Source organism: Pituophis catenifer, unplaced genomic scaffold (assembly GCF_029215685.1).
Source record: "Pituophis catenifer annectens isolate HBS135680 unplaced genomic scaffold, rPitCat1.0.hap2 SCAF_9, whole genome shotgun sequence".
Taxonomy (NCBI): domain Eukaryota; kingdom Metazoa; phylum Chordata; class Lepidosauria; order Squamata; family Colubridae; genus Pituophis; species Pituophis catenifer.
In genome coordinates this window covers 1,698,059-1,766,856 of record NW_027256889.1, presented here as the reverse complement: position 1 = coordinate 1,766,856, position 68,798 = coordinate 1,698,059, and the positions used below count along the sequence as shown (strand labels likewise).

At 49.4% G+C, this 68,798-nt stretch overlaps 4 protein-coding genes across 4 annotated transcripts in view; 3 read left to right on the top strand and 1 right to left on the bottom strand.

Annotated features, from left to right (window-relative positions):
• The first annotated feature begins 771 nt into the window (after positions 1-771).
• Positions 772-13,956, top strand: PPP5C (protein phosphatase 5 catalytic subunit). Its single transcript, XM_070950245.1, has 13 exons — positions 772-910; positions 5,028-5,269; positions 6,653-6,800; positions 7,620-7,741; positions 8,221-8,286; positions 9,446-9,544; positions 9,933-10,038; positions 10,165-10,307; positions 10,450-10,537; positions 11,014-11,054; positions 11,492-11,670; positions 12,437-12,518; positions 13,060-13,956. Exons 1-13 carry the CDS (start codon positions 772-774, stop codon positions 13,120-13,122), a joined length of 1,518 nt encoding a protein of 505 aa, XP_070806346.1. The 3' UTR covers positions 13,123-13,956.
• A 5,803-nt stretch (positions 13,957-19,759) lies between these two features.
• LOC139321312 (protein jagged-1b-like) lies at positions 19,760-39,193 on the top strand. The gene is made up of 13 exons (XM_070949982.1): positions 19,760-20,314; positions 22,798-23,100; positions 26,654-26,717; positions 28,632-28,886; positions 29,556-29,616; positions 30,356-30,486; positions 32,865-32,984; positions 34,138-34,272; positions 34,952-35,065; positions 35,923-35,969; positions 36,215-36,391; positions 37,236-37,377; positions 38,244-39,193. Exons 1-13 carry the CDS (start codon positions 19,760-19,762, stop codon positions 38,609-38,611), a joined length of 2,472 nt encoding a protein of 823 aa, XP_070806083.1. The 3' UTR covers positions 38,612-39,193.
• A 2,463-nt stretch (positions 39,194-41,656) lies between these two features.
• On the top strand, positions 41,657-50,625 carry CALM3 (calmodulin 3). Its single transcript, XM_070950248.1, has 6 exons — positions 41,657-41,775; positions 46,622-46,652; positions 47,282-47,425; positions 47,793-47,899; positions 48,029-48,164; positions 49,031-50,625. The coding sequence occupies exons 1-6, from the start codon at positions 41,773-41,775 to the stop codon at positions 49,057-49,059; spliced, it is 450 nt and encodes a 149-aa protein (XP_070806349.1). The 5' UTR covers positions 41,657-41,772; the 3' UTR covers positions 49,060-50,625.
• A 7,184-nt stretch (positions 50,626-57,809) lies between these two features.
• PTGIR (prostaglandin I2 receptor) overlaps positions 57,810-68,798 on the bottom strand; it is a 12,805-nt gene continuing 1,816 nt past the window's right edge. Inside the window, exon 2 of the mRNA XM_070949761.1 lies at positions 57,810-58,061. Within this exon, the coding sequence (XP_070805862.1) occupies positions 57,810-58,061 (252 nt within the window). The remainder of the gene's footprint in view (positions 58,062-68,798) is intronic.

Sequence of the window (68,798 nt, the reverse complement as noted above, 5' to 3'; positions counted from 1 at the left end):
GGCCACTTGGAAGATGAGTGGACTTCAACTCCCAGAATTCCCCGGTCAGCTGGGGAGTTCTGGGAGTTGAAGTCCACTCATTGAAAAACAGTTTTAGGGAGTTGCACAAATGCTTTCCTTTCCTTTTGTAAACAATGCTTTCATGGCTTAGCATGTTAACCCAGCCAATCGTGGTTTAGTGAACCAATCATGGTTTAAGCTGGTTTAACTCTCGGGGATTTACCATAAAAAAAAAGGTTTCAGGTAATCCCTGAATTTATAATATCTATTGCTACTTTTCTCCTTCGACACCCGTGTTAGGTAGCCCAACATTGCAAGCCACGCCCAACTACAAGAGCAGGCCCCGCCCCCTTCTTCGGCCGGTGATTGAGGATTTCAGATGAGCCAATCGCATCCGCTCCTGCTTCTCAGTCATACCACGTCAGCCAATCCGGACTCCTGGAAACGCCCCCCCCGCCGATCCTATCCGGATGTTTGCTCTGTCTTTTAAGCGGCGCTCTAGCCCGGGAGACGGAGGGACGGTCTTCTCTATGGTGAGGCGCAGCTCCGCCCCTCCTCAAAGAAGCGGATCCTCGAGGCGCTTCTGCGCGTGAGCGGCACGCGCCAAGCCCCGCCCGCCGCTGACGTCTCCGCCGCAGGCTCCGCCCCCCCGCGCTTTTCCCGCTAAGCGGTGGTTTGCGACGGGCGGGCTTGACGGCTGCTGGGTTTCTCCCCCACTCTCGGCCCCCCGTGGCTGGTTGTCAGGGCGCCTCGCTTTACGGCCCGGCGGCGATGGCGGAGGGAGAGCGGGCGGAGAACGGCAACGGGGGCGGAGGAGGAGGCAGCGCCGGGCGGCCGCCGCAGGAAGGGGAGCCGGGGGCGCTGGAGAGAGCCGAAACCCTCAAGACGCAGGCGAACGATTACTTCAAAGGTAGCGGGGGGGGGGAGGAGGAGGAGGAGGAGGAGGCGGCAGGGGGCGGGGCCAGAGGAAGGGTGGAGCCTGAGGGGCGGGGCCAGCAGCGGGAGTGGGAGGAGCCTCCTGAGGGGCGGGGCCAAAGGCCATTGACAGGCTAGGGAGAACGAATTCCTCGTGGGCTGGGTGGACTCCAGGCCCCATCATCCCCGGCCGACAAAAGGTGTGTGTGTGTGTGATGGGTTTTGTAGTCCAGGGCGATGATCTCCTTTGGACTGAAGAGTGTGTTGCCCCCATCGTGGCTGATGGGCATTGTCCTTGTGTCCTCCATTCCTGGGGCAGCATGGACTGCAGCACCCATCTTCCACAGCCAGGGAGGCCCGATGGGAGTGGGGAGTCTGGGGGGTTGGAGAGGCCGGGGGGGTCTGGAGGAAGGGGCTTCCCTTGCCCGGGGGTGGGGGAGGGGGTGGGGGGGTCTCCCTTTCCTGGGCCTTGGAGGCCAGCATGGAAAACGCAGCGAACCCCCCAGCTTCTTTGGGGGGGCCTTGCTGCCCATCTACAGGGCCTTTGACCTGGCTGTGGATGATGGGAAGCAGCCGGTGGGGAAGGGTCTTCCCTGTGAAGGGAGCTGCTTCGTTTAACTCCGGTGTTTGGAGCGTTGGCAGGCACGGACCTGATGGACAGAGAAGAGTCGGAAGGAGGAGGCCTAAGGGTAGCCTGATAGCAATCTTCCAATATTTGAGGGGCTGCCACAAAGAAGAGGGGGTTGGACTAGAAGACCTCCAAGGTCCCTTCCAACTCTGTTATTCTATTCTATTCTAAAGAAGAAGGGGAGGGGGTCAACCTAGTCTCTAAAATACCTTGAAGGCAAGACGGATGGAAACGAAGCAACCTGGAATTAAGGAGAAACGTCCTAACAGTGAGGACAATGATCCAGTGGAACACCTTGCCACCAGAAGTTGTGGGTGCTCCATCACTGAAGGTCTTTAAGAAGAGACTGAACAACTATTTGTCCGGAATAGTATAGGGTGTCCTGCTTGAGGAAGGGGTTGGATTAGAACAGTGGTCCCCAACCCCCGGTCCGCGGACCAGTGCTGGGCCGTGGAGTACCTGGCACCGGGCCGCGCAGCGGCCGGGGGACATGAACGCTGCAGCGCAAAAGCTCCTGGGCCGTGCGCAAAAGCTCCTGGGCCGTGTGCAAAAGCTCCTGGGCCGTGTGCAAAGGCTCCAGGGAAGAGAGCCCCGCGCAGGTACGCACGTGTGGCCCAAAGCCCCCACCCCTGCGCGCGCTCAGCGGGCCACGGTAAAATTATCAAAGGATTAGATAGACTTAGATGGACTATTAGATGGACTAGAAGACCTCTAAGGTCCCTTCCCACTCTGTTAACATTCAAGAGAAGGGGATGCTGGCTGGTATCCCTGGTTGATTATCCCCTCTTCGCCTGAAACGGGCATGCAGTCCAAGGCTTAGGCCTACCTCCATGCAGCCTTAACCTCATTTGGAGAATAAAATAAAATGGCCACCTTAAAATGGCTAAGATTGGGAAATGCTGACTCAGCAAGTCCTTGCATGACTGTAGGCCCTTCGGGGTAGGCCAAGCCACCCCAACAACTCCTGGGGCTCCATGGCTGTAGAGTCTAATCACAGAATCATGAGGGACTGGCAGAGTCTGCCCACTCTTCATTAAGGTGCACTTCTTCTCGTGTTCCCTCCTTTCCCTGGATTTCGTTGTCCCTTCCTTTCCTCTCTTATGACTTATCTATTCATTAGATTTGGAGGCCACCCAATTTCGGAATTACTCTGGATCGTTTACAGTAAAAAAAAAAAGAAAAGTAAAGCTGTTATCTCTTGGGGATTCCGCTGAGAATTCTTGCATTACTTGGACAAATTTATCTAGACCAGCAGGTTGAGATTGAACTGGATAAATTGGGTTATGGGTTAAGAGCCAGCTTGGCTCAGTGGTTAAAGTGCTGTCCTAGAAACTAGGGGACGGTGAGTTCTAGTTCTGCCTTAGGTGAGAAGGTCATCTGGATGACTTTGGGCCAATCACCAGAAGACTGTGAGTTCTAGTCCCGCCTTAGGTGTGAAGGTCAGCTGGGTGACTTTGGACCAATCACCAGGAAACCATGAGTTCTAGTCCCGCCTTAGGCACAAAAACCAATTGGGTGACTTTGGGCCAATTTTATTTATTTATTTATTTATTTTATTAGATATATATCCCGCCCTTCTCCCCGAAGGGACTCAGGGCAGTGAACAGCCGAAAATTAAAATAACATGCAATATAAAAGTTAAGATAATTAAAAATAAATTGAATAAATGGCCTCCCAATTTAAAACCCCTAGCTATACAATTAAAAAACCAATAAAACCCAATCACCAGGAGATGGTGAATTCTAGTTCCGCCTTAGCCATGAAGGCTGTCTGGTTGGGCCAATCACCACAAGATGGTGAGTTCTAGTTCCGCCTTAGGCAGGAAAGCCAATTGGGTGACTTTGGGCCAATCACCAGGAGATGGTGAGTTCTAGTTCTGCTTAGCCATGAAGGCTGGCCGGGTGACTCTCCCTTAGCCCAAGGCACCTCGCAGGCTTGTTGCTATGGGGAAAATAGGAAGGGGAAGGCGTATTAAGTACGTTCGCTGCCTTGAGTTACTTATAATAAAAGCGAGATAATAATCTAATAATAATAATTACCTCTGTTGATTGCATGCAAGCAAGGGAGAGCATTCACAATATGGCTCGTGGTCTGGATCCCCACTAGAATCATCTTTTTAGAGCGCAGTGATCGGTCTGGAGAATTAAGCACTTAAATCTGTTATAATCAGCAATTTGTAGCACTTTGTGAATGAACAGCCGGCCAGATCCACTGTTAATTTTTTAGAGCGGGTTGACCGGCTGGCTGAAACAGAGTCACTTTCCGATAGGGTGAAAGTTGAAACGTGTGTCTTTTCTTCCACAAATTGGGAAAAGTTGCCTGCAGAATAAGAAAGTTAGAATTCTATTTCTTTTGCCTTTTGGGGATTCAACAGAAAGCGATCTCCTCCAACTGGGCTCACAGGAGCCTTAGATTTCCAATCGTCGTCCTTGAAAATCAGTTTCTAATGGTGGATTCCTCTGCTTTCTTGCTGGGCTAGTGCTTAATTTTTGCCCCCAGGTTGTGCTTCGATGAAGTTGGTTATTAAACAGTTCGGACTGCCAGAATGTGGCTGCCTTTTAACCCATGCCAGGGGTGGCTTATGCCCTGAAGGGAGAGGGTTTTTTATATCCTCTTAGTTTCTATTTCATTCTGGCTTTTGTGGATCCTTGTTGTGTAACACAGAAACGTCGTCTCTACAACAGTGTCCTCCTGTTTGCTCTTTTTCCTGACACCCTTGACCCTGGGGGGATTTGGAGACTCCAGGACAAAATCCACGGGATCGAAAACATTCTAAAAAGACAGTCAGCTCTTGGCCCAACACTGGGTAGACATGGTGCTCCATTAGCTGAAGTTTTGCTTCAAGGGTGAGAATTATCACTAGGGCAAAAATTGTGGGGTCCTTGGTGCTCCCTGAGCTTGATGACTTTCTTGCAGACGTTTCATTACCTGACTAGGTAGCACCATCAGTGCTAGTAGAGAGAGGGGTTTGTGGAGAGGAGGAGGACTGCGTGGTCTTTGGTGTTCTCCGAGCTTGCAAACATTTCATTACCTGACTAGGTAATATCATCAGTGCTAAGAGGGAGTGGGGTTTCTGGAGAGGAGGAGGAGGAGGAGGACTGTGGGGTCCTTGGTGGTTTTCTTGCAGACGTTTTATTACCCTACTAGGTAACATCATCAGTGCTAGTAGGGAGTAGAGTTTTCTCATTTTAACAAGCTAACAGTAAATAACCTATCTTGGAACCACGATGACTACTCCCACCAACACTGACAGGAGAAATCACTAGTATATAAAATGAAAGCAAACGAGAGAGAGAGAGAGAGATGATAGATTGATAGAAATAGACAGATGGATGGATGGATGACAGATAGATAAGATAGAGAGAGAAGGAGATGATAGATAGATAGATGATAGATAGATAGATAGATAGATAGATAGATAGATAGATAGAGCTGTTCTTTTCATGCCTTCTTCCTTTCTCTTCCCCCCCCCCCCCCCCCCCAGTGAAGGACTATGAGAACGCAGTCAAGTATTACACCCAGGCCATTGAGCTCAACCCCACCAATGCCATCTATTATGCCAACCGCAGCTTGGCCTACCTGCGGACGGAGTGCTATGGCTATGCCCTGGCCGACGCCACCAAGTCCATCGACCTGGACAAGAAATACATCAAAGGCTACTACCGCCGAGCGACCAGCAACATGGCCTTGGGCAAGTTCAAGGCAGCTTTGCGGGATTACGAGACGGTAAGAGAGAGAAACTGGGGGTGGGGGCGGTGTCCGAGAAGGGGTGGGAGCAGGCGTTATCCCACCCATGGTCCACAGGCTGCAGGCGGCCCTGGAGAGCGAGTAACTCAGCCCCACAAGGTTGGAAACTTTTAACATCCCACCTAGATTTGAGACTACAATCATCATCTTTTAAGGACCCCATCATCCTTTGCGGGGTGGAGTCTGGGCAACTGAACGGAGCTGAGTGTTTACTGGCCGGATGCCCTTCCTGTCGCCAGTACGGAGTTTTGTTCAGCAGACATATTCTCATTGTCTACCAAGAGCCTTGGTAGTACAGGGGTTTAAGGCACCCTGTTATTAAAAGCTGATTATTAAGACCAGCTCCCTGCAATTACTGCAGGGTTCGAATCTCGCCAAGGCTCAAGGTTGACTCAGCCTTCCATCCTTTCTAAGGTAGGTGAAATGAGGACCCAGTTTGTGGGGGCAATAAGCTGACTTTGTATAAATATACAAAAGTACGAAGGCTATTGCTTAACGCACTGTAAGCCGCCCTGAGTCTCCGGAGAAGGGCGGCATATAAATCAAATTAAAAAAAAATAAATAAAAAAAAAATAAAAAAAAAATTGTGCCCAGAGAGAGAGAGAAATATCTGCCTCTACCTAGGATCGAACTCACAGCCTCCTGATTGTGAGGCGAGAGCTCCCCCTCTAGGCCACCACACCACTCCACTCCACTTGAGACCACAGTGGAAGCCAAAATTTATATTGCCAACTGAGATATTAGTTAAGTGAATCTGTCCCCTGTCCCCCCCATTCCCCTCCCCCCCCATTTTAGTTTGTTAGTAACACGGTTGTTAAGTGAATCAGGCTTTCCCATTGATTTTGCTTGTTAGAAAGTCACAAAACGGGATGACGTGACCCCGGGCACATTTGCGATCATCATAAATATGAGCCAGTTGCCAAGCGCCCAAATTTTGATCACATGACCCTGGGGCTGCTGCAGCGGTCATAAGTGTGAAAAACGGTCCTAAGTCCCTTTTTTCAGTCCCGTTGTAACTTCCAACGGTCACTAAAGGAACTGTTGTACGTTGAGGACTGTCTGTTATTTATCTACATCAGTGTTTCTCAACCTTGGTAGCTTGAAGATGGGTGGACTTCAACTCCCAGAATCCCCCAGCCAGCAGCGCTGGCTGGGGGATTCTGGGAGTTGAAGTCCACCCATCTTCAAGCTTCCAAGGTTGAGAAACACTGATCTACATGAACTATATCCTATATTTTATACGTGGCCCAAGACCGTTCCTCTTCCCTCACAGCGGCCCAGGCCAAGCCAAAAGGTTGGTCAGAAGGGCGAAACTGATCCGGGCCTCCCCTCCCTCTACCTTTCCTCCCCTGCCCGCCCCAGGTGGTCAAGGTGAAACCGAACGATAAGGATGCCAAGATGAAATATCAGGAATGCAACAAGATCGTGAAGCAGAAAGCCTTCGAGCGCGCCATCGCCAGCGACGAGCACAAGCGGTCAGTGGTCGACTCCCTGGACATTGAGAATATGAGTGAGTCGGGGCAAGAGAGATGCGGGGGAGGGGGTTGTCGTTTTCGGGAAACTTAGCAGGGTCCCTGGCCTTGGAGGCAGCTACTGCCTCTTTTCAAAGGCTTCTCAGGCTACCAGCCACAAGGTTGTCCCCCCACCCACCCCGAGAGTGAAAAGGGGGGAGGGGCTGAATCATAAAAGAAGAGCTGGAAGCCCAGTTATTGAATTGGGGCATAAATACAGGTGTTACCCACCTTGGCAATTTTTAAGATTTGTGGACTTCAACTCCCAGAATTCCCAAGAGAAGTTGGAAGTCCACCCAGACAATAGCATGCTGGCTGGGGAATTCTGGGAATCCACAAGTTGCTTGATGGCTGAGAAACCTCTGGGAGTTGAAATCCACAAGTCTTAAAAGTTGCATGTTGGCTGGAGATTCTGGGAGTTGCACGAAGCTTTAAGTTGCCTGCTGGCTGGGGGATTCTGGGAGTTGAAGTCCACAAGTCTTAAAGTTATTTGCTCACTGGCGGATTCTGGGAGTTCAGGTCCACAAGGCTTAAAAGTTGCATGTTGGCTGGGAGATTCTGGGAGTTGCATGAGGCTTAAAGTTGCATGCTGGCTGGGGGATTCTGGGAGTTGAAGTCCACAAGTCTTCAAGTTGCCAAGGTCTGAGAGACCCTGCCTTAGATCCTACTGCTAAAATGGAAACTAAGAGAGGAACACCAGACTTTGCTAGGAAGTCAAGCTTGGTGCCCACCTGGTGACTGGAGGAGACCCCTGGAAGGGTCTGGCTTCTCCCAGTCTTTCCTTGCTCACCTGAGTCCTTCTCCTCCCTCTCCTTCAGCCATCGAGGACGAGTACAGTGGGCCAAAACTGGAGAACGGGAAGGTGACCTTGGACTTCATGAAGGAACTGATGCAGTGGTACAAGGAGCAGAAGAAGCTGCACCGGAAATGTGCATATCAGGTAGCTGCCCCTCACCTGTCCTTTCTACAGGTAGTCCTCGACTTACGACCTCAACTGGGACCCGAATGTCCTTCCTAAGGTCAGCGCAGTCATAAAATCAGTGATCTCATGACTCGATTTTGCAACTATTTCTCCCATGGTCGTTAAACAAATCGCTAGGACGGTTAAGCAGATGGTTGTGGTCATTAAACGAGTGCGGTCGGGAAGGCTGCCACTTGCAAATTGCACAACTGCAGAAGGCTTAAAAATTGCAATTATATAAATTGCAGCGGGGGGTGGGGGTTGCGATAGTCATAAGGGCGAGGAAGATCGCAAATCCTTACTTCCGAGGCCGTTGCCACTTTGAACTGTTGTTAAAACAAATGGTCATAAGTCAAGGACAGCCTGTATTGGAAAAGACCTCTCTCTCCAGCCCAGGATATTCCGTTCCCCTACCCTGCCTGCCTGCTTGTCAACCACTTCTCCTTTCCTTCCTGCAGATTCTGGTACAGGCGAAAGAGGTGCTATCAAAACTCCCCACCCTCGTAGAAACCACATTAAAAGAGGTAAGGGCCTCTTCCTTGTTTGTTTGTTTATTACTGTTGCATCCACCAACATAGCTTGTCCATTTCAAAGTTGCAACTTGGGGTGGCTCTCACAGGGTTAAAGCAACGAAGGAAAACACTGTAAAAAAAAAAGGAAGAAAAAAAAATAAAAAATGGAATTAATTGCATGTTGCATCCCTGATTCCTCCCTTATTCCCACAACTTGGACTATAAAGACTCTTTAGTCCAGCATTTCTCCATCTTGCCAGCCTGAAGAGGGATGGACTTTAAGAAATATGGACTTTAACTCCCAGAATTCCCTGGCCTGCATGCTAATAAACCTTAAGAACTTCAACTCCCAGAATTCCCTGGCCTGCATGCTAATAAACCTTAAGAACTTCAACTCCCAGAATTCCCTGGCCTGCATGCTAATAAACCTTAAGAAATATGGACTTCAACTCCCAGAATTCCCTGTCCTGCATGCTAATAAACCTTAAGAAATATGGAATTCTTAAGAAATAAGAAATATTTGCTGGGGAATTCTGGGAGTTGAAGTCCACTCATCATCTAAGTGCCAAGGTTGAGAAACATGCTTTAATCACTCTTAGCCAATTATCCCACCAGTTATCTCCACTGGTGCATCCCAATTCTACCCGGTTCCTTTGATCTTGCGTGCCTGTCCCACAGGCCCCTCCCTCCAAGGATCTTCTCTTTCCCAGCGCTCACCAAAAATAATTAATTCCCCCCCTCCCCACTTTCCAAGGAGCTTGTTAACCTCTTTGGAGCTGGGGAGAGGGCTGGTGGCGGTGGCAGGACCCTGTAATTAAGTGAGGTGGATTAGTGTCACCACCACGCACAGGTGCGCCTGCTAGGCCTGGCTCAGCTGATATAGGTGAGCCTCTCCTGCAGCTTGTCCCAATTTCGTGGCTTTCTTATCTGCCTGAAATTGGGGTCATTTTCGTCTGACAAAGCAGAGCAAAGCCTTTGATGTCTGCCTGGAAGCACCGGAGAGGTTTTTCCTGGGTCCCTTTAAGAATTTGCTCGGGGCGCCAAGTCTCTTAGTCAAACCACGAGAGACGGAAAAATATTATCCCGGTGATAAAAAAAAAACCCGCTCCTATCTGACTCATCTTTATGACCTCTGCTGACTCTCTGTCTTCTTCCTTCTCCTTTCGTCCAGACGGAGAAAATTACCATCTGTGGAGACACCCATGGACAATACTATGACCTCCTGAACATATTCGAGCTGAATGGGCTGCCCTCTGAAGATAATCCATATGTATCTTTTGGCCAGGGAGTGGGGGGCGCTCATTGGGGTGGCTGGAGGTTCTGGGGATCTGCGGCTTCTTGGAGAGAAGGGCAGCTGCGGCACTTCTGGGACAAGGAAGGAAGGAGAAGGAAGGAAGGAAGGAAAGGGAAGGAAGGGAGAAGGAAAGGAAATTGAGAAAGGGAAAGAGGAAAAGGAAGGAAGAAAGGAAAGGCAGGAAGGAAAGGGAAGGAAGAAAGGAAAAGAAATTGAGAAAGGGAAGGAGAAAAAGGAAGGGAGGGAGGAAAGGAAGGGAGGAAATTGAGAAAGGGAAGGAGGAAAGGAAGGGAAGGAGGGAAAGGAAAGGGAAGGAAGATTTGATTTCCTCTGTTATTTCCTTGAATAAGCCACCCTACCTCAGCTGTTCAATGGGGATTTTGTGGACCGCGGTTCCTTCTCGGTGGAGGTGATACTAACCCTCTTCGGATTCAAGCTGCTATACCCCGATCATTTCCACTTACTCCGAGGTAAGCCTCGGATTCCCCACAGATTTGCAGGGCAAGGACGGGCAGGAGGGTGGGCTCTACCCCCACGCCCCCAGCAGGTCCGTGCTCATTTTCCAGCCCTTGTGCCTGATTCCTCTCCTCCTTCAGGGAACCATGAAACGGACAACATGAACCAGATCTACGGGTTCGAGGGCGAGGTCAAAGCCAAGTACACGGCTCAGATGTTTGAGCTCTTCAGCGAAGTCTTCGAGTGGTTGCCCCTGGTGCATTGCATCAATGGGAAAGTGTTGGTAAGGGGGCTGGTGGGGAGGGGGGGCTGGCTTGGCAGAAGAAGCCAAGACAGTGGTCATGAAGACGCGATGGAAGCCCGGGTGATACGTTGGCTGGTTGGCCCCCATCTCTCTGACTTTAGGGCTCCTCTCCCCCAACCAGATAATGCACGGTGGACTCTTCAGCGAAGACGGTGTCATGTTAGACGATATCAGGAAGATTGAGAGGAATCGTCAACCTCCAGACTCAGGTGAGCAGAAGACTTGATGGGGAAAAGAAGACGTGTGATAGGCTCAGGGGTCTAGCTGCTTCCTGCTCCCATTGGCCTAAAGAAACAAACTTTTGATCAACGTTCCCCAACTCAATGCCTTCCAGTCCCTTTGGACCTCACTTCCCATGTTGCATGACGTCATGGGTGATGGCCTTGCCCAAGATCTCTGGAGGTTGGAGGAATATCACGGGTGGTGTTTGTGGGTCCATATCTCTTGTGTTTTGGGCTTTGCCTCCTCACCCTATCAGCAGAAGCTTAGCTGGATCAAAGTATCTCAAGATACCTGCACGTTGAGCTTGTTGGTGAAGACCTGGATTCTTGGTAGATGAGCAAAACCCAACTGAGGTTTAGCAAAACATTTCGTCTTGTCAAGAATGATCCACTAATATTCTGTTTTGTGTTTTGTTTATTTTTGCCTTCCTTGTTCTCTTCGCTTGACCTCTTCTCTTGGGCAGGCCCCATGTGTGACCTGTTGTGGTCAGATCCCCAACCCCAGGTGAGTCCAGCTTTGGCATCCCAGGTGTCCTTCAACTTTGTGTTCAGGTCTTGGCGTTATCTGAGCCCCACCTCATCCCTAAAATCTCGGCATGTGTTTGCACACGTGTGTTGGGCAGGAAAGACCACACGTGAAAGTCTAATTCAACTATTGCTTAGAGCCCATGCATGTGCAGGAATCTTCTCCGCTAATGGTTTCGCCTGCTTGGAGTTAGAGAAGCTCAACGGCAGTCAAGGGAGATCGGATTTAGTCGCTTGTGGCTTCCGTAGGGATTCTAGGCTGATGCCTCTTTTAACCCCGCCCCCCAAGTTCTACTCCTCCTCCTACGGCCTGGTTTTTGAATCAGCTGTTCTCTCCCCCCCCAATTCGGTTGTTACGGCTCACTCTTTCTCGTTGACCAGACAGGGTCAACATTTCGTTCCTTTCTCTTCTTTCAGAACGGCCGGTCGGTCAGTAAGCGAGGAGTGAGCTGCCAGTTCGGTCCCGACGTCACAAAGAGTTTCCTGGAAAGCAACCACCTAGACTACATCATTCGAAGCCACGAGGTGAAGCCCGAAGGATACGAGGTGGCTCACGATGGGAAGTGCGTCACAGTTTTCTCAGCCCCCAACTACTGGTGAGTCCGCGAGGGGATTGCTGGGACACCCCCTCCCCCTTCAATGCACCCCTCTAGTGAAGAAAGCTGGACCGGGGGACCCCGAAACCCCCTTCCCCCACTCACAGTTTCAATTTTTGCAAATGGGGGGGTTGGCATGGAGATCTTTTAAGGGTGGATTTTCTTGCAAAACAAAATTTGCCGATTAGCTGGATGCCCTTCCCTGGAGAGGAGGGGAGGGGAGGAAAAACCCCCCATCCATCATGTACAGATCGTCCTCAACTTACAACTGTTCATTTAGTGACCATTCGAAGTTACAACAGCCCTGAAAATAGTGGCTCGCGGCTGTTTTTCATGCTTAACGGACGTTGCCAATTTATTTAGTGCATTTATTTATTTATTGGTTGGATTTATATGCCGCCCTTCTCCGGAGACTCAGGGTTGCTGACAATGTGTTAAGCAATAGCCTTCATACTTTTGTATATACCTGCTTAGTAGGGCTTTTGGGCCCCCCCCCCTAAGCGGTGTTCTTTTTTATACAAAGTCAGCTTATTGCCCCCACAATCCGGGTCCTCATTTTACCTACCTTAGAAAGGATGGAAGGCTGAGTCAACCTTGAGCCTTGGAGAGATTCGAACTCGCAGTAATTGCAGGCAGTTGGCAGCTAAGTGCTACTTTAACAGCGCTTTAGTCCGCTGCGCTACCAAGGCCATTGTGGCTCTTCCTGCCCCTCCAGCTGTTCAGAGAACAGCCGGCCAACCTCTTTTCCCCATCCCTCTTTTGCCAGTGACCAGATGGGTAACAAGGGGGCCTACATCCACTTGCAAGGCTCGGACCTGCGGCCGGAGTTCCACCAGTTCACAGCAGTGGTGAGTCCTGGCTTGTGGGGCGAGGGGGACGCTGGCGCTCCAAGGTTCTTGCCCTGGGCTTGGGCATCTGGGGGAGGCAGCCTCTGGGAGGAGAAGGTGGGTGAATTCACTGAATTTTCTTTCTTTTTTTTTTCTTTCTCCCTCCCTCCCTTCTTGTTTCTTTCCTTCCTTTTCTCTCTATTCTTCCTTCCTTTTCACCCTTCCTTCTTTTTTGCTCTATTCCTCTATCTTTCCTTCCCTGCTTCCTTCTTCTTTCCCTTCCTTCCTTCGTTCTCTTCCTTCCGTTTTTCTCTGTTCCTTCCCTTTTTCTCTGTTCCTCCACCTTTCCTTTCCTGCTTCCTTCTTCTTTCCCTCCATTCCTTCCTTCCTTCCTTCTCTACTCTTCCTTTTCTTTCTGTTCCTTCCTTTTCTCTATTCCTTCATCCTTCCTTTCTTTCTTCCTCCCTCCCTTCCTGCCTTCCTTCCCTCTCTATTCCTCTTTCCTTCCTTTTTTTTCTCTATTCCTTTCTTTTTTTCCCCCTGTCCTTCCTTCCTCCCTCAGCCTCATCCAAACATTAAGCCCATGGTTTACGCCAACTCGCTGCTGCAGCTGGGGATGCTATAAGGCCGCCTTCCACCTCTGCTGACCGGCCCCTTCCCCTCTCCTCCCAGACCGCCTGGAGGTCCACTCACCGGGCAGCGACCGTGATTTCGGAGGGGGTGTTTCCTTCTTTTTTTTTTAATCATTTCTCCCAACATCAGCCTTCACTACGGAGCAGGACTATGCCGCGGCCAGGGGGACGGGACGGAAAAAAATCTGTGTCAGAGTCGAGAGAGGAGAGTCCCTTTCCTCCAAGAGCAAGCAAGGACCCCAGGTGATTCTTTCCTTTGCACTCACTCACCTGGAGTGCTTCACCTGTGGGAGAAACAGCAGTCGGAGCGTGAAGAAACAAAAGGATGGTTTTGTTTTTTTTTTTAAAAAGAAAAGATTATATATTTTGGAAGACTGTATTTATTCCCTAGGTCCTCGGTGATTGTTGATGGTTTTTTTTCTTTCCATAGTCCTCCTCACCTCCTTCCTTTCTTTGCCGCTGCACAGCTGAGAAAGGAGACCCGGAGGGGGAAATGGTGGGTGGGTGGGGGGCTTAGGAGCCTGCGGGGCTTCCCTCTTATCCCCGAAAACGGAGTCTGCCCTCCCTCCCTCCCCACCTTCCTTCCTCGGCTGAGCAGCCCCTGCCTCTGTTGGAGCCGAAATCCAGCGAATATGTTTCCAGCTGGGGGTAGCCAAAAAAGATCAGGGGGTGGGAGCTATTCAGAAGAGGAACCTGTAGGTGAAGGAAAGGGTCAACTCACCCACTCACTCACCCCACACACACATTCAATTTTTTTCAATCATGGATGGATGCTTTCTCAACCTTGGGGGACCTTAAGACGGGTGGACTTCAACTCCCAGGATTCCCCAGCCAGCGTTGCTGGCTGGGGAATCCTGGGAGTTGAAGTCCACCCGTCTTAAGGTCCCCCAAGGTTGAGAAAGCATCGATCTATCTTGGCCAGAGGAGGAAGGAAGCAACCTGACCTCAACCATCCATGCTATGGACCACCAGTTTTCCCCTCATCCTTGGGTGGGAGGGGGCTGATGCATCTTTGCACCCCCCGAAGATGAGTCCTGGGCTTGGGTGAAGGAAAATCCATGGCAGAAGCCGAGACAAGGGGGTACAGGGACACCCCCCTCCCCCATCTCATTTTCCCTCTCATTCGCCCCTCTTTGGAAAAATCAATCTGCCCCATTGAATTCTTCTCCAGATCTTCAGCCACTCAGATCTTCACGAAATGTAGGCCCGGGACCCCCTCCCCTCCCCTCTCCTCAAAGAGAGGCCCCTCCTTGTTTGTTATCCTGGTGGTCAATTCAGGGTCACCCCACTTTAGCTCCCTCGGGGTCCCCAAGTCCTAGGAGGCTCTCTTGTAGTTCCACCTCAGTCGACGGGTTGGAGTAAACCGATCGGTGTCTCGGGGGCAGCCGAGTTTCTTGAATGCCCAGTTTTTGCAGCTTGGAAATCACACCGACTTTTCTTCCTTTGGAGAACGGGGAAGAAAACACACACACACAACACACAACAGGGACCCAAATCCCTTTCTCTTCCCCCCCCCCCTCGGGCAGCAGTGGATCTGCTCAAAGCCATCTGCTCACCAGGTAGATGGTGACTCTTCCTTCCTTTCCTCCTTCCTCCCTCCCTCCCTCCCTTTCTTCCTTCCTTTTCTTCTTTTTCTTTTCCTTCTTTCCTTCCTTCTCTTTTCCTTTCCTTCCTTCCCTTTCCTCCTCCCTCCCTTCCCTTTTTTCTTTTCATTCCTTCCTTCCCTCCCTCCTTCCCTTCCTTTTCTTTTTCCCCTTCTTTCCTTCCTTCCCCTCCCTCCCTTCCCTTTTTTCTTTTCCTTCTCTTCCTTCCCTCCTTTCTTCTTTCCCCCCACTTCTTTCCTTCCTTCCTCCCTTTTTTCTTTTCCTTCTCTTCCTTCCCTCCTTCTTTCCCCCCTTCTTTCCTCCCTCCCTCCCTTCTCTTTTTTCTTTTCTTTCCCTTCCCTCCTTTCTTCTTCCCCCCCACTTCTTTCCTTCCTTCCTCCCTTCTCTTTTTTCTTTTCCTTCCTTCCTTTCTCCCTCTCTCCAAGTTCTCTTCCTCCAAAGTCTGTGACAAAAGAGGGGGCCATGGGGTGGGGTGGAGTCACAGAACTGGGAATCCCCCCCCCCATCCCACCCCTGCTCCCTCTTGCCCTGGAACAGCTCCTTTCGGCTTATTTTCTTTTTACTTTTTTGGCTGAGAAGAGAAGCAAGCGAATAGATGACAAGCACTTTGGTGTTGTATTATTATTTTTCTCCATGCCGACCGGAGGGTTTTTATATACATGCAGGATTTCTTTGCCACTCGCCCTCCTACCTACTGAGCTATTTTACTGTCTGTAATTAAACCAGAGATGTTAAAATAAAATAACTATTGAAAGATTGACCTGTTTGGTGTCACACTTGCTTGCTTTCTTCCGAAAGATTAAATCCTCTTTTAAGTGTTGTTTAACCTTGGCTGCTGGAAGATGGGTGGACTTCAACTCCCAGAATTCCCAAGCCAGCATGGCTAGGGAATTCTGGGAGTTGAAGTCCACCCATCTTCCAGCAGCCAAGGTTGAAAAATATTGATGTACGCTTGGTTTGAGCCAGCTCCCTAAGCCAGAGAGAACTTTTTCACTATATCAGCAAATTGTGCATTATAAGCCATGGTTTGTAACTTCACATATAACCATGGTTTGTAACTTCGCATGTTCTGAATCCATCTCATACTTTATTTACCAAGCCATGGTTGAGCGTGCAGTGCTTTAATTCTATGCGACTCCAGCCTTAGATCATTGTTTATTTTTTCTAAGTTACGTCCTATAATGGGGTTTCTAGGTAGCATGGAAGTTCAACTACAATTCCCAGAATTCTTAGTGGAGTATGTCAAATCTGGAATCCCTGTTGATTGGTGGAAATGTTCTGGGCGGAGCATCGAAGCTGCCAATGATGGGAGTGGATAGAGCTGATGGAAACACTGCCACCTTCTGGTCAAAAAAAAAAAACTTTCTTGCCCGCTTGCCCAACCCAAAAATACAAGTTCCTTTGATATGCCCTTCGTTTTACTGACCATAATTGGGAGCAGGAACTTGGTCGTTAAGCAAAGCAATTGGTACGTGCAATGAGACTGCATTTCATGATCCGACTTCAGCCTCCCTTCACTTTACAGGGCTTGAAAGGTTCTAAAAGCAAGGATTAGTCGCAAAGTTATTTTTTCATCACTGTTGCGACTGTGAGCGGTCACTAAACGAGGACAGGCTATATAAAAGACGGGGGAGAAAGAAAAAAACCTGTTACCGAATCCACTGTAGTTTACCCAAGACTTGTATATGAGAGTAATAATTTTAATTTAAAAAGGGGGAAACCCAATTTTCTTTTGAAGTAAGAGAAAACTTGTAGATAGAGGAAGTCCTCAACTTACAACATTAATTTACTGATTGTTCAAAGTTACAACGGCACTGAAAAAAGTGGCAGTTTTTCAGTTACAATCTCTAGCATCCCCATGATCAAAATTCAGACGCTTGGCAACTGACTCATACTTACGACCATGGCTGTGTCCCAGGGCCATGTGATCCCCTTTTGCGACCTGACAAGCGAAGTCAACTGGGAAGCCAGATTCGCTTAACCACCGGGTTACTAATTTATCAACCGGCAGTGATTCACTTAACAACTGGGTGAAGAAAGGTCGTTAACATGGGGCAAAGCTCCTTTAACAAATGTCTTCCCTTAACACAGTGTTTCTCAACCTTGGTAGCTTGAAGATGGGTGGACTTCAACTCCCAGAATTCCCCAGCACAGCGCTGCTGGCTGGGGGATTCTGGGAGTTGAAGTCCACCCATCTTCAAGCTACCAAGGTTGAGAAACACCGTGTTAATCTCTGCTCTTGTGGATATTTTATTTCTGGCCAGGAAGTGTAGTGATCTTTTAGCTTTTTGATTGTCTCTTTTGAATGGTGTGTAAATGTGGTCCATCTCTATGTGCCCGTTGATGGCCGTTTTGTCTGAGTGCCGCTGGCTGGGGGATTCTGGGAGTTGAAGTCCACCCATCTTCAAGCTTCCAAGGTTGAGAAACACTGCCTTAACAACAGAAAGGTCGGGCTCACTTTTGGTCCTACGTCGAGGACTTAACTGTACAGACAAATATTTTGGGCTTCTCCCCTTTTATCTTTTTCTGGGGAGGAGGGGGGCAACCCAGAAGGATGCTTCAATAGAGGAAGGAAGCGTTTGTGTGCACCACAACGAACGTGAAGAAACAGGCTGAGATCGAAGTGAAAACTAGATTAAACTTTGGGGTGAAAAAACACGGATCAGCTTGCCCAGACAGAGTCCGGAATGTTTTTGCTCAGATCTGGCCGCAGGCTGGTATCTTGTTTATTCCTGAGCCGCTGGGATGGCACGGGGAAGGGGAGTGTGTGTGTGCCATTGGCAAGCCCCAGGAACATCACTCCTTTCTCTGCCAAAAGAGCGGGCAGGGAAGGGGGCTGCTCCCAAGCCCCCAACAGGGTCGGTCTCTGCTCCATTCGGTTCCCCCTTTTCCTTTCGGGCAGGTGCGGATGGGAATTTCTCTCTGGTCTCCTCCTCCTCCTAGACCAGAAATCTCACTTGAGCATCATTTGCCTCGGAGATGCATCTCTGGTGGAACTGGTTTCCCAGCCTGGGTTTTTTTTTCCACAGGGACATGCCAACCCTTTCCCCCCCCCCACCCCTCACCGCACCAATTTTCGCTTGGAAAAAAAAAAAACCCTCCCACGCCATGGGGCACTTCTCCTCCGTTCGGAGCCGAGAGTTTTAAGGAGAAGAAAGTTGAGTTTTTCATCTATCCTTCCCTGCCTGTTTTTCTTCCCTATCCAGAAATGGCTTACCGGGATTTTCCCAGCCAGCTAAGAGTTAATTCCATCTCAGGAGGGTGCTGGGGGGGGGCTTTGAAAAGACCCTCCTCTTTGTTTTGGCAGGAGGAGGGGACACTCGTTTTTTCTTTTCCCAGGGGCAAAACCCCATTGAATCCAACCCGCCTCCTTTACTCCACACAACAAAAGGGCTTTATGTGAGCTGCAGAAAGTGGAGCAGGCCGAGCTGCCTGGTGGGCCTAAGACAAACAGAGAATAGCTCGTCCTGGGGGGGGGGGGGGTTGGGAAAGGGGGGGCCGAGACATGGCCCCATTGGGATGAGCTCCTCTCTCTCTTTGTAACATGACAAAGGACTCGCTTTCCAGAGGACCAAATATCTCCCGTTGGAAGCGTATCTAGAGTTTCCTTTATTTCCTTTTATTTTTTTCTGATTCCCAAGTTTGGAAAAAAAGAAAGGAAAGAAAAAAAAAAACCCAGAGGATGGCTGATTTTTTTCCTGGAAAATCCGTTTTCAGGAGAATGTACTCCAAATCTCTCCAAAAACAATTCAACCCCATCACACTTTGCTTTTTGCTACAAAAAAAAAAATAAATAAATAGAAGTTTTAAAGTTGATGGGCTGGGCTTGGAGGACAGTTTAGAACACATTAAAGGAGTCCTTTTTTTTTTTTTTAATTTTTTTAAGTCAGGCGGTCCTTGATTTACGACCGTTTGTTTAATGATGCTTCAAGGTTACGAGGAAAACCTTGGAAAAAGTGACCCTGTCCTCGAAGTTATAACCGTCGCACCACTCCTCTAGCCGTGGGATCGCAATTCAGGCGCTGTCCAATCAGGCTGGCCTATGGGATGTTTGCAGCTTCTTGTGGTTGTGCAGTTATGTGTGATTGCCAACCTTCCCAGCCAGCTTCCAACAAACAGAGTCAAGTGCACGATTCGCTTAAGGACGAGTGGTGATTCACTTAACAACAATGCGATTCACTTAACATCTGTGATGAACAATGGCTGTAAAAATCAGGTTGGATCCATCTCCTGATGACTTACTTAGTGACCAAAATTCCAGCCTCAGTTGTGGTTATAAATCAAGCAGTAACCTCAAAGGGATGCTGCAGGCTGTAGAATTGGGAGGCTATTAAAAGGTGGGGGGGGCAGTGTTTGAGGACTTGGCCAGGTTTAGAAGTTAGGCTGTCAGGGGCCCTCCAAGGACATGTAGTCCACCCTCGTAGGTAGTCAGGGGAAATACATGTAGTTGACTTACAACCTTTTGTTAATTGTCCATTCAAAGTTACAACGGCCCTGAAAAAGCCCCCTATGGCCATTTTTCACGCTTACCGTCGTTGCAGGCTTCCCGTGGTCACGTGATCCAAATTCAGAACGCTTGGCACCTGGCTCGTACTTATGACGGCTGAAGCATCCCTGGGTCCCGTGATCCCGTTGTGGGACTTTCTGACAAGCCAAGTCAATGGGAAAGCCGGATTCACTTAACAACCAGGTTACTAATTTAACCACTGCAGTGACTCCCTTAACAACGGTGGCAGAGAAAAGTTGCAAAACGGGGGGGGGGGGGAACTCACTCCGACCCATTTCTCACTTAGCGACTGATACGTTAGCCTCCGCTGTGGTCGTACGTCGAGGACTACCTGTAGTTGAAAAGCTGCAGGTAGCCAGGTGTTTTCTTTCATGCTTTAATTTATCTACCTGAGGGAGGTGAGGAGGGGGGAGTCCAAGGAGTTGGGGGGGAACTCTGCCAGGCTCCCTGGGGCGCCCAGAGGAACCCAGCCCGGCCCCTGCCATGGTTGGAAGGACGCAGCCCCGCCGGAGGGGGACGATGGGAGTTGTCGTCCCACTCCCGCCCCTTCTTCTCCTGGAGCCTGCCAAGCAGGGAGCGGCCGGCGGCCCCCGCACGTGCTCCCGGCCGGGGTTGGGCGGGCGGGCGAGGCTGGCGAAGGGGGGGGGGGGGCACCGGCCCCGCCTCCCTCGGCTGGCAGCCTGGCAGAGCCGCAGCGCCCGTCCCGTCGAGCAGCCGCCGCCTCCCCGCTTTATGCCCCGCGATCGGGCGGCCCAGGAGGGCTGCCTCGCCGGCTCCGGCGATGCTGCTCCTGCTGCTGCTGCTGCTGCTGCTCCATGCGCGGCTCCAGGTGAGCCTCCCTCGGTCCGGGGAAAGCCTAGGCAGACTCTCGGCCCCATGGTCCGCAGCCCGCCGGCGCAAAGCAAGGCACCCCGAATGCGCTGCGCTTCTCTGCAGCCGGGAGACGCGCGGCGCAGCTGGAGCGCCCGAGGGCGACGCTTTGGAGACCCGGAGAGTTTCCCCAGCTGGGCAGCCGATGCCCGTTTCTCGCCTCTTTTACACGCGACTTTAACTACTACTCGTTTCCTCCCCGGAGTTCATGCTTTAAGTTATCTACCTGAGGGAGGGGAGGGGAGGGGAGGGGAGGGGGGGAGTCCGGGTTCCCCTCAAGGGACCCCAAGGACTGTGGGGGGGGGGTGGCTCTGCCAGGCTCCCTGAGACCCTCCGACCCTTCCCCGCGGAACTCCTCCGAAGTCCTGGGGGAGCGGAACGACCCTCGTCTTGGAAACCGGCTTGGCTTGGCTGGGCTCGGCTGAAAGAGGGTTGGCAGTTTGCGGGATGCCAGTCCGGACTTGGGCGAGTTTGGACCCTGCCAGAAAGTGAGAGGCAAGGCTTCTGCCCCCTGGGACGGCGGAATTGGGGGGGGGGGAGGATTGGGGATGAATTCGGGATTTGCAAGATTCGTTGTTTCTCCCCATGTAAGTGTTTCTCTGTATCATATCAGACATGCGGGTGTATGCATAATTTTGTATTTATTTATTTTGTCATGTTTAGGTAGTGTATATTGAAGGTGGAGACCCTTTGAGAGCTGCATGCAAGGAAATTTCATTTAAATGTATGCCGATTAATGTACATTCAAAGTGACCCTAAAGAAACTTTCCTTCCTTCCTTCCTTTCTTTCTTTCTTTCTTTCTTTCTTTCTTTCTTTCTTTCTTTCTTTCTTTCTTTCTTTCTTTCTTTCTTTCTTTCTTTCTCTATCTATTTATCTATCTATCACTCTCTTTTTCTCATTTGTTTCTTTCTATCTATCTATCTATCACTCTTTTTCTCATCTCTATCTATCTATCTATCTATCTATCTATCTATCTATCTATCTATCTGCAGCCACTGAGTAGCTCGTGGTTTCCACGGTGGGCAGCCTTGAAATTCTCCGAGTTTGCATGCTCTGGCTCCGGAAAGATTTTTATTTTATTTTATTTATTAAGATCTTGCTGCTCTTTCAGTACGAAGCCATTGCTTCTCCTCCAAACTCTTGCGTTTTCCCCCAAGATTAACCCTCTGGGGATATCACGATTAAACAGCTGCGAGACAGAGGACCTGGTGCAGACATGCAGTTTGCCGTGGCTGGGATGCAGCCCCTCCTGCCTTCTAGCTGTGTGTAGGGGTCTTTTTACCAGGGGCCTCGGACCTTGGACTCCTTAGACCCCCCCTAAACAGGGGCCCCTAGAGGCCCAGTTTCCTCCCCACCTCCAAAAAAAAAGCAGGAGTTTTACAGCTGTACTGAAACTCAATGACCTCCCATCTTTCTCCCTGGGGGGAAAGGAAGGTGTGGCCCTCGCTTAGTTTCTCAGCCCAAGCAAGCACACGGTGGGGGGGGGGAGGTTGGCCCTTTGGCAGCTGATGTGCCCCACCCCAGGAACAGCTGTCTTTCCAAACATGGGGGGGGAGGGAAGAGCCACCCCTCTCAGAAGATAAGGATGCCCGGGACCCTAATATTCAAACTCCTTGAGAGCTTCACAAGCTGGGCTTAAAGTAGGGGTCTCCAACCTAGGCCACTTTAAGACTTGTGGACTTCAACTCCCAGAATTCCCCAGCCAGCATTTTCTTTGTGTTTTTTCTTCCTTTTCTCCTTAACTCCCTTCTGTCTCTTTTCCTCTCTCTTCTTCCCTTTCTCTTTCTGTTTTCCATTTTCTTTGTTTCACCTTTTCCTCAAGCCCTTCTCCTTCCCTCTCCCTTCTACTTCCTCCCTCCCTCCCTCTTTTTTCCTCTTTCTTTTCTTTCTGTCTACCTGTCTTTCTGTCTTTTCCTTCCTTCCTTCCCTCCCTCCCTCCCTCCCTCCCATTCCCATCTCCTTCCTTCATCTGTTTCTTTTTTTTTGCTTTTTATTGTCTTTATTTTTAAGCATTCTTTTTCCTCCCATGCGGTTCTGAGTCACTTTGGAATGGATCAGCATAAAAATCTTAGTAATCAATCAATCATCTTATAAATAAACTCTGGGCAAGAAGCCACTGGAAGACTTCAGCTGACATTATTCTAATTTGTCTGCCTAATTGTTTTATTACTTTTAACCTTCTAATTGGTTTACCCTCCTATTGACGATGTTGTAAGCCACTTGATCATGAGATAAGCAGCCTATACATTTAATGAATAAATTTACAATAAATAAATACATTTTAATAAATAAGTTTAACAAATTTCAATAATTTTTAAAATAAATTTTAATAGATAAATTCAATAAATCTTAATAGGTAAATTTCAATAAGTAAATTTAATAAATGAATTCATTCAATACATAAATTTTAAGACATTAATAAATGAATTCAATCAATCAACAAATTTAATAAATAAATAAATGTAATAAATAAAACACATTCCCAACCATAGTGATGAGGAGGAACTGAGCTATGCCTCTTTCCTAAAGAGAAGGTATAACTTCTTGATGGTGATCACACTGGAGCTGTGACGGTGTGGAGAGGTGGGCACCAGGTTGGAGATGGAGATTCTCCTCTGGTCCTCCTTCACCTCTCGTGCTCATGCTACTCACCAGCTCATTGCCGTCTCTGCTCTGCCCCTTCCAGGTCTCGGGAGCCATGGGCGTGGTTGAACTGCAGGTCTCCTTGGCACAGAACGAGAAGGGGGTCCTGGCGGATGGACGGTGCTGCCGCGGAGGGCGGGAGCCGCCATGCCCCATGGCCGAGCCTTGCCACACCTTCTTCAGGGTCTGCCTCAAGGAATACCAGCTGCGGGCACAGCCAGGGGGGCCTTGCGTGCTGGGGGCCGCCAGCACACCTGTTTTGGGGGGCAACGTCATCTCAGCTCCCCTCCAGAAGCCCTCGGACCGTGACGGGACAATGGTCATCCCTTTCGACTTTGCCTGGCCGGTAAGAGCCTTATTTTTATCTTTGTTGGGGGATAGCAGAAGCATTAAATATAAGGTTCTTACAGCTCTAGGTCTGGCCACAGCCAGGGCTGCCGAGATTACAGGTAGTCCTCGACATACGACCACAGTTACGATGGTATGATCGCGTGGCTCAGCTGGGATCATCAGAGGCTTTTAAAAGCATTTTTTCTACAACCTCTTCGGCCAAAGAGGTTATAGAAAAAATGTTTTTAAAAGAAAAAAAAAAGCCTCTGACGATCAGATAACTCAGCTGGGATCATCAGAGGCTTTTAAAAGCATTCTTTTTTCTACAACCTCTTCGGCCAAAGAGGTTATAGAAAAAATGTTTTTAAAAGAATAAAAAGCCTCTGACGATCAGGTAACTCAGCCGGGATCATCAGAGGCTTTTAAAAGCATTCTTTTTTACAACCTCTTCGTCCAAAGAGGTTGTAGAAAAAATGGTTTTAAAAGTAAAAAAAAAAAAAAAGTTGGCCACGCCCACCCAGTCACATTACAACCCCCCCATCCACCAAACCACGCCCACAGAACCGGTAGTAACAAATTTTACATTTCACCCCTGGTTTCACAGCATTGCTCATTGCGTCTCAGAGCTCTGTGGATTCTGGAAGAAGACATACTATTGCCCCTGTTTGGACTGCTTGCCGTCAAGCATCCGAATTCTGATCTCGTGAGCATGGCAATTCTGCTGCAGCGCTTGTCAGGGTGAGGACCGGGCGCCTAAGTCACTTTTTCCAGCGCCGTCATCACTTCGGTTGCTAAACGAATGGCTTCAAGTCGAGGCATCTGCCTGTTAGAGGCACCTCTGCGAAATCTGGAAGAATGGGTGACTCACTTAACAACCGGCTTCCTTAGCAGTGGAAATTCTGGTTCCAATTGTGGCCGTACATCGAGAATTACCTGTAAAGCTGCATCCCCAGAAAGCCCAAAATTACCCAGGTTGAAAAACGTTCAACCGGAACTTGCAGATTGGAAAAAGCAACGGAGAAAATCTGTAGAGATTCTCAGACATCTAGGTCACGTTTGTCCCAAAGGTGCTTTTTCAAGAGGCAACTCGACTTCCTTGTTGTTTTTTTCTTTTGAAGACATTTCCCTTCTCCTCCAAGAAGCTACTTCCACTCTGACTGGATGGTGGGGAATGGAAGGATTTATATTCCGTGCAGACAGCAGGTCATTTGCTACAGCTATACAACTTGGGATGAACATCCTTTGAACGGTGTGGGAATAGGAATAAATTTCCAGAGGAAAAAAATGCAGACCTCAGGAACCATTTGCACCACTCAGGTGACCCTGAGGTCACAGACAAACCTCCAAGTGGCCTCAACCACCCACTAAAAAGGATGCAAAGGACCAGCTGCCTGCACGGAATATAAATCCTTCCATTCCCCACCATCCAGTCAGAGTGGAAGAAGCTTCTTGGAGGAGAAGCGAAACCTCTTCAAAAGAAAACCCAAGAAAGTCCAGTTGCCTTCTGAAACAAAGCACCTTTGGGACAACGGAGAAGGTCCTGCAATTAATTTTGCAGCTGCTTTGTGCATGGACAGCCTCGTCCGATTTGTCACTCAAGCAAGACTCAAATCTGTTCTGGTTTGTCCAGGGGGAAAAGATGACACAATGCACCCCAGGTCCGTTCCCCCCCCACACACACACACCAGCTTCTCTGCCAGAGTAACTGGGTCTCCCTCTGCCAAAAAACCAAATTTAAACCTCGTCTCTGTTCTGCTTCCATCTCTAGATCAGGGGTCTCCAACCTTGGCAACTTTAAGACTTGTGGACTTCAACTCCCAGAGTTCCAGATTGTTGGGGGCAATAGACGGACTCTGTAAACCGCTTAGAGAGGGCTGCAAAAGCACCGTGAAGCGCTATATAAATCTGAGTGCTATTGCTTGCTATTCCAGCTCTATTCTGATTTGAGTTTCTGCCCATTTAAGGATGTCAGTAGAAGACAAAACATCTTTTTTTATATAAAAAAAAATCTGATTTTTTTTTTAAACAATTTATCTGTGTTAAACCTACTAATTCACATGTGAAGGATCACTTGGGGGTTGGAGAGGTCTTACAAACCAGTTCTGGAATTTCTGCCTTGAAAACCGAACCACAGCAACTTGGTCTCTGGCCGCAGGTCCTGGGAAAGGTCATTGAGCCTGGCTGACCTCTGACCTTTGGGGCTGTTCTGAAATGCCTTCCCCTCTCCCCAAGGGAATGTCAGCCGAGGGGAGCAGCTGTTCAGCGAGACCCTCGAGCTCTTTGGGTGAATGCACCTTCCTCTGTCATACACCCACACACAGTGGGAGAATGAGATAGTTGGCATATAAATTTAATAAATAAATTTAATGAATAAAGAAAAGATATCTGGAGATAAGCCAGCTGCAGGTTGACATCTCAAGCTGCCTTCTGAACTGGACCTTTGTAAGGTTATGAGTGGCACAAGATGGCTGCCCACCCATTACATGTCCCACAATGCCCTGACGAAGCACAGCGCTGGGGCATTGTGGGAAATTCCTTGCTCAACCAATAGGAAAACGGAGCAGCACCTGCTACGTGCTAAGAAAAGTTTGATTGGCTCAGTGGATTAAGCCAATATGACCATCGTGGTTAGCTTGCGGTTCGGAGAGTTGCACAAAACCTGGAGGGGGGCAATGGAGCAAACTGGTTTAGTCAGAGCAGCAAACAAGCAGAGACGCAGGGTTGGGAGAGTTCAGAAGATACCCCCAGAGCTGCCGGTTGTGTGAAATGAATCATTCGTCTTCCTGGAAAAGGGACAATGTGGCCTTTCCTTGTGAGGCTGCAGGCGTAGCCTCCCTCTCTTAAGTCGCTCCTTCCTGGCGAGACTTCAGGCGTAGCCTATTTTTCTTCCTTTTGGTGGCCTCCAATTTTGATGCTCAGTATCCCCCATCCTTATCCAGTTTAGCCTTTGGCAGACCTGGTCCTTGTAGTTGTAGGTCACCTAAAGGATGGCATAGAGGCTGACCTCGTCGTACCTCGTAATCCTCCTTCCCTCCCTTTGGCTGTGGATGAGGGTCTCTGGCAGTGTTTTTCAACCTTGGTAACTTTTAAGACCTGTGGACTTCCAACTCCCAGAATTCCCTGGCTGGCGGGGGAATTCTGGGACTTGAAGTCCACCCAACTCAACGTTGCCAAGGTTTTGGGGTGCTTTGAGGAACCTTAACAGATCCAGCTAAGAAGCTGACTGATCTGCCTTTAGTTGGTGCTCCAGATGTTGTGGGATTAAACCCGAGGCATTTATCACTATTTTTGCTTATCTTTGCCACAATCATTCTAATTTATTATTATTATTATTATTATTATTATTATTATTATTATTATTATTATTTAATTAATTTTTCTGCATCCAGTTCAGCTGAGTGGAGGTCTGGCTTTGATATGGTAGAAATTTTGTTCTCATTCAGTCGGTTTATTCATAGAAATGAGCATAGAACTGGGAGAGTTGGGGGTCGGAGAGGGGGGGTGCCACATAGGTTTCCAGATGTTCAGACCAGGAACTCGTTGGTGAACTTCTGCCTTGTCCCTTCTAGCGCTCGTACTCGCTGGTTCTGGAGGCCTGGGATGCTGCCAATGCCAGTGATGTCACCAGCTCAGGTAAGGAGTCCTTTTTCTGGATACAGGTGGTGGGTGCAAAGTAGGAAGGGGTGGGATGTTCAGACACACCTGGATTTTGTGTTCCACTTCTTGAACCAGCATGTGCCTCCTCTGGGTACCGAGATCGAGGCGAAAGAGCAAAGCAGGTTTCAGCATTCGTGCCCGCAGCCATTCAGATAGCCATTCGCCATGCCATATTTAGTTTTTTTTCATTGGGAAGTAGCTAAACTAGTTGTTAGCTGCGTAGGAAAGTTTGAAAGAAAATAATGTTGTAGCTCTGGGCTTTTACTTCTCCTTTCAGCTACATTCCTGATCACTGAGCCCTGAACCAGTCACTCACCTCTGGTCTGTAAAAACTGGAACTTCCATGGAGAATGGCAGTCTACCTTTAAAGTAGCAGTTGCCAGGAATAAGCAGGAAGAGAGGCCTCGTTTATAGGTTTCCAGGGGCAGGGACAGTGGCAGCTGCAGGGGTATGGGGTGGGCGGGTAAATGAGTTTAGATTTTCACCCCTGTTGCAGTGGCAGGCGGTGTGCCAGCCTCGTTGTGGACTAGTAACTTGTGCTCCTTTCCAGCTCTGCCCCGGGGCACTCAAGGATGAACAAAATGCTTGGGACTATTGATAATGTAGAGTTTATTGTAGTAGAATTTATTGTGACATAAAATACAGGTGAAAATGAAAACGGGAAAAAGGGAAGGGGTGCAGGATAAGAAGAAACAGGAAAAAAAAATGCAGTGATTTTTTTTTACTCTATTCAGTGCAGTAAAACACAAAATACAAATCCAGCTTCAGTTTTTTGCTTTCCATTTCCAGTAAATAGAAGCCATTTCTATAATAGCCCAGTTAATCTAGTCCTCCAAAACCTAAAATCAAAATTTAATTTTGTTTTCTCTTTCGAGCGTAAAGTCCAGAAGCGATTTCCAAATGCAAACAAAACTAGATAAGTCCTTCTCTTTAATTAAACAATTAACTCTGCCCTCCCTGCCAACGCCATCGCTTTTCCCATCCATTCTTCCATTGTGGGAATGGATGGACGGCTCTTTCCGTTTGGGCACGTATAAAATTCTCACAGCTGTCAACCTAGAGGATAACCAAGTTCCAAATTTCGGACCGTTGATGAACGTTTTGAATTGGATTGAATATGTCAGTTTTGTAACTCCGAGGTCCTTGGTGGTCTCTGAGCTCGGCTGTTTTCTTGCAGATATTTCATGACTCCACTAGGTAATAATCGGTGCTAGAAGGAGTGGGTTTGTGGAGAGGAAGAGGAGGGGGAGGAGAAGGAGAAGAAGGGGAAAGAGAAGGACTGTGGGGTCCTTGGTGCTCTCTGAGCTTGTTGGTTTTCTTGCAGATGTTTCATGACCAAACTAGGGAACATCATCAGTGCTAGAAGGGAGGGGGGATTGCAGAGGGGGGAAGAGGAGGAGGAGGAGGAGGAGGAGACTGTGGGATTCTTGATGGTCTCTGAGCTTGGTGGTTGTGGTATTTTTTGCCTTTTTGTTGTTTCCTTTTTAATTGTCTCTTTTGAAAGTCGTGTAAATATTGTTAATCTCTGTGTGCCTGTTGATGGCTGACTCGTCTGAATGCTGACCTTCCGGAAATCCCTTAGCGTTCTTGAACTTAATTGGTCCAGGATGCTCACAATTTCCCAGTTGAAACTATGGTGTCATTGGTCTCTGTGTTGTGCAATTCAGGTGTTTTCATCCTGTCTTCTGATTGCTCAGTGTTCATGGAGGTGCTCTGCAAATCTTCTGTCTCGTGGTGACTGTTGCAGTCCTCACACTGTATGTTTGCAGAGGACTCCCCCTTTTTCCTCCTGGGGCTGCTGGGTCTTTGGGTTTTGTGCCTCCCACCAGATGTGGGGTGGTGATTGAGAACAGGACCCTCCACCTTCGTCTTCCTCCCCTTCCTTGGCAGGCTCAGGGCAGCTGATCGAGCGGGTGACCCGTTCGGGCATGGTGAACCCAGGCGAAGGCTGGCAGCATTTAAGGCATCATGGGCGCAGCGCCCTGCTGGAGTGCCGGCTGCGAGTGCGCTGCCACGAGCACTACTACGGGCCCTCGTGCAACCTGCTCTGCAGGCCCCGTGACGACTTCTTCGGGCACCACAGCTGCGACGCGGCCGGGAACAAGGTCTGTCTCGACGGCTGGACGGGAAACAAGTGCCAGCGGGGTATGTCCGGGGCTGGCGGGCTGGCGTGGGGCAGGGCAGGGCAGGGCGAGAAAAAAGACTCTACAAAAGGGCAGGCTGCCCCATTGCTGTGGTTGTCCTGCCCCAATTCCCACCACCCTCCAGAAGGTGTCTTGGGGGGGGGTGTCAAAAAAGCCAAGACGGACGCAAGCAAAAAAAATATTTGTGGACATTTTGCAGGGAGGCAGGAGGGGACAGGACAGACCAACAGATCAAAATGATGGGCGTAGCTGCATCCCCAAACCCCACCTGTATTTCTTGTGTGTCACCTTTGCATTAAAAAGGGGCAGGGACTTGGTCTCATGTTCCCAGCTGCCATCTTGACTTTTTTTGACACCTATCTGGGGGGATGTCCCTATGTCGATGGTCCTGTGGGGTCTCCAGGTTGGGTGGCCTCCTCTCTGCATCCTTTCAGTCCTTCCCTCGAACACCAAAACAAGGACATTCGTCACTGGTGCAAATCCGTCGGCTGAATCTCCTCCCCTTCGCTCCCTCCTTGCCAGCCCTTTGAGGTAGGCCAGGTCCCTAACCACCATACCCGAATGATTATTCTGGTGCGCCCACAAAGAAGGGGGCAGCCATGTCCTTTCAGCAGCTTTCAAGACTCAGTCTGGAGCCTCGTCTGACGTTGCAACTTGTGTTCTCTTGCAGCTGTTTGTCGTCAGGGGTGTCACAAAACGCACGGGTTTTGCGAGGAACCTGGGGAGTGCAGGTGAGAAGCAAGCAGGTGGGAGGTGGTTCTGACCCTTCGGCCTCCCCTCAAACCCTCCCCTTAGCCAGCAACGATGAAACTGGTCCAGCATGTCCTCAAATCCTGGTCTTCTGCTGGTTTAGTCTGTCGTACTCCTGGCGAGAAAAACATGCGCTTCCCTCAAGTGGAAAAGGGATGCAAGGGGCGACCATGATGTTGCGAGATGTGGGTTGAACCCTTTGAGGTTATCCAGACAAGAAGCACCATCATGGGGACCAAGTCCATCTTTCTTGTAAGCTCACATTAGCAGCTGAATCTTGCCATCTGAATGGGCTTGTCGGAAACGTTTTCTCACATTACTTTCTCGGCTGGGACTCAAGGCCCTGTTCTCTGGCCATTGTCTTGGTAGCAACTCTTCTTCTTTGTCCTTCAAGGACATTCCTTTATGCCCTCTACCTCATCAAGGCTCTCCAACCTTGGCAACTTTAAGACTTCAACTCCCAGAATTCCCCAGCGGGAGAGAGATCGTTCCGAGGACTGGAGGGGAACGTGGTTTCGTGTGCTGCCTGCAGCCCACGGATGGGGCTTCGCTTGTTTGCGCAGGCCGGTTTCGGGGATGCCACGGCCCCGGTGCTGGTGCCTGGTCCAGGGGTTGGGGACTCTGTCCTAAAGGATCAGATTGGGGCAGGTCTGACCTAGCCACTCCCCCTCCTCAATTTCAAGGCCATTCGCTGCACAGTAACCATCCTTCCCTTCTCAGCTGCCATTACGGCTGGACGGGGCACCACTGCGACCGGTGCCTTCGCTTCCCCGGTTGCGTCCACGGGAGCTGCACCGTGCCGTGGAAGTGCGACTGCGAGACCAACTGGGGTGGCCTTCTCTGCGACAAGGGTGAGCCCCCCCCCCCCCCGCTCGGCCCTGCTCAGTGGATCCTTGTGTTAAGATGGGAAGGGGGCAGCGGAGACCCTCCCCTAACAGGCAAACATCCTTGGCCATTCCTTCTATAGATAGTCCTCGTCTTACAAAAGTTCATTTAGTGAACTGTTCAAAGTTACGACAGCATTGAAAAATGGGACTTAGGAATGTTTTTCACACTTATGACCGTTGCAGCGTCCCCACAGTCAGGTGATCAAAATTGAAACGCTTGGCAACTGACTCGTACTTATGACGGTTGCAGTGTCCCTGGGTCGTGTGATCCCCTTTCACGACCACCTGCCCAGCAAAGTCAGTGGGGAAGCCAGATTCACTTAACAACCGTGTGACTGACTTAACAACTGCAGTGATTCACTTAGCAAGAGTGGCCAGAAAGGTCATAGAATGGGACAAAACTCACTTAACAAATGTCTCACTTAGCAACAGAAATTTGGGGCTCCATTGTGGTCGTAAGTTGAGGATTCCCTGTATTTTACAACCGTTCAATATGGTGGTCTCCAATTCTAGATAGTCCTCGACTTACGGCCACAATTGGGACGGGAAAAATTAGTTGTTACGTGATGAGGTTATTAAGTGAGACATCACATGACTGCACCCCAATTTTGGCAACCTTTTTGCTGCGGTCATTAAGTGAGATATCACATGACCGGGACTGATGTCCTTCCATGCCATGGCTTGCTGGTTGGAAGTGGCTAGGAAGGTGCCAGATGGTGGTCACATGACTGCAGGGACACTGCAGTGGTCATAAGTGTGAGGACTGGTTATCAATCACCTCTTTTCAGTGCCACTGTAAATTCAAACCACCACAAAACAAATGGTCCTAAGTCAAGGACTCCCTGTAAACCAGTTTCAAGCCATGGTTTGTGTCACCACCCTTTTCTTTACTATTGCAATGATGGCTACTTTAGCTTGCATCAAAGTAGGAGGAGCCAAAGACCCCAACTCATTTTCCTTCCTCTTCCCCTCCTTCAAGAAGAGACCCCCAGCTGGCAGGCTGGATCAAGGGGGGGGGAGGGTGAAAGTTCACCTCCCGACCTCTAGAGGGCGCTAGCATGGAATGTTTTTTTTTTTTTTTCAATCAATGTTTGTTATCCTTGCTAAAATAATTAATGGAAGAACCCAGATACTCCTTGATTTAGATCAGGGGGTCTCCAACCTTGGCAACATTAAGGCTTTTGGACTTCAACTCCCAGAATTCAGTTTTGCTGGCTGAGGAATTTTGGGAGTTGAAGTCCAAAAGCCTTAACGTTGCCAAGGTTGGAGACCCCCTGATTTAGATACTCCTTGATTTATGAGCACAAACCGCCGCTAAGCAAGGCAGTTATTAAGCGAATTGCACCCAATTTTACCACCTTTCTTGCGACAGGGGTTAAATCACTACAATCGTTAAGAGAATCATGTGGTCATTAAACGAATCTGGCTTCCCGCATCGACTTTGCTTGTCCAGAGTCAGCTGGGAAGGTCACAAACGGTGATCATGGGACCCCGGCCGGGACATTGCAGTCGTCATAAGTACATGTCAGTTGCCAAGTGGCCAAATTTCGAACACCTTGGGAAAGCTGCAGTGGTTGTAAGTGCGAGGATCGATTGTAAGTCATTTTTTTCACCTGTGACATCAACTGGCTACTAAATGAATGTTTGATAAGTCGAGGACTCCCTCAAGACACCTATCAGGGTCGATTGAAGCCAATACAGGTAGTCCTCAACTTACAACAGTTCATTTAGTGACGGTTCGAAGTTACAATGGCACTAGAAAAAGTGACTTACGACCGTTTTTCACACTTACGTCCATTGCAGCATCCCCGTGGTCACGTGATCAAAATTCAGACGCTTGGCAAGGGGTTCCTATTTATGACGGTTGCATGTCCTGAGGTCACGTGATCCGCTGTTGCGACCTTCAGACAAAGTCGACGAGGCGGTCAGGTTCACTTAACAACCGTGTCACCAACTGAGCAACTGCAGGGATTCCCTTAACAAATGTAGCAAAAAAAAAAAAAGTCGTAAAATGGGGGAAAACAAACATCTCACTTAACAACATAAATTCCGGGCTCGATTGTGGTCATAAGTCGAGGACTACCTGTAATTGCTTCCCAATTAATCATCTTGAGGAAATAAAGGAAGCCGGGACAGTTTTGACAAGAAGGTTTTTGGTGGTCCATTTTTTACACCAACTTCGGAGAAGGTTGTGCCAACAACGATGGTGGCACCTCAGCCAGAAGCTGGCAGGGAGATTGGTGACCCAAGAGGTGCCTATTCTGGAGGCTTGATCCAGACGGAACGGGGCAGCCTTGGACCAGACCCCCCAAAATCCTTTCCTCTTTTTCCTTCTGGCTCAGATCTGAATTATTGTGGATCTCACCGGCCGTGCCAGAACGGGGGCACCTGTGCCAACAAGGAACCGGATGAATATGAATGCCTCTGCCCGGGAGGATTTGACGGGCGCAACTGCGAGAATGGTGAGCAGAGACGGCCAGCCGGGGATGACAAAGGATGCAGGATCTGAGGGTGGGGTGGGGGGTCTTTCCAGACCCCCTTGGCATTCTGCAGAGACTGGGGACAGAGGGAAGGGACCAGCGAGGGGCATTCTTGGTAGGATCCGTTCTTTCTGTGGCCAACTGCATATTCCATTAGAGAAGAGTGTCCTACTTGCAGCGCTGGGAAACTAACTTCCAATCCTTGCTTGATCGAAAACTTGAATGAGTTAGTTGAGTCAAGCTATATAGCACTGATGATGTTACCTAGCTGGGTCATGAAATGTCTGCAAGAAAACAACCAATTCAGAGAGCAACCCCACAGTTCTCCTCCTCCTCCTCCTCCTCTTCTCTGCAAAACCCCCACCTAGCTAGCACTGATTATATTACTTAGCTGGGTCATGAAATGTCTGCAAGAAAACAACCAAGCTCAGAGAGCACCAAGGATCCCACAGTCCTCTTCTTTTCCTTCCTCCTTTCTACAACCCCACTCTCTTTTAGCACTGATGAGATTGCCTAGGTGGGTCATGAGACGTCTACAAGAAAACCACCAAGTTTAGAGAGCCCCAAAGACCCCACTGTCAGGTTTCGATGTCATCTCAAATAAATTGCGCTCCCAAACAATTAATCTTTGCTGAAATATTCCATTTATTGAGTACGACAGATCTGGCCCTGACTTCGTCATAGCCGATACTAACCCTCTGACCCCCAAACCCTTCCCTTTCCATTCCCCAATTCTCATCTTCTCATTGGCCATCTTCCAAGTCAGTCTCCCCAGCTTCTGACCTCACCCCACAGGAATGTTCCCCCCTCCCATCCCATCTCCTAAGGGATATTATCTACAGAGAAAATAAGTAGGTGAAAAGTCAAGCCTCGTCTTTTTATGGCAGCATCAGAATGCTGACACCCACTTTGAGAATAAACTGGGAAATGGGGCATTTCAGCCCCCTTCTTAATCCTAGCGCCCCTCCGGCTACACAACCAGCCATGATCTCCAGGGAGGACTTCTTTCCTCTCAAATGCCTGATTGTGGCTAACTCAGAGGTGCCTCCGCGCATTCTTCGGTCCTCTCTCACTTGTGATGCACTCATTTGCACAACTGGCTTCTTGACTATCTCTGGGTGTCCTCTTTTCCCAGCCCTCCTTCCTCTGCCTACTTCCAGACCGCCCTGCCCTTCGGAGCTTTGTGCCAACGGTGGGAGCTGCCGTCCAACCCCTTCCGGACCGCAGTGTGTCTGTCCACCAGGGTGGCGTGGCAAGGTGTGCCAGGACGGTATGTGGTTCCCAGCACGTGGTAGGGTAGCTTTCCGGAGACGGATCAGAGAACTGGAGGGGAAACGAAGTGCGATTTCAGCTTTAGGTTCCAATTTTACAAATACAAATTTATACTTTCCCATCTAGGCTGTCTTAAAAGCAACATCGAATCTCTGGCACCTTAAAGCAGGGGTCTCTAAACATGGCGACTTTAAGACGGGTGGACTTCAACTCCCAGAATTCCCCAGCCACCTGGCTGGGGAATTCTGGGAGTTGAAGTCCACCCGTCTTAAAGTCGCCATGTTTGGAAACCCCTGCCTTAAAGCTTAACAAAATGAACAGACACAGAGTCTACAGCAGTTTTTGATATGCAGATAATCCTCCTTTAGCGACCACAATTGGGACCGGCCACTCAGTCGTTAAGTGAAGCAGTCCGATTTGAATGCATTTTAGAGATTGCGTTATTCTTTTTTTAAAAAAGACCTGATTACGGCAACTGGGAAGATATATATATGTTTTTAGAAAAACCGCAGGCATTGGGTTTCAGGGCTTTGCCAACTGCGAGCTTCCACATCCAGGAGCAGTGTACCTGTGAATGCTAACGACCGATGGAGGAGGAAGAGGGGGGAGGCAGGAAGAAGTCGGGTGGCTCTAAAGGCACGCCAGAGAGCTCTTTCTACTTCTGTTCTTCCTTCCAGATGTGAACGAATGCCACAGAAAGCCGTGTCTTCACGCTCGGGCGTGTAAAAATCTCGTGGGGAGCTATCTTTGCGACTGTTTGCCAGGCTGGACGGGTGCAATCTGCAGCATCAGTAAGAGATTAATTCCGGAATTGCAGGAAGGGGAAACGAATGGACACAGATGGACACTGAGTTCTTTGTGTCATTCGGAAAAACTGGACCAGAACTACATTTCCCAGCACCCTTCACGGCCAGCTGTGGTGTCTGGGGTAGCTAGGAGCTGTAGTTCGCCGTAGGTTCCCTGTCCTCTAATATTTTTAAGCAAAGTTTCTTTAACTTTGACAACGTGAAGATGTGTGAACTTCAACTCCCAGAATTTCCTGGCATGTTTTAAGATGGGTGGACTTCCACTCCCAGAAATCTCCAGCCAGAATGCTTTAAGAGGTGTGAACTTCAATTCCCAGAATTCCCCAGCTAATGAGCTTTAAGATAGATGGAATTCAACTCTCGGAATTCCCCAGTCGGCAAGGCTTGAAGTGGAATTGAAGTTCACCCATCTTAAAGTTGCCAGGTTTGGGAATCAAGGTTTTTAAATAAAATGGATGAAAATTGGAGAGACCCGATGTCAAATTTGCCCTTAGGCCAATGTTTCTCAACCTTGGAAGCTTGAAGATGGGTGGACTTCAACTCCCAGAATCCCCCAGCCAGCAGCGCTGGCTGGGGGATTCTGGGAGTTGAAGTCCACCCATCTTCAAGCTTCCAAGGTTGAGAAACACTTCCTTAGGCCAACCTACCTTCTAAGGTTGTTGTAGCAGGTAAAGATTGGAGGAAAGGGGTGCTGCTTTCACAACCTCAAGTCCCAAAAGAAACCTAGAAATCCTCAAGGCAAATGCAGGGCCAAACCAGTCTAATAACTGGTTCTTTAATTGCAGCTTTCAAGTTTCTTTTAATCAATAATCTTTTTTTTTTTTAATCCACTTTCTGCACAGGAATGAATTTGTGCCAAAAGAGATGCCAAAACGGAGGCACGTGTCAGGTATGTGTGTGTGTGTGTGTGTGTGTGTGTAAAAATCTGCCATCTTAGGATAATGAAAGACGAGGATCGTTTTAGACCTCGCTTTTCCCTCTCGTAAAATGGGCGCAAAACGCGCTCAACAAATTTCTCACTTAGCAACCGAAACTTGGGGCTCAATTGTGGCCGTAAGGCGAGGACTGCCTGTATCCCGCTCTGCTTGTTGTCCTGACCTCTGCCCCCCCCTCTTTTCGCCCCTTCTCCCACAGATGGAGGCTGACAGGCAGGCCTGCTCGTGCCAACCGGGGTACACGGGTGCCGAGTGCGAGACTGAACAGAGGTCCTGCCGAGAGGCCCCCTGCCTGCATGGCGGGCAGTGCCAGCAGGCGGAAAACCAGACTTTCTTTTGCAGGTGCCCTCTGGGCTTTAGCGGCAAGTGGTGCGAGGTACGCCAAGGCTAGGATTTCTGCAGGGTGGAAACTCCACGAAACCCCAAGGATTGTACAGCCACGCTTTATTTATTTATTTGTATGCTGCTTGCATTATTCTTACAAATAACTTAAGTGGAGAACGTATCGTCCTTAATAATCCTTCTATTTCCCCCACAACAACAACCCTGGGTTGGGCTGAGAGGGAGAGATTAGCCCAAAGTTACCCAGTTCGCTTTCGTGCTGAGGGTAGGACTAGAACTCCCAGTCTCCTGGTGATTGGCCCAAAGACATCCAGTCGACTTTCATGCCAAAGGTGAGACTAGAACTCACTGTCTCCTAGTGATGGGCCCAAAGTTACCAGCCAGCTTTCATTCCTAAGGCAGGACTAGAATTCACCATCTCCTGGCGATTGACTCAAAGTCACCCAATTGGCTTTCATTCTTAAGGCCAGACTAGAACTCCCAATCTCCTGGTGATTGGCCGAAACTCACTCAGCCAGCTTTTGTGCCTAAGGCAGGATTAGAACTCACTGTCTCCCAGTGATTGGGCCAAAGTCACCCAGCTGGCTTTCATGCCTACGGCAGAACTAGAACTCACCGTCTCCTGGTTTCTAGCCTGGTGCCTTCTCCACTTAAAGTCTTAGACCAAACTGGCTCGTGAGTTTCCGTGCTGAATGACGTCTCCCCATGGAGACCAGTGGGCCTTCCCCATGCCCCATAATGCACAGACATTTGGAGTGGAGAGGGCGGGAAGAGTAAAACAATGCACACCCCTCCCCTCCCAATTTTTCACAGATAATCTCTGACTATCCCCCCACTCTTTCTCCCTGCCACCCCTCCCCTTCGACTTTCTCCTGCAGGTCTCTGCCAACCGGTGCTCTCCGAATCCTTGCCCCAAAGGTGCCATCTGCCAAGATGGAAGAGGAAGCTATACCTGCCTGTGCCCTGAAGGTGCCATGTGTCAGACCCTGCAAGACCCCTGCTTGGGTGAGGGGTGCAAAGGTGGGTCCTGGGGGAGGGGTGAAAGCACTTCGCAGGTGGTTGAAGGTTACAGCTTTGACAGGTCTGGGCATTAATGCTGATCTTACAAGACATTTAAGATCTTTTTAAGTTTCTCAACTACTGGAAGGGAGATGGGAGGACTTCAATTCCCAGAAACCCCCAGCCAGCAGAGGGGAATTCTGGGACTTGAAGTCCACCTATCTCCCAAGGGCCAAGGCTGAGCAATTCTCCAATAGAAGACATCTCTAATCTAGTGCCAATTGGTATGACGCACCCCCCCCCCAAATTTATTTCGGCAAACCCTTAAAATCCGGCTCTTCTCCCTAATCTTAGATTAGAGGTTTGCTTGTACCCCTTTCGAGATGCTGGGTTTGACGATGGCGGCTGCTTTTCCAGTCATAATTGTTTTTTTGGTAGGGTCTCTTTTTAGTAGCTGGGTGGGATAGGTTGCCCAGAGTCAGGATAGAATTGGGTAAAAAGAGATGAAAATTTATTTTAATGAAAAGAAGGACATGGGGAGACATGATAGCAGTCTTCCAATATCTCAGGGGCTGCCCCAAAGAAGAGGGAGTCAAACTATTCTCCAAAGCACCTGAAGGCAGGACAAGAAGCAATGGGTGGAAACTCATCAAGGAGAGAAGCAACTTAGAACTAAGGAGAAATTTCCTGACAGTGAGAACAATTAACCAGTGGAACTGCTTGCCACCAAAAGTTGTGAATGCTCCAACACTGGAAGTTTTTAAGATGTTGGATAACCATTAGTCTGAAATGGTGTAGGGTTTCCTGCTTGAGCAGGGTTGGACTAGAAGACCTCCGAGGTCCCTTCCAGCTCTCTTATTCAGTTTTTCAAATATGGTTTCCTTTAGGAGAGAACAACGTTGGCCTCCTGACTGCCGTCCTTCTGCCGGTTCTCCTCCTCGCCGGAGGGGTCCCCATTTTGGTGCTGCTCCTGCTGCTTTGCCTTCAACACCGCTTTCCGCCGAGAGTCCCCGGTCGAACGGAGCCTCCCGCCAACAACAGCCTGCGGCCGGACGCCGTCCATCTCATCCGCAACATCACCCACGGGGAGGCCGAGCGAGGGCCGGGTGTGGCTGAAGGCACGGCCAAGATGGCAGGGCTGCCCGCTGGGGTGCCTCCTTCTCCCGGGCTCTCCAAGGTGGACATCTCCAACCAGGAGAGGGCCAAAATCAACCAGTTGAACGTCGGCCTGGTTTTAGCGAGGCCGCCTCTCTGACAAGAAGGGGATGGCGGAGGAGTGGTGGGCAACGGTGACGCTTCTCTTACGGACAAGGGTACCTGATCCCCGTCTTCTTTATGGTCCTCTCCGAAAGCAGCCATGCTCCAAGAACGGACAGGACTCACCTGCAAGGCTTCCTATGTTCCCAGGCAGATGTACCACTGGTCTAGCTGCCGGGCTTTCTGCAGTGAGGGAGGGTCACTGGGCTCCCCAACAGCTGCTCAGACGACAGGACATCCCCAAAGAAGCTAGAACAAATAACCGTCTCGTCTTTGGAAATAATTTGAATGGGCACACATCTGACCATTGATGGGCTACAACATCTGGCAAGCAATATCCCCCCTCCCCAAATGGGATAACAAGGTGGGGAGGGCGCCCCCATAACCCTGGACAATCCCCACTTAAGATCCGGTGGCTTCCTACCCCCATCCCAGGCGGCAACCTTGGGGCTGTGATTTGGAGCAGCTGGGGATCATGGGGCGCTGTAGTCCAGTCCAGCGAGAGGGTGCCTGGGAGGGGTGTGGGGGAGATAGCCCCCAGTTTTTTGCGGAAGGAAACCTCTCGGGCAGACGGAATGTAACTTGCACTGTAATATACTGTAATATTCACTGGTTCTTTTTGCCGGTTGTGTTTTGATTCAAATGTCCCGTGTTTGGGGTGCGGCGAAAGGATTGTGAGGGAATATTTTACGGCCGCCATTTTGCGCACCGCTGCAAATTTTGGGGTGTGCGTGTTGCATGAGGCATCGCCAAAGAGCTGTGTTGACACCCCAATTTTGACCTGGGTAATGGATTAATGCATTGTTTGAAGTTTCCATAATGTAGGGAGACCAACGTCTCTCAAGCGTGGCTGTTTTAAGATGGGTGGACATCAACTCCCAGAATCCCCCAGCCAGCAATCCTAAATCCTAACATGGTTTGTTTTGGCATCAGAGGTACAGGTAATCCTCGACTTACAACACTTCGTTTAGTGCCCGCTCAAAATTACAAAGGCACGGAAAGAGGTGACTTACGACCGTTTTTCACACTTACGACCAATGCGGCATCCCCAACAGTCACGTGATCAAAATTCAGAGGCTTGGCAACCGACTCATATTTATGACGGTCGCAGGGTCCCCGGGGCCATGTGATTCCCCCTTTTGCAACCAGCAAAATCAGGGGGGAAGCCTGATTCACTTATCAAATGTCTTGCTTAGCAACGGAAATTTTGGGCTCAATTGTGGTCGTAAGTCGAGGACAACCTGTATGGTTATCTTCACCGAGAGCGGGACAGCAAGGCGCGGCTGGCAGCTCGAACATCAGCCCAGGCCGTTTCTGGCTCTGCCTGCTTGGCAGCTGCATTTTATGGCCTCCTTGAGGGCACCCTGGCATCTCGGGACCTGAAGAGTTCTGAAGAGATTTGAGGCTGGCAGAAGGATCCCTGTCGTTCTTCCCGGCAGGCGAAACCTCCGGAGGCTCTTCGGCTCACCTGTTCCTCCCCTCACCTGTTCTGCTCCCTCTTTGCCCACTTCCTTCACCACCGTGGCTGGTGCCAGCCAACCGTCACAGAGGGGGAGAAGACAGGCTGCGGCCTGCCTCGCTTTGCCCCGGGCTCTGAGCTTGTGAGAACGCGGGGAAGAGGTTTGGGGCAGGGGCGGCTGAACACCTCGCAACCTGTACAGGCAGGTAAGCCGCTCAGCCGGCCACCTCCCTCACCCCATCATCACTCGGCAGCTGGGGAAGGAGAGCGTGGGAAGGGTGTGTGTGATGAAACTGTGCTGGGACGGGAACCGGGGCGATGCTTGCCAAGCAACCATTTCTGGAAGGAAGGAAGGAAGGTGATGGGGCAGGAACCAGCGATTCTCAGGTACGGAGGCCAGTTATGTCAATAGAGAGATCAGGGGCTCCCCAGGTCAAGGAACAGGACACGGAAGCACCCCAGGGCTTGACCGACTACCCTAGAAATGAACTCTGGAGCATCAAACCCTGTGATCTCTAAGTGGACAAATCCAGGTGCAAGTGGCTGGAATACAGGTATACAGGTATTCTAGTCCTTGACTTACAACCATTCATTTAGTGACCGTTCGAAGTTACAATGGCATTGAAAAATCATCCTATCATCCTAACCCAGTTTGCCCCGAGATGCTGTCCAGTGGGAATGGACTCCAAACCCCATAATCCTTAGCCAGCGTGGGCCACTGGGCTGCTGTTCCAGGATATTGAGATTGGGGGAGGGGCTGGGAGCTGCTTTTTTGAACTGGGTGGGTCAAGAGTTCAAGGTCCAGCCAATGTTCCCCAAGGTCTAAGCAGGTGGGAATTCAACAGGTAGAGTTGCAAACTTTGACTCCTGCTTCCCACGTGGGAGAAGCAAACCTGATCCCCGCAGGTAGAGAATCCAGATCTATGGAAGGAAGGCGGGGCTTGCAACGAGTGGGCGTGGCGAGAGGAAGGCGTGGCCCAGCTGGGTTGCAATGTCAGCTCTTTGAAAGAGGGCGGGGCTATCGCCTGCTTGGTGGCCCCTGGGACCACGCCCCTATTTCTAGAGCGATCTATTCGTGGCCGGGAGGGGGTGGGCCGTACCATTTTAGAAACAGTGAGATGGTATTTTTTTTTCTTTTCGAAACCCACCGCGCCGCAAAACGCGGCTTCTTGGGCTCTCGTGCTCCTCCACCCACACCCTTCCACTTGGTTCCTCCCTCCGTCCCCCTTTTTCCCTCCTCCACATGGCCCGCTCCAATTTTGACGCATTGCAGGTGAGAGGCGACCAATGGCCGCGGGAGTCTCATCCTGCGCCTCCTCCCGCGGCCAATGGGAGCGCGCGAAACAAGGACGAGCTCGTCATCCTGTGTCCTTCCGCCGACAGGCGGCTGCAGGGGAGGGGCGGGACGGGAAAGAAGCGCGAGGAGCCAGCGAGGGGAGGAAAGTAGTCCCTTCGGCCCTCTCCCCGCCCGCAGGGGAGGAAGTGGGCGGGGCCGCCCTCAGGGGCAAGAGCGGATTGGGCGCGGCGGCGTCCGCGGGGCGGGGCGTCGGGGCGAGGCCGTTGGCGGCCGTTGGCGGAGGGATCCGGCGCGCGCAGTGAGGCTCCGTGAAGCGGCCCTCGGTGCGTCCCGGCTGGTGCGGCTCCTGCCTCCCTCGCGACGCCGTTGCTGCCCTCGAAGCCTCGCTGAGCCGGACCCGACAATGGTGAGGGGACAGCGCGGCTTCCGGCGGGGAGCGGGGTGGGTCGCGGACTACAACGCCCATGCTTCCCGGCTGGAAGCCGCGGCGGATGGGTCTTGTAGTCCACCCACCCGCAAGAAGGCTGTGGGGTGAGGGGGTTTCAGGGGCTGCCTGGTTACTTGGATGGGGGGGGCAGTTGGAGGAGGAGGGGAGGCGTTTCCGTGGGGGCGGGGGGGGCGAAGAGAACGACCCCCCCTTCTTGCGGGGTCAGGCCCATTAATGGGGGGAGGGGAGGGGGGCAATGGCCCCGGGGGGGGAGCAGCGGATGAGACCAGTTCTTGGGGGAGGGGGGGCGTCTTATCCCACTGCAGGGGGAGAGTTGCAGGAGGGGGAGGGGGGGGTAATGGGAGGCCCTGGGGGCGAGGCAACGTGAATTGGGGAGGGGGGAGGGGAGGGGGGGCGAGGGAGAGCAGGGGGATGCCAGTCCCCTGAGTCTTGGGGGGGTGGCTGTGGGGGGATTATGAGGAGGGGGCTATGGGGGGGCTCCCTGGCTGAGTGACAAAGGAGAAGAAGTAACGGGGGTGGGGGGGGCTAATTGGGGAGGGGGTTGCACTTGAGGGGGGGGGGCCCTGCCGGCTGGGTGCAATGGGGGCACCTGGCTGGCCCCGCAGGGCTGCATCCCTTGGACGAGGCCTGGCTGGGGATGCTTGGTGCAGGGCAAGGATTTGGGGGTGGGTGGGGTGGGGGGGTCCTTCCGGCCTGCTTTTTTGGCAAGGGAGGGGCCGATCTAGGAGGGGGGAGGGAGCTCCAGACAGATGTCTAGGGAGGCAGATGGAGAGCCAGCATAGTGGAAGAATGAGGGGGGGGCGTATCTCCTTTGGAGGGGGAAACACTTAAGGATTGAGCATCCTGAAAGATACGGCCGCCATCATCCCAAAAAAGGGTGAAATAGTGTGTGGGATGCAATTTGCCTCTCCCTGCCTGGGGGGGGAGAAGAAAGGGGGTGCCCCCCACTGCTGGTGCCAGTCGCATGGCTGTGATTCAGAGGGCTGGGGTGGGGGAGCAGAGCTGGGCATCCTGTCTGGAAAGAGGGCAGGGCAAGGGGGCACGTATCCAAGGCCTCTGCCCTGGGCCCTCCCGACTCTGGCAGGAGGCTGGTCCTCATCAGCATCCGACGAGATTTCCAGATGTTTCGTTCCCTCCCTTCGCTTTGCCTAAAGAAGGAAATGCCGCTCGGGTCGCCTCTGACTTCAGCGGAAATAGCGGAACGGCTCTGGTCGGAAAGCGGCTCACGCAACTCTTTACCTTGCCCTGCCCGTTTTTGGCTGAAAGCAAAAGACGATTTTGCAATCCGCTGCAGAGGAGCCGTTGCCCGTCTGTCTTGGACCGCAACTTCTGCCAGGGGTGACGCTGAAGGGAGGGTTTAGGTGAGCCGAGTGGGCGTTCGGCTCAGGAGCTGAAGCTCTGGAGGAAAGAAGAATGGGCGGATGGGTGGGTGGGTTGGGCTGCTGCTTCCTTGAAAAGCATCGATTAGGGCAAGGTGGACTTTTGCACTTCTTCACCTGCACCTCCGTACACAGGAGGGCGGATTTGATTTGGAGCTGCGGCTTTGCGGGTTGCTGGTCTGTTAGGAGACAAGAACGCCACGGAGTTCCTCGGAGTCTTTCTGGGGGTCTTTCCCGCTCCCTACTGCAGCTTCCGGTACCTGGTTGACGCACTCGCCCCTTTCCAAAATGGAAGGTTGCTGGCTGGCCTCCTCCTTGGACCTCTGCTCACACCAGCCCACCCCACCAGCTCATACTCACTGCCCTCTTGGTACCGATTTTCCCCTGAGAGCATCTGTCCCTCAATGCCCCCTCGAAAAGCTTCCCTGAGTTGCGACTTTGGCAGTTTCTGCGAAATGAATCTGTGCCACAAACCGTCTTCGGATGGAATTTGGGGGCGCTGCTTTATTTGAGGGGACGGGGAGTGGGAGAAATGGCTGGTTGTTTCCAAGGGGACAGGGAGATCGTTCTGGATTCGGGAGACGTAGCTGTGGTAGCAGGGAGGTTAGTTGGTTCAAAATGAAGGGTGGGCTGTGTTTTCTTGGGCATGGCCCCTTCCCCACCACCTGAAGGGAAGACTCAGTGGAGCTGAATCCCTCCCTCCGTCAGAAGCTGGAATCTTTTGGGGACTCTTCTCCCCAGCCTTCCCCTCTTTTGCTCCATCAGAAGTGCTTCATCATCCTCACTGCCTCCCTCTGGATCCCCTCCCAGCCCCCCCCCCCTTTAATACAGGTAGTCCTTGACTTAACAATAGTTCACTTAAAGACCGTTTAAAGTTATAACATCACTGGAAAAAGTGACTTATGACTGTTTTCATGGTGACGTGATCAAAATTCAGGTGATTGGCAATTGACTCTTATTATGACAGTCGAAGTGTCGGGGGGGGTCACATGATCCCCTTTTGTGATCTTCTGACAAGTTAATGGGGAAGCCAGATTCACTTAACAGCGTGTGACTAACTTAACAACTACGGTGATTAACTTAGCAACGGTGGCAAGATAGGTCGTAAAGTGAGGCAAAACTCACTTAAATGTCTCAGCAACAGACATTTTGGGCTCCCTTCCCTGTCATAATTGGAGGACTGCCTGTATAACCTTAATAGCTGATCTATGGAAAGTCTTTTTGCCTGAAGATCAGAGAGCTGAGGATTTTATTTTTCTCCTTTGCTGGCTGAGGAACTCTGGGAGTTGAAGTCCAACTCGGCCAAGTTTGAAGACCTCTGCTGTAGATCTTGGAGGTAGGTTGGCCTGGGACAGGGATGGACCACTATGACCTCTTGACCACCTGTGGACTTCAACTCCCAGAATTCCACAGGTCATCAGGTTGCCCTGGGTAGCAGCTGCCCCATGGTCACTCAGGAAGCCTCCCTTGTCATCTTTAGCCGCTGTGGCTGGCTTTCGCCCAGAAGCCAAGATGCTGGCCCCAAAACTCAGCATGGCAAACCAATATCCTTGTCGTCAGAGAACTCGCCTTTTAAAAAAACAAGAAAGGAATCGGTCAGGTGGCTTCCAGAAAAGCAGAAGGTGGCGACCACGTCTTTGTGAAGCCCGACCTTGGTGATCCCGTCCAAAAGACAAAAAAGTCTGAAACGTGGTTTGTCGATAGTGCGGAACAGCTGTGCTCGGCTTTCCCGGGCCGTGAGGACTCGTTCGCTGCTGAGAAGCGATGGAAGCTCAGGATAGTTGTAACATTAAGCCAAGAAACCCACAAGTGAGCGCACGGTGGCTTGTGTTTTGAATCTGATCGGCCGCGCTTGGGATTTGCAAAGGTTTTCCCCAGGGCAGAAGGGAACTGCTGACTCACTGCAAGGTCCAGCATCCTGTTTCTCACGGTAGCCAGGATTGCTTCAGGCAAGGCACCCATCCACCGGGACTTCAAAAGGGCCTGCCTCTCTCTCTCTCTCTCTCTCTCTCTCTCTCTCTCTCTCTCTCTCTCTCTCTCTCTCTCTCTCTCTCTCTCTCTCTCTCCCCTCCCCCCCCCCCCCGTCAGCGCTAAGAATCAGCCGGCCTTTGGATCTGCAAAACAGTTCAGATGAATGATACTTGATTCCCTTGAGACAGGCCTGTTGCCCTGAACGGGCTTTCGGCGGTCATCACCGCCTCTGGTGGGAATCAGTTCCAGAAATCAAGTTGTCACACTGGGTTTTGTGGTGCTCTCTTGCATGAATCAGCCGCCTTTGTGGGTCTTTGTTGACAGCTCTTGTGGTGTGTCAGTTCCTGACTCTTGGCTCGCGCAGGCTGGATTTGCAAGAGCTCCAGTAGGAATCCCACGGCCTCCTTTAAGAGCAGGAAAGAGGCAGGAGAGGTTGTGAGTCCCTTGTCCAGAGCAAAGTGGGGGGCATGCTTTTATTTTATATGGTGGCCTTCCAATCCTTAAGGACAGTTGGAGTTGTCTGAATGAGGCTCTCCCACCTTGTGTCAACCCTGAAGTGAACCCGGCCGAGGCCATCTTGGAGGCGTCAGGGTTGCTACAAAGCAGAAGAAGGGGAAGGGATGGGCAGGGAAAATAGTTTTCCTGTGGGAACCAAGGACATTCCAACAGGTGGCTGGCCAGGGGAGGAGTGAAGTAACCAAGCAACCGGCCAGCACCTTGATTGGACAACGTGACCAGTGATTTAAGGGAAAGGGAAAAAGTTTACTTTCTTTTTAATTTGGTGAAAGCCACTGGAACTTTCAGAGTCGGCTTTCACCAGTTGTGCCAATAGGATGTATCCAATAAATAGTTCCTTGAGGAATCTGCCTGCCTCAGAGTTCTGCGTCCTATGGGTGCATTGCTTGGACCCCTTGCCTTTGCACTCTTTGAGAGTTGCTTGTGGCTGCAGTGAAGAGCCACGAGGACGGCCGTTCAGCAGGCTCCTTGCAAGGGAGGAGGATAAGGATGGGGGAGCTCTCAAGAAAGCAGGCCTGGGCCCAGTGTCTGGGTTCACGGTCTGCAGTGAACGATGGGTCCACCGGCGCAGATTATTGTCCCCAGTTGTAATTGTGATGGGGCCAATCACACCTTGAGCAAGAATTGTAGAAGGCAGGAAATGCGACGGCTGGCAGGGAGCTTTGAAAGACCCTGTTCAAACCTTGTGATTTGCTGCATCTTCAAAGTGGTGGTAAATTGAGATTTTGGGATTTTTATGGTGCAGCACTGAGGATGTGGATTCAAAGCCCTCCCCAAATTGGGAGGGACCTCAGTTGTCTTTTTTGGGCCTCAACTGAGAGGCATGGAAAATGTCTCTTGCATTTCCCCCACCCAGTTATTATTTTTTGGCGAAAGATGCCAAGGTGGACAGAGGGAAGGATGAGGCCCAGCAGTTAACCTCTCTCTTCTGCTTGCAGGCTGACCAGCTGACTGAAGAACAGATTGCAGGTGAGTTTCCACACACACACACACACACACACACACCCCGCCCTGAGCAAGAACGGGATTAATATCACACACATACACACACAGTTGTTGAAGAGCAACAGACAAACTTGCTCAATAAATCAAGACACTGAGGGGCAGGTCTTAAACTTATTTCTGGAAAGTCCCGTTGCCTCTTGAAAGGGCACCTTTGGGACAATCATGGCTGGAGGACTGAGAGTCTCTACAGACTTTAAGCTGCCTAAAAGTCCCAACGGTACTTTTTTTCAGGAGGCAACTGGTTTTTTTCTTTTGAAGACATTTCACTTCTCATCCAAGAAGCTTCTTCAGCTCTGACAGGATAGTGGGGCATGGAAGGATTGATATTTTTATATCCTATTTTAGGCAGTTTCTTTTTCCTGAACTCCGTTTGGCTTTGTTAGTCCGTGGTTCCTCCACGTTCAGGGGATTTGGGCTCAGGGCTGCTTAGAAAAAGGAAAAGTACCACTGGAAGCAGCCGGAAGGACGTGGGCGTTCGAGATTCCACTCCTCCCTCCCTCTTTTCCCCTTCCTGAGCCCTTTTGGGGTAAAGCCCTGCCAAGCTTTTTCTACCCCGCTGGGTTTGAGCGCCCCGCTTCCCTGTCCCCCTGCAGAATTCAAGGAGGCCTTCTCCCTCTTCGACAAGGATGGAGATGGCACCATCACCACCAAGGAGCTTGGCACCGTGATGAGGTCCCTGGGGCAGAACCCCACCGAGGCCGAACTGCAAGACATGATTAACGAGGTGGATGCGGATGGTGAGTGACACCCCCCTCCAGCAGTTTGAGGCTAAATTAGTTCTCTGTCAACAGCCCCATCAAGCAAATACAGGTGAAGCTTCGCCCGTCGCTCACCTCCAGGGGTGCGGCCCAGTTCCTCACAGGCCACAGACCAGTCTCAGTCCTTGGCCCGAGGGTTGGGGACCCCGGTCCAGTATCTCTCTTTTGTTTCATTGCAACTGAGTGAGGCTCTGTGGCACAACCGACAAAAGCGGTCTCACCCATCGGGAGGAGGCTGCTGGTCAGGGTGGGAGTTTGCAAAGCCTCTTGAAAAGGACAGTTCTCCACGGAGGGGGTGGTCTACAGACGCCAGTTTGGTCTCACCGCACCCATCGCTGCCTTTCAGGCAACGGCACCATTGACTTCCCCGAGTTCCTCACCATGATGGCGAGGAAGATGAAGGACACCGACAGCGAGGAGGAGATCCGGGAGGCCTTCCGGGTGTTCGACAAGGTGAAGCCGGGAATCGGAGCCTGGGAAGCGGGCAAAGAGGCGATAGAAGGGAAGCGGGTAGATCGGGACCGCTGCCAGGCCCCTTTTCCCTCCCTCAACTCCACCTGATGGGAGCTTCTCTCCTTCCAGGACGGGAACGGCTACATCAGCGCCGCCGAGTTGCGCCATGTGATGACGAACCTTGGCGAGAAGCTGACGGATGAAGAAGTGGACGAAATGATCCGGGAAGCTGATATTGACGGAGACGGGCAGGTCAACTATGAAGGTTGGTAAAAGGGACCCTGATGGGTTGGGGGAAGCTGCTTCTCCAGCCCCACGTGGGTCTCCGCAGGTCTGTAAGGCCTCTGAATGGGTTGGAGAACCACAATCACGAATTGAGGTGTCCAGCCGTGGCCTCTTTAAGACGGGTGGAAGTCCATCCATCTTAAAAGTAGCCACGGATGGACAGCCCTCTGCTAGAACAACACAACACAACACATACGCTCCACTTAGTGTAGAAGATGGGACTGACATGCATATGGACCTTTGTGCAAAGAAGCCAACAGGAGATGTTCTGATAAATCCAAGCCTGGAAAGATTTGTTCTCTCTACAAGCCTGGTTTGGCGGTTTCAGCTGAACCAGGATTTTGCTCATGGCCCACTTCCTGGTGGTTCCCTCCAAAGCATCTTTCTTTGGAAAACCCGGCAACAAAAAGGCTTAAAATTTGGTCTGTTTGGTGATTCCTCTGATCGTGTGGCTGCTCCATCAACAGCGATGGCATAAGGACCTCCTGTCCTGAGCAGGGGGCTGGCCTAGAAGAACTCCAAGCTCCCTTCCAAGCCTAGGAGTCTACATTCTGTGTTGATCAGAACAGAGCTGTAGAGGAGGATGGTTGCAGTGGCCACCAGGGAGGAGAGGGCACGACAGAAGTGTTTTTGTATTTTTCTCTGCGTGAAATAGAGCACAGTGCAGTTCTGTAGGGGATACTGGTTCCTTTTGTCTTCGGCCACACATTTAAACCAAGTTAAAAGGTGGCCTGTTGCGTGCCTGGGCTGTAAGTGAAGGGAGACTGAGGCCCACAGCAGGGAGGTCAGTGAGGACTTAAATGGGGGACCCACTCACCGTGTTGCCTCCTTCCGTGTCTCTTGCAGAGTTTGTGCAGATGATGACAGCAAAATGAAGCCCACAGACGGAGTGGCTGGCAAGGCTCGTTTTCTCCTTCGATAACTTTTCTCCCACACACTCTCTCTACTTAAGTAACCTGGTTCTCTAAGCAAACAAATTGGCTGTGGAATAAATCTGACCAAGCAATTAAAAAGTGAAAAAAAAAGGAAAAAAGAAGAAAAACCTTCCCAAGCTGCATGATTGCACTCCTCTTTCCCTCCCACCTCTTTTTCACCTTTCCTCTCTTCCTTCCTCTTTTCCTCCCTTCCTTTGTTCCTTTCCAGGGTCCCCTGAGACCCTCTCGGCCCTTCTGGATGTCTTCGTTTCCATTGGGTATTCTGTTCTGTAGTCAGAGCTGGCCCTATATCTCAGGGTGCAGATTCTTTCTTTTCTTTCGAGAACACCCCCTCCACACACACAATCACATACCTTACTACCACAAAGGGGTGGAGAGAGTGCAGAAACCCTTTTTCAGTCCTGTTGCATGTGTCCGGGCGCTGCAGTTGTGCGCGTTGACTTGGCAGTCACCACCGAGGGTCTTGCCCCAAGGAACACCGGGCGTACAAGCAAGAAACGGGGAGGGGGTTTATTTTTGTGTTCCTCCTTCGTTTTGTTGGGGCGGTGGGGGGGCAGATTCCCCACCACCCAGATGTCCGCGGTGGAAAGTGGATCCCATCGGCGCGACCTGGAGAGGGGAGGCGGATCGAAGCGAGGAGGGGGGCGGCGAGGGTCCCCAGCACTGTCCCAATTGGCGCTTTTCCCAAAACACCCGACACACTCCTCCCGTCTCTTGTTCTCAACCTTGTAAAAATTGTAAATGTCCTTTACGGTTTCCTACAAGTGGTGTCCGACTTCAGAGCTGCTATGTACATATCTGAGGTGATGGGCTCCCTCCCCCGCCCCGGGGATGGGATGCACCCCGTGACGGCAGAGGCTTTTGGTTGGCAGCTTGGGAAGATGGGGGGGCGATACCGCAATAAAAGAGGGAAGCCTCCGCTGAGCGAATGCCAACTGCGCCCAAGCGCCCCGTTTTCCTCTTCCCTCCTCCGCCAGTGCTTCTCTCATTTTTTCTTCCATAGTGGCTGGCGCCTTTAATGCCTCTGACGCACCTTCTTGGCTTCAGTGTCTGCTCTTAGCTGTGGCTTTCTCCCTCCGCCTTTTCCCCATTCGGCCCCCCTCCCCGCCTCCCTCTTCCTGCCCTCCCCCTCTTCTCTCTCGGCAAACGGCATGAGCTGCAAACTTCGCTTCTCTCTCTTCGTTATGTTTTGGGGTTTTTGTTTTGTTTTTTAAATCCAATTTGGGGGGGGAAAGATGTTTGGGGAGCTTTTTTTTTCTCTCTCTTTTTTTCTTTTCCTCCGGGCGAGGCCATTGAAACGAGAAGCAGACTCTGTCCTGAATCTGGACGGGGAGAATTCGCCTTCTGCGCTCCACCGATGAGTCAGCGGAGGGGTCTTGCCGGAGAGTGTGGGGAAGGTTGAGCCAGAATGTCTTTGAAAGCAGGTGGCGTTTGTTCAGTTCAAGCTGTGAAAATAAAATAAAAAATTATATCAATGTTTTCCAATAAAATGCAGTGACTACCTGACGTGGCTGGTGTTGCTTTGAAGCGGCGGCTCGTGGCCGACCTCCTGGGATACACGAGGGAGGCCCACCAAACCCTGAACCCCGGGGAGGTTTCCAATTAACAAAAGTAACGGAGAAGGTGCTACTAAGCTCCTGCTATTGTGTTGATTGTAGTCTGACAACAGATAGCATCTTGGGGGCTCCTTGGTACTCTCTAACCTTAGTTGCTTCCCTGCAGACCTTTTGTGACCCAACTAGGTAACGTCATTGGTGAGAGTTTGTTCTACAGCAGGGGGTGTCCAGCCTTAGTAACTTTAAGGCCTGTAAACAGCTGTCTGGAGAATTCTGGGAGTTGAAGTCCACAAGTCTTAAAAGATGCCAAAGTTGGGCACTTTACAGACAGCAAACCCCATTCCTGCCAGCACTGATGATGTAACTTACTTGGGTAATGAAACGTCTGCAAGAAAACAGCAGGACCTCACAGACCAGCAACTGCCTTCCCCCCCCCCCCCCTTATGACTTAAACCTGGTTTCCCACTAAAGACCCTCCCTCTCTTGCAATCCTTGGCCCCCTCTGATGGCTTCTCTCGGCTGTTGATGGGAGGAAGAAGCTGTAGTACAGGCAGTCCTCATGACCACAATTTGAGCCCAGAGGTTTTATTGCTAAGAGACATTTTAAGTGAGTTTTTCCCCCATTTTATGATCTTTCTGGCCACGGTTAAGTGATTTACTACAGTGAGGTTAGTAACACCTTTGTTAAATGAATCTGGTTGTGTCCCCCCACCACAAGCTTTGTTTGTCAGGAGGTTGCAAACAGTCATAAGTCCATGCCAGTTGCCAAGTGTCTGAATTTCAATCACCAGGGACTGTTTCTCAACCTTGGTAGCTTGAAGATGGGTGGACTTCATCTCCCAGAATCCCCGGGATTCTGGGAGTTGAAGTCCACCCATCTTCAAGCTACCAAGGTTGAGAAACTGACCAGGGAGATGCTCCAACAGTCGTAAGTGTGAAAAAATGGTCATAAGTGGCTTTTTCAGTGCCTTTGGGACTTCAAATGGTCAACTAAGCAACAGGTTAAATCCAGGACTCCACTTAATGGGGCTATTCGTTTATATGTCACATTTGTTCTGCCCGCCATTTTGCTGGCTGGGGAATTCTGGGAGTTGAAGTCCACCCCTCTTCAAGTGGCAATGGTTGTCTCAGATGAAATCTGACGTAGCGCTTTTTGTTTTTTTATTAAGTTTTCCTGGCACATTTTTGAAATCCCCTCGGAAAGAGTTTGGGCATTGGGTGGGTCTGGTGCAAAAGTTTTGGTGGCCTTGCAGTACCAGATCAAGACAGCAGAGGGCGTTGTCCTCCATGGAAAAATCCCATTACCCAGATGAAGCTAACTTCCGATAGGTTTATTTATTGTTTATTGGTTCGATTTATATGCCGCCCTTCTCCGGAGACTCAGGGCAGCTTACAATGCGTTAAGCAATAGCCTTCATACTTTTGTATATACCTACTTAGTAGGGCTTTTGGCCCCCCCTAAGCGGTGTTCTTTTTTATACAAAGCTTATTGCCCCCACAATCTGGTTCCTCATTTTACCTACCTCGGAAGGATGGAAGGCTGAGTCAACCTTGAGCCTGGTGAGATTTGAATTCGCAGTAATTGCAGGCACCTGGTGCTACTTAACAGCACTTTAGTCTGCTGCGCCACCAAGGCTCTATAGGTTGCCACCAAGGTTGAGGAAAGACGGTGGCTTATGGGTTGTCACCAAGCAATGCGCATGTCCAGGAAAGATGCTCAGCTGGGGACGCTTTGGAGGTGCTCCAGAAATCGTATGCATCCATAGGGATCCTGGAGTTTGAGCCGTATGCTCTGGTTGCTTCTCTTTTTGGGGTGTCAGGATTCAAGCAGACTTGGTGACACCGGGAGCAACCACTGATGGGAGGGACCCATAATCAGACGGCCGAAGGAGTCGGTGGGGGAATCGACCGAAAGTCAACATCTATGATGGAGCCATCAAAAGAAGAGAGAACTTGGATAGCACCATCCTCTTCACCAGACTCTGCAGATACCATTTCTACAGTGGCTTTGAGGCCCTCCTTCTCCAGCAGTTCAAGGTTGACCGAAGACCTTCCCGTCCTTCCGACTGATGAAGTCTGCAGGGTTGCGGGGGTAGGCAAGGACCCCAGTCATGGCTCCCCCTCAACCTCCGCATGCAAAGAGTTTCTGGAACACAAGTCCTGCCCTTCATGCATTGACGTTCCACCCTGAAATTGAGGAGATGTAGGGCCCACTGTTTACACAGCCACGGCCTTCTATGGCCACGTCTGCTCTTGCCAGCTGCCTCGATTCAAGTGGGCATCTCTCCTTCTCTTAAGGCAGGCGGTGCGAGCTTTTACGACCGGTGGACTTCAACTCCCAGAATTCCTGAGCCAGCAGGGAGCACCCATAACTCCAGCAGGCAAACTTGATTGTTGCTTCAGGTTTGAGGGGTTTGTGAAAACGCATCAAGCCAACTCTCCATCTTGGGGGGGGGGGTGCTTCTTGGAGGACTGAAGAGCTGCTGATTGTTCTCCGGAGGAGCTGGTGAAGGTGAATTGCTCATAAACTCTGGAGGTTTTGGTGCTCTCTGAGCTTGGTGGTTTCCTTGCGGATGTTTCATGACCCAACTGGGTAACATTATCAGTGTTAGGAGGGAGTGGAGTTTGTGGAGAGGAGGAAGAGGAGGAGGACTATGGGGTCCTTGATGCTCTCTGAGCTTGATGACTTCCTTGTAGACATTTCATGACCCAACTAGGCAGCATCATCAGTACTAGGAGGGAGTGGGGTGTGTGGAATGGAGGAGGAGGTGGAGGAGGTGAAGGAAGAGTACTGTGGGGTCTTTGGTGCTCCCTGAGCTTGGTGATTGCCAAGGTTGGAGACCCCTGCTCCCTATTGTCATGTTTTTTTCCTCTGAATTAAATTGTAGAAGAGAAACAGCAGATGGCTCCTTCTGTGACGGGAAAGCAGAATTTCAAAAAAAGCATCATCATTTCCCCTTCCATTAATAGCCACCCTTGTGGCTTGCGTGTTCCCCTTTAAATAATAATAATTATAATAAAGCTATAGCCTATTTAACGCTTGTCAAAGTCTGCCTGGCTCTGATAGGGTGTGGAAATGCGTGCACTTGCACCCACCCCCAGATGAAAGAGCAAAAGGGGGTGGGGGGAGTGGGAGCCAGGAGAGCAGGAGGGTCCCCTTAAAATCTCTCCCCACCCATTGAGCAATTCAGGCCGGGACGTCATGCCAAATTTTGTTAAGACCCACATCGTTTGCAAATGCAGGTCCTTGTCGACTTAACAACCGCTCACTTAGTGACCATTTGAAGTTACGGCACTGAAAAATAGTGACTTATATGACCACGTTTCACATGACAGTTGCAGAGTCACATGATCAAAATTCGGCAACTGTCTCGTATTTATGACGGTTGTTGCAATGTCCCATGATCACCATTTTGTGACAGGGAGGGGAGCCTGATTCACTTAACAACCATATGACTCACTTAACCACAGCAGTGATTCACTTAACAACTGTGGTCAAAAGGTTGTAAAATGGGCCAAAATTTACTTAATAAGTGCCTTGTTTAGTAACAGAAATTTGGGGCTCAGGTGAGATGGTAAATCAAGGACTATATTCTGCCAAAATACCTTCTTTTTTCTTCTGATGGGCTTAAGAGTTGGGTGAAGGTGCATTTTAACCTCCTCCAGCCTTACATCTGCTGGACTTCAACTCCCATGACCCTGGGCAGCTGAGGATTTGTCCTTGTCAGGGAGGGGTAGAGTTAAACTAGGGTGATGAATGAGGCCTTGTAAAGAGGAAGCATGATCTGAGCCGTGTTTTAAGAGGTTTCTTCATTCCATGTTTTCAGGAACACGACTTTGCTTGAAGCAAAGTTTCCATTTAGATAAAAATGCTGCTAGAAGAGAATATCTGCAGCTCAGGGTTGAACTGTGGTCTCTGAGCTTGGTGGTTTCCGTGCAGACTTTTCATGACCCTTCTAAGTAAGATCATCAGTGGTAGAAGGGAGAGGGAGTGAGGTGTGTGTGGAGGGAGGAGGAGGAGGAGGACTGTGGGGTCCTTGGTGTTCTCAGAGCTTGGAGGTTTCCTTGCAGACATTTCATGACCCAATAAAGTAACATCATCAGTGCCGGAAGGAAGTTGGGTTTGCTCTCTTTACATACAAGTATTGCCAGTATTGGTTGGAACGTGGTTTTCTTCTTGGTGGTCCCTTAGTTAGGCTGTTGCTTACTGTTTGATTGTTGGCCAGAGTCGCTCCATCCTTCATTGGGATCTTGTTTACCGCTGGATGATTAATCTAGCGTTAACCCCCATCTGAAAGACCTCTTCCTACCGAGCTGTTGTAAGAACTTATTCCCGAATTCCAACACGACACGGGAAGCAAGGGGAAAACGAAAGCCATCCTCCCTCCAAAATGGGAATAATTTTAATTCAACCAAAATCTAAATGAACCCACTGGGCTTCATTTTATAACCTCACCCCCCCCCTCCCAGCCTGGAGTAGAGGAAAATTCTGCTGGCCGCCTCATCCGACATCTCCTTGATCCAGAACTTGTGCGTTGCTATTTCCAAGAATGGGGATGTTGGTTTCGTAAGATCTCTGGAAGCATGGGTGGGTGGGTGGGTGGGTGGCTGTTTCTGGGCCAAACGGAGTGGGGGAATGGCTTCCATCAGCCCCGCCCACCCTTTTTGAGTAATGCTCCCGTTCCCCCCACCCACGTCTTTCCTTCTTGACTTGAGTTCAAGAACTGTCGCAAGAATGGGTTGCTCAAACTTCTAGCGTTCGCTGGCAGAAGAGGAAGTCCTGTTGACATCCAGGAGTTTCCTCCACCACGGGACTGGAGAGAGTCATGCCATTGAGGTCTCAGATGCTCAGATGCCCACAGAGAAAGGAGGAGCCTTCAGGGAGGGCTTTGAAAAGTGGTGGGACTCAACCTCCAGCTGCGTGAAAAGGCCCAACCTTTCCTCCCCTCCCTGAGGCCGTTGGCCGACACGACAGGCTTAAGAGGAAGGCCATCCCATTTTGGGGGGGAAGAGCTTCTCCATCTGCCTCCATGGCTTCCAGTGAGCTCCTCGCTCAAAGAGAGAAGGGATTTGTTGAGGTAGCAAGAAGCCTGATGAAATCATGGGGTTGGGAAGGACCTTGGAGGTCTTCTAGGCCCAGGGGTCTCCAACCTTGGCAACTTTAAGACTTGTGGACTTCAACTCTCAGAGTTCCTCAGCCAGCTTTGCTGGCTGAGGAACTCTGGGAGTTGAAGTCCTCAAGTCTTAAAGTTGCCAAGGTTGGAGATCCCTCCTCTGCTCAAGGAGGAAACCTCATACCATCCCGGATAAATGGCTAGTCAATCTTTTCTTGAAGAACATCTAGTGATGGAGCATCCACAACTCCAAGAGGCAAACTCGATCATTGCTTCAGGTTGGAGATTTTCGTGAAAACGTGTCAAGCCAACTCTCTATCTTGGGGACCTCCTGGAGGACAGAAGAGCTGCTGATTGTTCTCAGAAGGAGACAATGAATTGCTTATAAACTGCGGGGTCCTTGGTTCTCTTTGTGCTTTGTGGCTTTTCTTGCAAACTCTTCATTACCCAACTGGGTAACATCATCCATGCAGCTGATAAACAGATAAGCAGGGATTAAGTCCAGACAAACGATCTAGCAGACAAACAGTATCTTAATCAAAGAACAAACGAGGGGGAAAAGCACACTCCCACTCTCAGAGGTAGGGCAAGCTACTGTATATAAACAGAGCAAACCCAACACTCAACAACACTGATGATGTTACCTAATTGGGTCATGAAAAGTCTGCAAGAAAACAAGCAAGCACAAGGGAACCTCTACGAAGTCAAAGAAAATCTGGAGATCTTCAAGGAGCTATGAAGACACGAAAAAGGGATCAACTGGTCATTTTAATCTCGGACATGATCGGAGACAAATCTTGTTTGTCCGGGGTGGCCAAAAACCAGGAGGAATCTGGTAGCACCTTTTCCAGCTAACAAAATTTATTAAAAGTCAGAAAGTTCGGCTTCTGCCTTCTAATAAACTTTTGTTAGCTGGAAAAAGTGCTACCAGACTTCTGATTTCCGATCCATGGAAGGCTTGTCGTAAGGCAAAATTCTTTCATCTGCTTTTTCCTTTCAGTTCTGGATTTTCTAGTGATGAGAAATAATTTTAAACAGGGGTCAGGAAGAACCATGAGTGAAAGGGACGAGTTGTTAAGCCTCCAAGTGGTTGCCCTAACTAACCCTTGTAAAAAATCCACTTCATCCCCAAAGAATCTTAACACTTCCAGCAAAACATTCGATTTTTTTTTTCTTTTAAAAAGCCAGTCATGTTTTGTTCTCATTCTCCCCAAAAAAAAAACACAATTCCATTTGAATTGGAAAAAAGATGTTGGGCCAAAAAATCAAATCATATAAAAATAAATGGAAGCAACAAAGAGCCGGCCAGATTCGTTTGGGAGAAGTTCAGCTGCTTTGGAAGCCAGAATAGAAGCATTGCGGCCTAGTTAAACCATTATTTTTTGCCGTTTCCCTAGTTGAGTTTATGTTGTGGCGTGTCGGCGTTTCTGAGGGTTTTACGAGCCACCGAGCATCTGAAGATCCCGGGGGTTTAAAAATAATAATCTAAGAAATAAGTTAAATTTAGATGGAGAGAGAAAGGTTTATTTTCAGTGCTTCCTTTATTTCTTCAAGACTTTTCCACTTGTTCTCCGGACCTCTTCAGTGCAGCCAGCAGCATCCGGCCTTAAGTGGTACCCAAAAAGGCGAGCATCACTAGTCACACCTGAAGTCAGAGAAGGGTGTGTTGGAGCCCAAGAGGTGCAAAGTAAACCCCAGGTTGTTCACTTGTGTTTCTCCCAGCCCCTCCCTCCGATTTAGCCCCCTTGGGAGGCAGAATGGACCTTCCCTTCTCCTGCACCCGAAGCCCTCAACGTTTCTCAACCTGGGTTGGATTAGAAGACCTCCAAGGTCCCTCCCAGCTCTGTTATCCTTTCCCAATCAGCTTTTCCAAGGAGATGGTCCTTCTGTTCCTGTTGATTCTTGGACTCTCGGGGATGGTGGGAGGGGGCCCTTCCCGCCCAGCTCCCCAGGCCCTCCCCACTTGCCCCCTTCCCCTTGCCAAGGAGCCCCAAATTCCAACGTCCGAGCAGGGGACTTCTCAGCAGACCGACTGGGCTTGGCAGGGGAGGCTGTCCTGAACCCTGAGCGTGGTCGTCCCTTTGGGCGGCCGAAACCAGCAGGGCCAGCTGAGCTGGTAGCAGAAGAAATGGCGGAGGCTGCGGAAGACGGCATGGCGGAAGATGATGAAGAGCCATGGGTCTACGATGGGATTCAGCGCACTCAAGCGGAAGGCTACCATGTCAGCCGCTTCGCTGTGGTCCGGATCGATGCCACCGATGTAAGCTCGGATCTAGAGGGCAACGGGAAACAAGGGGTTAGCAAGCAAGCTCAGGGAGCACCAAGGATCCCACAGTCCTCCTCCTCCTCCTCTCCACAAGCCCCACTGTCTTCTACCACTGATGATGTTCCCTAGTTGGGTCATGAAATGTCTGCAAGGAAACCAAGCTCAGAGAGTTCCAAGGAACCTACAGTTCTTCTCATTCTCCTCCTTCTTTCCACAGCTTCTCTTCTAGAACTGATGGGGTTACCCAGTTGGGTAATGTCATGTCTGCAAGAAAACAACCAAGGACCCTATAGTCTTCCTCCTCCTCCTCCTCTCCACAAACCCCTCTCCCTTCTAGCACTGATGATGTTCCCTAGCTGGGTCATGAAACGTCTTCAAGAAAGCCACCAAACTCAGAGAGCCCCAAGGACCCCTCGTTTCAACCCTGAGCTACAAATGTTGAAATCCACAAGTCTTAAAAAATGGCCAAGCTTGGAGATCCTTGCTGATTTGTTCCCAGATCACTCGCAATTGTTCCAAGATTTGAAAAATGACCCACTCCATCATAGGACCCCAACCTCACAAGTCAAAGTTTCTCACTTCCGCAGATATTCGTCTTGAGTGATTCGTGGGGTGAATTCTGTCCTCGGTGCCACGAAACCCCTGGAATTTGGGGCTTCTGAAAAAATCACCTTTGTTTATTTGATTTTTCACTTTTTTTTTCCCATTTTATCCTTGCAACAATCTTTGTGCCGTGGACCAGACTGGCTCAAAGGCCACCCCATTTTCAGCTTCTTGGCCGGAGGAGTCTGGACTCCCGAATTAAAGATTAATGTGATGGAGTCCAGGTTATTTATAATGTACATGATCTCCAAACTGGTTTCTATTTTTGTCCTAATTGCTCTGTTCTTCCCCCAAATGAATAGCAGAAATTTTGGGTTTTTTTTTCCTTAAAGAAAATTGAGAGCAATTTTGACCTCTTAACTCTGCTGATTGCAAAAGTCCTGAGAAAAGAGGGTGGGAACTGAGGAACGGAGGGCTGGAGGAAAGAAGAAGCATGCATAAGGGCAGGGAGAGGGCTTCTGTTGCAGGCACACAGGGGGTCCAAAGAAGGTGTTCAACTTGAGCCCACGAGTTTTCTCCAGCTGCGCGTCGCCAGGCAAGGAATGTCTTGCACTCTGACCCAGAAAATCACAGGTTGCAAGTTTGAATTGGGTGTCAGCATCTGTGCGTATCCATAGAAGAAAAATATTTGCAGCTCCGGTTGAACGCTGGGGTCCTTGGTGCTCTTTGACCTTGGTGGTTTTCTTGCAGATGTTTCATGAAGACCCAACTAGGAAACACCATCAGTGCTAGAAGGCTGTGGGGTTTAGGAAGAGGAGGAGGAGACTGTGGGGTCCTTGGTGCTTTCTGATCTTGGTGGTTTTCTTGCAGATGTTTCATTACCCAACTAGGGAACATCATCAGTTGTAGAAGACAGTAGGGTTTGTGGAGAGGAAGAAGAGAAGGAGGAGAAGGAAGACTGTGGGGTCCTTGATGTTCTCTGAGCTTGGTTGTATTTTTGAAGACGTTTCACGACCCAACAAGGTAACATCATCAGCGCTAGAAGGGAATAGGATGCACAGAATGGAAGAGAAGGGAGAATGGGTGACGGAAAAGGGAGGAAAAGGGAAGAGAAGGATGAAGACTGTGGGATCCTTGGTGCTCTCTGACCTTGGTGGTTTTCTTGCAGACATTTAATTACCAAATTAGGTAACATCATCAGTGGTAGAAGGGGGGGGCAGGACTGTGGGATCCTTGATGCTCTCTGAGCTTGATGATTTCCTTGCAGAGAAGCTGGATTTTCCTAACGACTCCATGATTCACTTAACCAACTGCATTGATTGACTTAACAACCGTGGCCAAAAGGTTCTAAAATTGGGTGCAACTTTACTTAACAATTCCTTTGCTTCGCGACGGAAATTTCGGTGCCTGCTGTGGTCCTAAGTCGAGGACTGCCTACAGAGGACATTGCAAACAGATGGTAACGCTGCTGTCCTCTCCCTGACCTATATTCCCTTTATGACAAAGCCCAATAAAAATTTGATCTGTGCCCAGGATGCAAAAACTAAGCCAGGCTTTGTTAATGGAGGTGGAAATTTACAAGAAGGATGGCTTTTTAAGCAGAGCTTGTATTTATAAATGCTGATCTGTATTTTTAGCTTGTGTCTGTCAGGCTAAAAAAAAAAATCCTCTTCCTTTTAAAAAACAAATGGCTGCCCTTAAAAGAAACCCAAGGAATATTTATTTTTGGCAGATGTTTAATGACACAAGAATCTGCAGTTTTACTCAGTTGGAGGAACCTTTGATCAGGTAAAAGGAGACCCAGAACCAGCCAAACAGAGAAAAGAATTAAAAGATTTACACAAATTCCCGGCTCAGTGAATGGAAAGTTTTGGGATCATTATATCACTTCCCAACTGACCTAAATTCATTAAGAGATTCTCATGTTTGCTTATAATAATAATGAATGGTTATATATCTATCTATAAGATTCTATATCAGTGTTTCTCAACCTTGGTAGCTTGAAGATGGGTGGACTTCAACTCCCAGAATCCCCCAGCCAGCGCTGCTGGTTGGGGGATTCTGGGAGTTGAAGTCCACCCATCTTCAAGCTACCAAGGTTGAGAAACACTGTTCTATATATACGATATACTACATCTATACTGTCTATCCTCCTGCAGCCTGGTGATCCCAGATTAAATGAAATCGGACTTCAGATTAAAATCTTTGTTGGATGAAACGCAATTTCTTCGGAATGCTAGTTTATAAAGCACTTTGAAAAGCATTTGCAGTGACACTAACAAAGAAAGGAAAAAAAAACATTAATGTCTTGGTTATGTTGCAAATGCTGCAGCTGTGTTTTTATAAGTGCCTTTTTGTAAGTGCTTGTTTTTTTTTTTAAAATGTGGGTTTGGTTGTTATTGTTTTTTAAACTCATCCAAATTCTCCCTTCCATTTAAATATCAAGAATATTTGATTCTGGACAGAAAAACAGTCTATTAGTCAGTTGCTGTGTTAAGATTGCCATATTTCAAAATGGAAAGAGCGGAGCGGGTTTGCCATTTTGTAAAAGGATGGCATCTTTGGAAATTGACCTCCTCACAAGGATACTTGGATACTGCAGCTGCCAAGAAAGCCAACGCAGTTCTAGGCTGCATTAACAGAGGGAGAGAATCAAGATCACACGACGTGTTAATACCGCTTTATAAGGTCTTGCTAAGGCCACACTTGGAATATTGCATCCAGTTTTGCTCTCGCCATGCTATTAAAAAGATGCTGAGACTCTGGAAAGAGTGCAGAGAAGAGCAACCAAGAGGATTAGGACATATAAAGAACGGTTGCTGGAACTGGGTATGACTAGTTTAATGAAAAGAAGGACCAGGGATGACATGGTAGCATCTTCCAATATTTGAGAAGCTGCCACAAAGAAGAGGAAGGGGTCAACCTATTCTCCAAAGCACTTAAAGGCAGGACAAGAAGCAACGGATGGGAACTCATCAAGGAGAGAAGCAACCTGGAATTAAGAAGAAACTTCCTAAAAGTGAGAAAACAATCAGTGGAACAGCCCTGCTTCCAGAAGTTGTAGATGCTCCATCACTGGAGGTTTTCAAGAGGAAACTGGACAGCCATTTGACCAGGATGATATAGGGTTTCCTGGTTGGGCCAGAAGACCTCCAAGATCCCTTCCAACTCTTGTTATTCTGTTCTTTGTTTTAGAAAAATATTTGCTCCACTTGGAGAAACAGCTAAGCCTTTCCAGAGAGAAAACCTCTCGGGATGCTGGTTGAAAAATGACTAAATTTTGCTCCCCCCTCATAGATATGCAGAAGGGCCTCGAGCCAACAGTTGGGTTGGCCTGGCCGACCTAGGATGGGAACGGTAGTGCATCGGATCTGGCCAGCTCCTTGGCTTGCAAAACGCTTTGCCCCCGTTTCGTGAGGCTTCCCCCCAAGGAATAGAAGGGGATATTCTGGGAAGAGAGAGCTGGGAAGATGAGGCGAATCAGGATTTGGAAGAAGAAAAGGGTGGAGGAGGTCCCATTATGGAAATTATCAGGAAACAGTCTTTCTTGATAAGGTTCCCAGGGTAGGGTGAGTTTTTCTCAACTTCGGCCACTTTAAGACGAGTGGACTTCAACTCCTGGAATTCCCCAGACTGACTGCTAATGAACTTGAAAAGGAGTGGACTTCAGGTCCCAGAAGCCCCCAGGAAACATGGCTGGGGAGTTCTGGGAGCTGAAGTCCACCCCTCTTAAAGCACGCTAACTGGGAGATTCTGGGAGTTGTAGTCCACACATCTTCGAGTTCAAGAGTGTGCTGGCTGGGGAATTCTGGGAGTTGAAGTCCACCCTTCTTTGTTGTTGTTAGTTGTGAAGTTGTGTCCGACCCATCGCGACCCCATGGACAATGTTCCTCCAGGGCTTCCTGTCCTCTACCATCCTCTGGAGTCCATTTAAGCTCAAGCCGACTGCTTCAATGACTCCATCCAGCCACCTCATTCTCTGTCGTCCCCTTCTTCTTTTGACCTCCATCTTTCCCAGCATTATCCACACCTCTTAAAGCACGCTAACTGGGGGATTCTGGGAGTTGTAGTCCACACATCTTTGAGTTCAAGAGTGTGCTGGCTAGGGAATTCTGGGAGTTGTAGTCCACCCCTCTTAAAGTCATTGAGGTTGAAAAACTTTTCTCCAAAGAAAGAAGGATGCTAGTTGTAATAGAACCCGGGACAGGATGGCTGGGAATTTTGGGAGTGGGAGTCTCAGCACTTCTGGAAGGCGCCAGATTCAAGAGGGCTCGTCTCGAAACCTTTGGCCGCTGCCAACTGGGCTGTGTATGCCAGGCTTGTTTTAAGTCAACAGCTGCATTTGGTCTTGGAGGATAATCTTGGCCAGCGACCAAGGCGGGACCCAATTAAATTTGATCCCACTGCTGTGGAATGAAAATGGCACTCAACGAAACGCAAGCCTCCCCCCTTTCCCTTCCTTCCCGGGTATCCAATAATGTTCCGCTTTTACAATAAAAACAGCAATTTGCCATCCACTCTGCCCTGGCCGGCAGAGTTTTCAGATGGAGATGGGTTCCGAGAGGAGAGGAAAGGGAAATTGCCCTCTCCTAGTGCTGGCCTGATTCCCTGGCCCATATTCCACAGCTGGGAGCGAGAGACAGGCAGCAGTTAGAAGTATTTTCCCATCTTTCCTGAGCCCACAAGGAGATGCCCTCCGGAGACCAGTCTGAGTTTTTTCCTGTTCTGCAGAGCGATAATTACTGCCTTAATGGCTTTTCAGCTTCATGCTTCCTTTTTCCAATGTCTTTGTCTGCATCCTTTGGGATAACTGTTTTCCCAGGGATCACGGCCGTTGAAGCCCCCTCCTTTTTTAAGTGCATGGTCGACCCCTCCCCGATTCTTTTGACCCCCCCTGTCAAAACCCTACACCAGAGGTTTTCAAACTTGGCAGCTTTAAGACTTGTGGACCCCAACCTCTAAATCAGGCAGCTTTGGCCCCTTGGCAAGTCGTTCTTATAAGGCCTCTCTCAATTATTGACATAGCCTTACCCAAACAGCCTTTTGTGCTAACTTATCACATCCTGACGGCTTTCCGTTACACCAGTAATGTACAACAGCCTTCGATCATCCTGTTTTAGCCGGATCCTAAGGAGTGGCGGGTTGGAACTGCCTGGCATTGGATGGCAAGAGGGCAAATTCAGGCATTTGAATATGATAGACTGGAACACTGGGCCCTTTCTAACAAAACTGAAATTCAATGTAGAGAAGAGTAAGGTTTTACATTTTAGGCAGGAAAAACCCAATGCACAGGTATGGACTAGGTAAGTGTTTCTCAACCTTGGAAGCTTGAAGATGGGTGGACTTCAACTCCCAGAATCCCCCAGCCAGCGCTGCTGGCTGGGGGATTCTGGGAGTTGAAGTCCACCCATCTTCAAGCTTCCAAGGTTGAGAAACATTGGACTAGGTGGTATCTGACTCAATAGCAGTAACTGCGAGAGGGATCTTGGAGTCCTAGTGGACGATCACTTAAATATGAGCCAGCAGTGTGAGGCGGCAGCTAAAAATATCAATGCAATCCTGGGCTTCATTAACAAAGGGAGAGAATCAAGATCACGTGGCATGTTAGCACCACTTTATAATGCCTTGGTAAGGCCACACTTGGAATATTGCATCCAGTTTTGGTCGCCACGGTGTAAAAAAGATGTGGAGACTCTCGAAAGAGTGCAGAGAAGAGCAACAAAGAGGATTAGGAGGCTAAAACATATGAAGTGTCAGGTTTCGAGGTCGTCTCAAATAAATTGCATTTCAAACAAAGTCTTTGATGGGAAAAAAAACTCCCATTTATTAAGCACGACATTCTAAATCCGACGCCATCGCAGCCAACACTGACTTCCAGACCCAAAACCCTCCCTTTCCGTTCCCCACTCCCCTGCACTCATTGGCCATCTTCCAAGTCACTCTACCCCTAATCTACTGCTCCAGCTCAAAGGAATTTTCCCCCTCCCATCCCATCTCCTAGGGGATATTATCTCCAGGGAAAATAAGTAGGTGAAAACGTCAAACGTCCCTTTCCAAACGCCTCCACTTCTCCTTCTTATGTCAGCACTAGAGTAAATGCAGCTTGAAGTGCTGACATGAAGAATGGTTGCAGGAATTGGGTATGTCTAGTTTAATGAAAAGAAGGAACAGAGTGATTGATAGAAGTCCTCCAGTATCTGAGGGGCTGCCCCAAAGAAGAGGGGGTCAAGCTATTCTCCAAAGCACCGGAAGGCAGGACAAGAAGTAACGGATGGAAACTAACCAAGGAGAGAAGCAAGCTAGAACTAAGGAGAAATTTCCTGACAGTGAGAACAATTAATCAGTGGAACAGCTTGCCACCAGAGGTTGTGGGTGCTCCAACACTGGAAGTTTTTAAGAAAAGATTGGACAACCATTTGTGTGAAATGGTAGAGGGTCTCCTTCTTAGGCGGGGGGTTGAAATAGAAGACCTACAATCCCTTTGCAGCTCTGCTGTTCTGTTATTTGAAGGCTAAAGCAACCTTGGCAACTTTAAGACTTGCTGACTTCAAACTCCGAGAATTCCCCAGCCAGGAGAAACCGAAGATTCAGGATTAAAGTCGGCTCAATTTCACACCAATAAAGCTTGCCTAGTTATCAGGAACTCCACCCTTCAGTGTACACAATTTCCTATTATGAACTGCTCATAATTTACAACTTGGAGGATTCTTTTAAAAAAAGGGGGGGGCTTCAACTGCACAATCATAGCCGCCATCTTGACTTTTCTGCCCTCCCTCACATCTTTTCCAACCAGGAGGCCGTCAGCCAACATTTAGAACATGAGGCGCTACTTTTCCGCGTCTGTTTTTCGCTTCGTCAGACTTGCAAATTAAAATCAAGTTTTTGGCTTTATTAACGTGCCTCCTTGCATTTCCAGGGAAATCAAAGAGAAAATAAAGGCGAAAAGACAAGATTAAATTTAAAAGCAGCCACCACATCTTGTTTACATCCTGAGGTAAACCTGACAAGCTGTGAACTGCCCAGGATTCGGGTGCCTTTTTCCTATCATGTACAGCATTTCCACCTAATTTGGGCGCAGTTTAAATAACGGCACCTTTTAGAGAACAGAAACTGCCCTTAAATATTGACACCTTTCTTAAGTGGCATTGATCTTCCTTCCTTCCTGTGCATTTCAAAAGAAGTAGGTTGAGAATGAATTAAAAGAATGAATTTAAGAGAAACAATGCTGGGGGCCACTTCAACTGCCTTCGTTGTTTATCCCTCTCTAGTCAATTTTAAAAGGCGTCCAGCTTCTGAAAATAATCCCGTTTAATCCATTTCAAGAGCTCTTCTAGTCAATTTCTTGAGCCGTTCTGGTCAATTTCACAGCACCCAGAAGAAAATTCCCTTTGATCTTCAACAGCAGCAGCTTGGCGTATCACAGAAAACCCCCAAAACCATCAAGGAAGAAAGGAGGCATTTCAAAACCAGGGGTCCTGTATTCCTTGGTAAATGATGCCAAGGGTAATCTTGGGAATGTTTTTTTTTTTAAATCACAATAGTAGCTGATACTCTCCAATCAAAATCCTGCTTGTTTCCAATGTGCACGTTGCATGCAACCATCCCAGTCAGAATAACAGAAGTTAGTTGGAAGGGACCTTGGAGGTCTTATAGTCTACCCCCTTGCTTAAGCAGGAAATCCTATACCATGTCAGACAAACAGCTGTCCAATCTTTTCTTGAAAACTTCCAGTGATGGAGCACTCACAATTTCTGAAGCCAAGTTGTTTCACTGATTCATTGTTCCAGTTATCAGGAAATTTCTCCTTAATTCTAGGTTGTTTCTCTCCTTGGTTAGTTTCCATCTGTTGCTTCTTGTCCTGCCTTCTGGTGCTTTGGAGAATAGGTTGACCCTTTCTTCTTTGGGGCAACCCTTAGATATTAGAACACTGCTATCACGTCACCCCCAAGTCCTTCTTTTCATTAAACTAGATCTACCCAATTCCTACAACCATTCTTTGTATGTTCTCCAGACTCCTAAAACATATGCCCAACACTTGAAGGAACTGGGCATGTCTAGTCTAAGGAAGAGAAGGACTGGGGTGTGGGTGGGTGTGACAAGATAGCATCTTGCAATATTTAAGGGGCTGTCACAAAGAAGAGGAGTTGTTGTTTTTTTTGTCAACCTATTGTCCTCCATCTTGGCTTTTTGATCCCAACTGCAAAGACCCCTATTAAGCCCCGTGGTTAGGATTCCTGGCACGCAATTGTTCCGCTTGTGTCTCTGTTTGACAACGGTGCCACGTTGCGCAAAAATGCCCGTTTTTGGGTAAGACTTTTGCCCTTCCCTGTTGTTGAGCTTCCTGACTGACATTGAGATGAAACAATTTGTGTTCCTTCCACTTCCCCCCTTAATTTGCAGCTTTCTCACACATGTTTTCTGTTCTGGTTTTTCCATCCTGTTGATTTGATGGCCAGCCATCCTGAATGCTAATTTTAATGGAAGAAAGGACAGGAAAGTGGCTTTTAACAAGAAGGACCAAGTCCCCGACGTGATTATCATTTCATAAAGCAACATCTGGGGTTCTTTGTCTTAAAACCGAAGAAGAGATTCTTTACCAAGATAGTGCAGAATGAGGATGGTTTCCCACGTCCATCCCCACCAAAATGGTACACTTAGTCCTCGGTTTACAACCCTTCATTTAGCGACCGTCCCAAGTGACAACAGCATTGGAAGAAGTGAGTTATGACCACTCCTCCCGCTGACCACCTTCTCGGCATCCCCACCGTCCGGTGATAAAAATTTGGATGTTTGACAACCGGCATGGATGGATGAATTCTGGGAATTGGAGCCCACCCATCTTAAAATTGCCAAGGTTGAGGAACAGGCTCTAAATGAATAAATAATTCCATTGCAAAGGCTATAAACCTGATAACGGGCATGTGGGGAATTGAAATGGGGGGGGAGGGGAGGAAGGAAGGAAGGAAGGATAATGAGTAGAAGATACGCATAAACTGTCTGCTAATTGTCCTGTTAGGGAGAAGGAAGAGGAGGGGGAAGAAAAGGGAGGAAAGAAAGAAAGAAAGGAGGGAGGGAGGGAGGGAGGAATGGAAATAAGGAAGGAAAGGAAGAAAGGAGGGAGAGAGAAAGAAAGAAAGAAAAAGGAAGAAAGAAAAGAAAGAAAGAGAGAGAGAGAGAGAGAGAAAGGAAGAAAGAAAGAAAGAAAGAAAGAAAGAAAGAAAGAAAGAAAGAAAGAAAGAAAGAAAGAAAGAAAGAAAGAAAGAAAGATGTGAAAAAGAGAAAGGCTCATATCTTTAATTTTTCTGGCTTATTTCTGAACAATTTTTCTCCTTTTCTCCAGAAATGTCCCCTCTTTTAATCAAGACAATCAACTGCACATTATCCAAACTGGAGGACGGATGGGGGGAAAACCCTAATGATTTCTGCAAAAAAACTGCTGAGTACTCTGTCTTCACCTAACCTCAGCTGATGAACATTGGGGGAGAAGATAAGATAAGGACATCCACCTTTGTATCCCTGCGGCTGAAATTGCTGACAACTCAACCTCATACTTCAGACAAGGGGCAGCAGGACCCCGATGTTGGGGGGTGGGAGGACAAAGAGAAAGCAGGAAAATTCAGCTTATAAAGATTTTTTTTCATTGTAGAAAATGAGGTGTGTAAGCAGGACAGATGCTGCCCCTAGACAAGGCTGTGTGTCTCCAAGATAGGGGGAGGTTTCCCAAGCTATATTCGGGAATAGATATTTATATCTACATAAAGTGTCGCTTAGGATAGTGAGATGGGTAGCATGAACATTTAATAAGTAAATATATGCATAGATACAGGTAGTCCTTGACTTACGAACACAATTGAGCCTGAAATTTCTGTTCTTAAGTGAGACATTTAAGTGAGTTCTGCCCTGTTTGTTAAATCACTCATTCATTCGTTTTTAATTCACTTTGCCCCATTTTTAATTCACCGAGCGCTAAAAGTTGCATAATTCTACACTTTCCCCCATCCTAGAAGTTAAAATTCATGCCAGAAAACGCTTCACTTTTGAATTTCTGTTTTAACGAACTGGCTCCACGTTAAGCCTTTAACTGCAAAAGATCCTTTAGTGACGCTTGAACAGGTGAAATATTTCCCATTTCATGTCGCCCCGAAAGAGGGGACAGGCAGGCGCGCTTATTCCTTTCTCGAAAGGGCTTATTCTCTGCCA

Excerpts from the sequence above, each read along its gene's own strand:
- LOC139321312 (XM_070949982.1), top strand. The coding sequence starts at position 19,760 with ATGGGAGTTGTCGTCCCACTCCCGCCCCTTCTTCTCCTGGAGCCTGCC. Across the intron at positions 30,487-32,864 it reads TGGCCTTCTCTGCGACAAGG|ATCTGAATTATTGTGGATCT; the intron begins GTGAGCCCCCCC and ends CTTCTGGCTCAG. Across the intron at positions 36,392-37,235 it reads TTAGCGGCAAGTGGTGCGAG|GTCTCTGCCAACCGGTGCTC; the intron begins GTACGCCAAGGC and ends TTTCTCCTGCAG.
- CALM3 (XM_070950248.1), top strand. Across the intron at positions 47,426-47,792 it reads TAACGAGGTGGATGCGGATG|GCAACGGCACCATTGACTTC; the intron begins GTGAGTGACACC and ends GCTGCCTTTCAG. Across the intron at positions 47,900-48,028 it reads CCTTCCGGGTGTTCGACAAG|GACGGGAACGGCTACATCAG; the intron begins GTGAAGCCGGGA and ends CTCTCCTTCCAG.
- PPP5C (XM_070950245.1), top strand. The coding sequence starts at position 772 with ATGGCGGAGGGAGAGCGGGCGGAGAACGGCAACGGGGGCGGAGGAGGA. Across the intron at positions 911-5,027 it reads GGCGAACGATTACTTCAAAG|TGAAGGACTATGAGAACGCA; the intron begins GTAGCGGGGGGG and ends CCCCCCCCCCAG. Across the intron at positions 11,055-11,491 it reads GGTCAGATCCCCAACCCCAG|AACGGCCGGTCGGTCAGTAA; the intron begins GTGAGTCCAGCT and ends CTCTTCTTTCAG.